The sequence below is a fragment of the Papaver somniferum genome, chromosome 6, assembly GCF_003573695.1.
Source record: "Papaver somniferum cultivar HN1 chromosome 6, ASM357369v1, whole genome shotgun sequence".
Classification (NCBI taxonomy): Eukaryota; Viridiplantae; Streptophyta; class Magnoliopsida; order Ranunculales; family Papaveraceae; genus Papaver; species Papaver somniferum.
In genome coordinates, this window is record NC_039363.1 from 12,190,709 (window position 1) to 12,262,797 (window position 72,089).

At 37.6% G+C, this 72,089-nt stretch overlaps 4 protein-coding genes and 1 long non-coding RNA gene across 9 annotated transcripts in view; 1 reads left to right on the forward strand and 4 right to left on the reverse strand.

Moving 5' to 3' along the window:
- Positions 1-18,393: 18,393 nt before the first annotated feature.
- LOC113290486 (Werner Syndrome-like exonuclease) lies at positions 18,394-18,966 on the reverse strand. Its single transcript, XM_026540086.1, has one exon. The coding sequence runs from the start codon at positions 18,964-18,966 to the stop codon at positions 18,394-18,396; it is 573 nt and encodes a 190-aa protein (XP_026395871.1).
- A 5,634-nt stretch (positions 18,967-24,600) lies between these two features.
- LOC113290487 (Werner Syndrome-like exonuclease) lies at positions 24,601-25,803 on the reverse strand. The gene is made up of 2 exons (XM_026540087.1): positions 25,792-25,803; positions 24,601-25,110 (listed from the first exon to the last, which is right to left on the reverse strand). Exons 1-2 carry the CDS (start codon positions 25,801-25,803, stop codon positions 24,601-24,603), a joined length of 522 nt encoding a protein of 173 aa, XP_026395872.1.
- On the reverse strand, positions 25,604-27,642 carry LOC113285434. The gene is made up of 3 exons (XM_026534316.1): positions 27,570-27,642; positions 26,919-27,377; positions 25,604-26,824 (listed from the first exon to the last, which is right to left on the reverse strand). The coding sequence occupies exons 2-3, from the start codon at positions 27,358-27,360 to the stop codon at positions 25,905-25,907; spliced, it is 1,362 nt and encodes a 453-aa protein (XP_026390101.1). The 5' UTR covers positions 27,361-27,377; positions 27,570-27,642; the 3' UTR covers positions 25,604-25,904.
- A 15,039-nt stretch (positions 27,643-42,681) lies between these two features.
- Positions 42,682-47,008, forward strand: LOC113286936. 4 transcript variants are annotated; one of them, XR_003329581.1, is made up of 8 exons: positions 42,682-42,955; positions 43,056-43,166; positions 44,048-44,344; positions 44,478-44,573; positions 45,406-45,481; positions 46,001-46,215; positions 46,313-46,369; positions 46,743-47,008. It is a non-coding gene; the product is annotated as an uncharacterized LOC113286936 (long non-coding RNA). The 4 variants fall into 4 exon arrangements; XR_003329580.1 differs by having other exon boundaries at positions 43,066-43,166; XR_003329583.1 differs by having other exon boundaries at positions 43,066-43,166; positions 44,478-44,569.
- Positions 47,009-69,882: 22,874 nt separating this feature from the next.
- The window catches only part of LOC113286937 (probable LL-diaminopimelate aminotransferase, chloroplastic), a 5,176-nt gene continuing 2,969 nt past the window's right edge, over positions 69,883-72,089 (reverse strand). For both annotated transcript variants that reach the window (XM_026535582.1, XM_026535581.1), the window contains 6 exons: positions 71,941-72,003; positions 71,673-71,777; positions 71,403-71,453; positions 71,000-71,320; positions 70,487-70,693; positions 69,883-70,383 (listed from right to left, as the gene is read on the reverse strand). In XM_026535582.1, the coding sequence (XP_026391367.1) occupies positions 70,090-70,383; positions 70,487-70,693; positions 71,000-71,320; positions 71,403-71,453; positions 71,673-71,777; positions 71,941-72,003 (1,041 nt within the window). In that variant the 3' untranslated portion in view covers positions 69,883-70,089. The remainder of the gene's footprint in view (positions 70,384-70,486; positions 70,694-70,999; positions 71,321-71,402; positions 71,454-71,672; positions 71,778-71,940; positions 72,004-72,089) is intronic.

The following is a 72,089-nucleotide window of genomic DNA, read 5'->3' on the forward strand; positions in this document are numbered from 1 at the left end:
TTGACCCGCTCAACATCGGTTCCTGAAAAAAGTAAAGTAAAAAGTTAACCTCTCCCTCACACTTAAACATTACATTTTCCTCAATGTAATTGAGTCATCCAACGTAAAAATTAAGATGGAAAATTCAAAATATGGGAAAAAATAAACGAAAATTTATAAATAAATAAATAAACCTACTGGAATGTACAAAAAAGATCCCTATAAAATAACAACCTGAAAATTTGGGGATCAACCCAAAATATTATATTCACAAACGACAGCTTCACACTTATGTCATGACAACGCGGACACACTGAAACTATCAAAAAGAAAAAGTTACCCCCAAATTTGGTGTTTGCTTCACAAGGAAGTGCATAAAGAACATAATATGGGGATATTATTTGGACTAGGAAATTGTCAATTGGATCATGCATGGTATTAGAAACAAGGACGTCCTTTGGGTATTTGGGTGCAAAGTAATCCAACAAATTTTTTGAAGCACATAGTTCTAACCCCAAATTAGGTAACTTTCGGAAGTCTAGGAGTCTAGAAACAACCTCTAAGTTAGGTGAAAGATATTGAGAGATAGATTCTTCTAATAAATTAGACAGATTCATCTACACAATCATCCACAGGGTCATCTACAAATTCTGCCTCGACCAGAGAGTCACTACAAGACTGATCATCATCGTCATATAATTTTTTGCATTCCAGAATTCTCGATCTTTGTTCCAAGCTAAGTGGTGTGTGTTTATAATACTTCTCATGTATCATTAGAGGTGATTCTTCACTTATCACATATGGATCAAAAACTCCATACCGTTGTCTATGCATGTATTCATCAAACGTCATCTCAGATAAGGTTGCCTGATGATTTGAACTTCTACACTTATATTCTGCCAATGTCATCTTAGGTGACGTCTCCTTGGAAGAAGTCATCATCCTCGAAATTTCCTTGAAAAGAAATACAAAAAGAACCGCATAAAAAGGAAAAAAAAATCTAAAATGAAATGGAAATACTGTACAATATAAAAATAAACCTAAAAATTAATTTAAAAACAAATCCGCATCGGCGGCGCCAAAAATGATGTGATTTTTAATTGTTGTAGTAGGAAGATTCGAACTCTAAGACTTTTGAAGATTAAATTTAAGGATTTAATGAATAAAAGCGAGAGTTACTGGGACTAGGATTCCACCAAATTCATATCATAAAGCTCATTTATTTATTCTCAACAATTACTGCTCAATAAATAAAATAACACCGACTCTTATTTTTGCCAAAGTAGATTCTCAAAATATTAGTTATAAATCGTAAGCATAGGACATCTAACATCTAAGAAAGCATGACCCATCAAATAAAATAATAACTAATTAATTCAAATCATAATTCTATTTTAATTAGTGCAAAAGTCATATAGAAAATAAAATAAATTCACACATGTATGAAGTTCAGATTCCTCCGTCGACCCAGTGTCGGGATTTAGCTTCTCATGACGAAAAGACACTCAAAAATATAATTCATAGCTCAAATGGTGTATTTTATTGAACAAAACTAATAATACAATGAATCTGCAACGCTGTAATGGCGTTACAACAATCACTGTTACAAGAGTGGTTGCAAATTCAAAATAAGAGTGCCAAACAGACTGTTACGAGTACTTTTTATAAACGACAGTTCTCTGCGACAGTCAGTAGGCGTCAAATATTATTCTTCTTCTTCTCTGCAGCAGCAGATAAATCTGCTCTACAACCCTCTGTTTTTCACCCCTATCACTCGTCATCTCCTTCTCTTCACCTACATTCCCTTTTATATACCAAACAAGACAAAAAATACCTCGCAATAACTCCCCAGAATCTCGTCATAACTCCACAACAAATAAAAATATACCCGGGAAGTTCTTTCCCTGCTTGCTTCTTCACGCATCTTCTACAACTCAGCACACTTCCAAGACGATGCTACACGTCTGTTTATTGAGTATAACTCTCCGCAACACATGAAATCCTCCAGAAATATCTCAACTAACTCGTGGAATACTCGATATATCCCCATGTCATGTTTTTCTTCGACTTGAGTTATCCAACCAAACTTAATTGAACCAAATACCCTTATGACGCCTGTTAATCCCAAACAAACCTTCCCAATGAATTCCAGCGATTTAATCTCGCTAAAACACTTCCAAATCAAATCCAGAAAATCCCACGAATATCGAGTATATTATCACTTTCTCTGTTTATCGAAATCTTGTGAAATCCTACCTTTTTTTATTTCCAATTTTTAACTCTATTACCAACCCTGTTTAGGTAAGAAACCTCATTACAAACTAATTTCCTTGAAAGAGTCACCTCAAAATTCGATTAAATCTTCACCAGAAAACTTCGCCTGTAGCTGCTCAGTTTCCCGCCAAAATTTATGTTCCAACGAAGAAGAAAAGGTTGCCCCTAATCCAACTGACGGGGGCGAATAGCAGGTGGGTGCCCCTTAATAATTCATGTGGGTGGCTTCAGTAAATTTCAGTGGTGCGTTTAACATTTTTGGGGGTTCCTCGAGTACTTTTTCTGGGTGTCTTTAACACACTTCTGGGGTGCCTTTAGTAATTTTCTCTGGGGATCCAACTACCACTTTTCGAGCAATATTCGCTACAAGAGCTTATCTCATATAAAAGACTTAAAGCAAGATAATTTGTGATAAAATGAGTAATAGCTAATGTAGTTATGGGTGAAAATGCGTCGCACTTTCGTGCTCATTAAATTCCCCTAAACTTACATTTTGCTAGTCTTCCAGCAAAACAGAAAATTGACCCGCTACACAGCTGGTCATATAATAGGAGAGAAAGAAACCGCTATATAGCTGGTCATATCAAAAAAATAAAATTTAGACCCGATACACAGCTGGTCATCACATGCAAGAAAAAAAAAAGGCCCGCTACACAGCTGGTAATAACTCTAACAATCATAATTTTTTTATAGACCCACTACACAACTGATCATTCATTTATTTTTTTAAGACCCGCTACACAGCTGGCTATAATAAGAAAATACAGGAAAATAGACCCGCTACACAGCTGGTCATAAGCCTAACAACTATATATATATATATTTTTGACCCGCTCAACATCGGTTCCTGAAAAAAGTAAAGTAAAAAGTTAACCTCTCCCTCACACTTAAACATTACATTTTCCTCAATGTAATTGAGTCATCCAATGTAAAAATTAAGATGGGAAATTCAAAATATGGGAAAAAATATAAATAAATAAATAAATAAAATAAATAAACCTACTGGAATGTACAAAAAAGATCCATATAAAATAAAAACCTGAAAATTTGGGGATCAACCCAAAATATTATATTCACAAACGACAGCTTCACACTTATGTCATGACAACGCGGACACACTGAAACTATCAAAAAGAAAAAGTTACCCCCAAATTTGGTGTATACTTCACAAGGAAGTGCATAAAGAACATAATATGGGGATATTATTTGGACTAGGAAATTGTCAATTGGATCATGAACGGTATTAGAAACAAGGACGTCCTCTGGGTATTTGGGTGCAAAGTAATCCAACAAATTTTTGAAGCACATAGTTCTAACCCTAAATTAGGTAACTTTCGGAAGTCTAGGAGTCTAGAAACAACCTCTAAGTTAGGTGAAAGATCTTGCGAGATAGATTCTTCTAATAAATTAGACAGATTCATCTACACAATCATCCACAGGGTCATCTACAAATTCTGCCTCGACCAGAGAGTCACTACAAGACTGATCATTATCGTCATATAATTTTTTGCATTTCAGAATTCTCAATCTTTGTTCCAAGCTAAGTGGTGTGTGTTTATAGTACTTCTCATGTATCATTAGAGGCGATTCTTCACTTATCACATATGGATCAAAAACTCCATACCGTTGTCTATGCATGTATTCATCAAACGTCATCTCAGATAAGGTTGCCTGATGATTTGAACTTCTACGCTTATATTCTGCCAATGTCATCTTAGGTGACGTCTCCTTGGAAGAAGTCATCATCCTCAAAATTTCCCTGAAAAGAAATACAAAAAGAACCGCATAAAAAGGAATTTTTTTTTAAAATGAAATGGAAATACTGTACAATATAAAACTAAACCTAAAAATTAATTTAAAAACAATTCCGCGTCGGCGGCGCCAAAAATGATGTGTTTTTTAATTTTGTAGTAGGAAGATTCGAACTCTAAGACTTTTGAAGATTAAATTTAAGGATTTAATGAATAAAAGCGAGAGTTACTGGGACTAGGATTCCACCAAATTCATATCATAAAATTGATTTATTTATTCTCAACAATTACTGCTCAATAAATAAAATAACACCGACTCTTATTTTTGCCAAAGTAGATTCTCAAAATATTAGTTATAAATCGTAAGCATAGGACATCTAACATCTAAGAAAGCATGACCTATAAAATAAAATAATAACTAATTAATTCAAATCATAATTCTATTTTAATTAGTGCAAAAGTCATATAGAAAATAAAATAAATTCACCCATGTATGAAGTTCAGATTCCTCCGTCGACCCAGTGTCGGGATTTAGCTTCTCATGACGAAAAGACACTCAAAAATATAATTCATAGCTCAAATGGTGTATTTTATTGAACAAAACTAATAATACAATGAATCTGCAACACTGTAATGGCGTTACAGCAATCACTGTTACAAGAGTGGTTGCAAATTCAAAATAAGAGTGCCAAACAGACTGTTACGAGTACTTTTTATAAACGACAGTTCTCTGCGACAGTCAGTAGGCGTCAAATATTCTTCTTCTTCTTCTCTGCAGCAGCAGATAAATCTGCTCTGCAACCCTCTGCTTTTCACCCCTATCAGTCGACATCTCCTTCTCTTCACCTGCATTCCCTTTTATATACTAAACAAGATCAAAAATACCTCGCAATAACTCCCCAGAATCTCGTCATAACTCCACAGAAAATAAAAATATACCCGGGAAGTTCTTTCCCTGCTTTCTTCTTCATGCATCTTCTACAACTCAGCACACTTCCAAGACGATGCTACACGTCTGTTTATTGAGTATAACTCTCCGCAACACATGAAATCCTCTAAAAATATCTCAACAAACTTGTGGAATACTCGAGATATCCCCGTGTCATGTTTTTCTTCGACTTGAGTTATCCAGCCAAACTTAATCGAACCAAATACCCATATGACGCCTGTTAAGCCCAAATAAACCTTCCCAATGAATTCCAGCGATTTAATCTCGCTAAAACACTTCCAAATAAAATCCAAAAAATCCCACAGAATATCGAGTAGTTATTACTTTCCCTGTTTATCTAAATCTCGTGAAATCCTACCTTCTTTACAATTTTTAACTCTACTACCAACCCTGTTTAGGTAAGAAACCTCATTACAAACCAATTTCCGTGAAAGAGTCACCTCAAAATTCGATTAAATCTTCACCAGAAAACTACGCCTGTAGCTGCTCAGATTCCCGCCAAAATTTATATTCCAACGAAGATGAAAAGGTTTCTCCTTTTCCAACTGATGTGGGTGTGAATAGCAGGTGGGTGCCCCTTAATAATTCATGTATGTGGCTTCAATAAATTTCAGTGGTTCCCTTAACATTTTTGGAGGTGCCTCGAGTACTTTTCCTGGGTGTCTTTAACACACTTTTGGGGTGCCTTTAGTAATTTTCTCTGGGGGTCCAACTATCGCTTTTCGAGCAATATTCGCCGCAAGACCTTATTTCCTATAAAAGAATTAAAACAAGATAATTAGTGATAAAATTAGTCATAGCTAATATAGTAATGGGTGAAAATGCGTCGGTCTTTCGTGCTCATCACCCATCCAGACAACAACTTGTTTGCAAGTTCAAAAGAAGCATAACCGTCTATGTACCATATTTGACTTGCTCAGTGTTGAGTGTCTTTAAACCCCAGTTCGATTGTTTCAAATGTGCCGGTTTCTCAATACGAACTCCACAATTTGATTCATTAAGAATTTCAATCCAGCACCACGAAATTGCTTGGGACCAGAAACTTCTTCAGCAAGTGAAACCAACTCAGTACCAGACCGTCACTTTAAACCGTAGTCCCAGTCCAGTTTCATGATATCCTCCGTGATACCCATGCCAACAAAAGTGACTGATCAGAAAATAAGTTTCACAAAGATTTTGGTATAAAATTTAGGTGAAGCAGCTGAATGATAATGCAACGAGTTCCATGGCATAGCTGAAGAGTTGCAACCTTGTGCGGTATGAAGTTAAATCCCATTCGATGTCAAGACCAATAAGACGCTGCGAACAAAACTCATCAAGTACATGGTCGACAATCAATCCTTGATTTGTTACCGCTGTTACTATGTTGACCCAATTGAACTGGACGGTATAGTTTCTTTTTCTTTTGAAGTGACGAGCTAAGATTTTAAGGAAAAAAGAGATAACCACACAACAAAGGAAACAAACAAGAAGAGGGAAAATACAACGAAACACAAGATGGTGAATCATCCACAAGACAGTGTGTAGTTACTATTAGCCATTTTATGTTAATCAAGTGACTAGTATTTGAATGTCAGTGTTTATACCATGATAAATTATCACATATTGGGATAGTATATGGTCATGGCTACCATTCAGTTGTCATCCGAACCCACCATACAGCCAACCAGTGTAGCTCACCGGCCATCCCAATGTTCCATGAAGTCATCTATCGATCAATGGTCAAAGTCATCTATCGGTCAACGGTTAAAGTCATTGAACGGTCATGTGTCAAAGTCAACGACTGGTCAACTATCAGCGTCAACATCCAAGTTTCCATTCACGCTTCCGGCTAGTTTTTAACCAAGTTGCCAGTCGCGCGTCCAGCCAGATGCCATCCTATTTCCAGCGATGTTGCCGACCGGGCAGTCATCCAGATTTCAGCTATGTTGTCAATTTTGATGCCAGCCAGCTTCCACCCATGTTGCCAACCATCCAGTTCCCAGTCAAGGCATCCTTCCAGTCAAAGATCGACAGTTGCAGTCAACATCGAAAGTCAACCATTCCAATCAAAGTCAAGGTCGTTGGTCAAACCCGCTGGCCCATGTCAATTTGTCCCGTTTCCACCAATCTTGTGTAAAATCCCTGGAAGAAGATTATGGACGACTTGTTGACCATGTTGTTAGAGGGAAGTTCTGCATTGTTCCAGATGACTTGCTGGACAAATTACTTCAACATGAATATCTCGAAACTAGTGTTTAACCCAGATATTCAACTGTATAAATAGAGGGGAATTATATCCCTAAAGGGACACACCCTGATGCACGAAGATTCACCAGAAAATCCTAACATAGGTCAGAAAACCATTGTAATCAATACATCAATAATATCTCTCCCTACGGGGATCCTTCTGTGGATGTAGGAAAAACTTACCGAACCACGTAAAATTCGTGTCTCCCATCTTCATGCTTTTTTTTTTCTTTTCTGTAAACCCAAAATTTTCATCATCATCACCAAATCGATTGTGTTTTGTGCCTGAAAATATCTCTGGGTACAAATAGTGGAGCCGACTAAGGGGAATACTAGAAAAGCAATCGTGTTTTCTGTTGAGAAATGTAGTACAGAAAATTTCAAAATCTTGTTCCTGAGAAAGAAGTTTGGATGGCTTCAAAAATTACTGTTGCAGTCCAGTTGATCGTACCTGTTGCATTCCATTTTTATAGCAACTGCTGCAGTCCAGCTGATCCAGCGGCTGTAGTCCAGTTAATCATAGTTACAACAGTCCAGTTGATAGTAATTGTTGTTGTCCAATTAATTGCAGTGTCAACAGTCCAATTGATCGCAACTTCTGCAGTCCAGTTTCGCAGTTTCAGATTTGCAGAAATTATCACCTTAGAAAACCACCCAAACTGTACCACTACAAAGATTGATCAAACTATTTCCAGGATGTTCGATCCGCGACGAATTATGGAGTGAAAAAATCATCAAAACTATTGTCAGGATGTTCGATATGCAACTTGTACAAATCTAAAGTTCAAAAAAGTCAGTTCCCAGATAACATAGTGGTAGCATATTCAAGTTCATAGTTTTTCGAAATCACCACCACCATGTATACCGGGTTGTCAAGCTACCTATCTATAACTTCTGCCATCATCTACCTATACCAATTGCACGTACGACAAAGATGGAGTCACAAAAATATAGCTGAAAAGTCGCAGAAAGGTCCATGAGAAACGACAACAGCCCCAGAAACCGTTGCTAAAAGTTTAAGGAAAAAGTTTTTGCAGAAAAATCCATGAGGAAAGACAAAAGTTTAGGGAGGACTGTTACAAAAGGTTTCAACGAAAAGATAACATCCAAAGGAAAAGAAAACAGTTCACTAAAACTGTTGCAAAAAGTTAAAATAAAAAAAATAAAAAAAATCAGTAGCAAAAAGGCCGGCGGACTTTTCCGGAAAACCAAGCTGAACCGACACACCTAGCCGAGCCTTCCATCCCAAGCCCAGCGGCCACACAAAGCCGAGTCGTTCTTTTCAAGCCGTGCCGTCCCTCCCAAGCTATGCCGTTCCTCGGATATTTCCACCCTACTCTATTGCATTGTAGGATGTTTACACCCAAATCAGCCAATTCGGATCATCCAGTTGATCCGAGCTACATGCTGAGTCAAGCCCAAGCTGTAGGGATATTTCATCCCCAATTATAAACACTGACGGATATTTCTACCCCAACCGGTCTAGTACCTGAGCCAGACCGGTCGAATCTGTCCAATCAGCACACCATGTCAGCGGAGCTTGTCCATTCATTGATGGACACATCAACAACAACAACGCCACATTAGCAGACTCGACGCCATGTTATCATACAATCAACAATACATTTTTCCACGTCAACAATTTAATTGCCACGTCATTACCTTTTCGGCCACATCAGATACCTTTTATTGCCACGTCATCAACATAAGTATCATGTCAGCTGCCACGTCGCCAATACGTGTCTGGGAAGCTGCCACATCATCAATGTGCTTCCACGTGACGTTAAGTCAGCTCTGTCATAAGACGTCATTAGTGTCGCTTACTGATATTAATGGGTAAATTCACCCCATCAGATTTCTATCACCCACATCAGCGGTTCAGCTCACCCCTGTTTGGTTTTCGTCACCCTTGTCAATTCTTGTTCACTCACTTCAGAAAATATCCATATTCAGGGAACCCACTCCGGTGGGTGTTTCCGGCAAGATATTTACACCAACTCAACTTGCACTCAATACATTTACGCCTAATCCGATTTTTATGCCCAACTCATTTGCTTTCACGGATGTTTCCACCCTATTGTTGTGTTTGGGCATTTCCATTCATTACCTTGGGTTTGGGTTGTGACCGTATTTCAATTTCCTACATCATGGAGGTAAAAGTTTCTACACTTGGAGAAAAATATCTTTGGAGCAATAATATCAAAAACAGCTGTGTTCCCTTGAAATGTGAATCCATTGAAAAATGGATCAAGTCATCAACATGTTAATGCCATGTCGTCAACCTGATGCAAAGTCTGCTAGAAACTTGCCATATCAGTTTCCACGTTAGAAACTTGCCAACATATCATGTTCCATTCAGTAGAAGTTGCGCCACATCAGTTGCTCCAGATGCAATTTTGTTTGTTCGACAATTTCTTCGTTGTGTGTCAAAAATAAGTGATTTTCAACTCGTTGTGATCGTATGTCAGTTTCCAACATCATGGAGGTAGAACTCCAACGTTTGGAGAAATTTTTTTTGAGTTTGCAACGATGACATCGAAAAAGGACGTATTTAGTCACCAAATGAAGCCATTATGAAATCCTTAAAGTTTGTGAATGTTGTTGTATTGATTATATCCATAACATACCCGTGCGCAAATTCGTGAGTGCTGATTCGATTCTTAAACCTCAGCACGCTCATGTTTGGTGTCAGTCACAACTACTGCAGTCTGCAGTCCAGTTTTTCTAAGCAACTGCTGGAGTTCAGTTGATCACAAATGCAGTATGCAGTCCAGTTGATTTAACTGCTGCAGTCCTTTTCTTCATAAATGCTACAATGTAGTTGATCGAACTGTTATGGTCCAGTTCATCAACAACCCCTGCAGTCCAGTTGATCATAAGTGCTGCAGTTCCAGTTTTACTCATAACTGTTACACTCCGGCTGATCGCAGCTGTTGTAGTCCAGTTCCATGACAACTATCTGCAATCCAGTTTTGATTCAACTAGTACACTCCAGTCCCATAGACAAGTGTAGTTTCTATGTCAATCGATGATACGAACCATAAGTCATCATCACCAAGATGGTATGGCAATCGAATTGCACCACACATAGTCGCGGTTACAGAGACAAGTTGTTCGATCCATCTTCTTCGGCATGAACTCTTCGTGAAGCTACCTCCATTCACCAGAATAGTATCAGTGTGATGCCACCTCCCATCCATAACATGATGTCGTATCTCACATAACATAAGCGTGCCTTCAAAGTCATCTTCAGCGTCGGCTTTGACCTCTTATCCATCGATATTCATCATCTTCGGCTTCTAAAGCTGGAAGACTTGGCCAACAACCGTCCAAAGACATTAAGCGAAACAAGGCCGTTACATCAAACCAATGCTGACAATAACTTATTTTTTTTATTACAGATATGCATGCACCTTTGACGAACCACCACATAATAACCACATTACAGAACCTTAAGCTCTCGGACGTTTCCACCCATCTATACAGATTCTGCAGATCTTCGTCCCAAGATGAATCGTGAGATAATCCAGATTAGACTAGAAATTTCTGACCTATTCAATTTTATCTACGAATAATTTCTCCCAATCATACCAATGATATGGTTCAACAAACGATTCAGGATTTCGACCACACCAATCCATCTAGTTCAGTTAGCACATTGTTAGCGTAAATTAGCAGGAAATCATTTATCACATCATCACCTTCTCCAGTCATCATCGTCACATTAACAATCAAGTCAATTGACTCGACGAATTTTGGTTCGTTACGTTCGTCTTTCAATTCCCACCAATATGGAAACCAAAAATGGTTTGAAATATTTAATTTGAGGCACGGCGCGGCTACATCAAGAAATTTTCATAAAGCACTTCCAAGTGAAAACTCCATATCATCTTCAAGGCCACAACATGATCAGTTTCCAAATTCTCATGCTAACTGTTGTGTCGACTATGGTCCACAACTTGATCACATCCAAATTTCCCGGAAATTATTGTGTTGAATTTCTGTCCACAATTCTTTGATATTATATCTTGTCATAATTTTTTCCTAGAAAGTTCGTCGGCAGCAAGATCGATCTCAAGCATCTCGATTGATTTTACTATTTTGTGAAACGTTTTTGGAAATATGAAGTTCGATAATCATCGCCACTTGGAAATGTCATCATATCCAGTGGACATACAAATAACCATATAAGCAAAGTCACAATAGAACTTCTCATAAGGTACGAATATAATTTAAATATTTGCATTATTTCAGATAATTATGCATACTTTTTTTCAATAAGACACCTACAATGTGGCGAGCATTCTTTGCATGCCAAGAAATATGGAGATGCACACATTTCAACTTTGCACGCTATTTGTGGGTGAAAACTGTTTTTGCTGGTTTTGGTAAATTTGGGTGTGTGGATGAGAAACGAATCTAAACCTAAGCAATGCACTGCACGGGAGTACTTTTGATTCGAGAGATCAATCTGTACAATCCAGGCCTAAACCAAGAAATGGTTGTTGCAGGCTTGTTTCGGTCACAAAGTGAAGGAGAAAGGGTTGGTCTTAGGGAGGGAGGCGAAGAAGGTGTTGAGACCAGAATGGTTAATTATGAAGGTGTGGTTGTTTTATGACTTGTATCATAATTTGGAACTGGCTTGCAGAATGAAAGTTATCAGTTTTTTGGTGATTTCTGGATAATGTGTTGTTCTATGATCAAAACTTGTTGTTTGGTGGAAATAGGTGAAACCTATTTATACAAGTCATAATTAAACGCACCCTGGTCTCGTAGGAAGTGGGAGGGACTGAGTGATGGAAGAGTGGAGTAATTTGTAACCGTCAGAAACCATGCTTCCACGATGAAGGAAGTGGGTTCGTTTACACCCTTTACTTCTTGCCACCACAAACTGTCTCGCTTCCTGACACTTTCTTATAACGGGCGTATTGCATGTCGCACGATGTAAACCGCCAGACCAATACCCTGATGAGTATCCCCTAGTTTGTGACATGTTTGATTTCTCGAGTGTTTTCGTGGAAAACATGTAGCAGTTTGCTACGTGTGGCAAGTCAAAGTCAAGAGACTTTCCAAAGGAAAATAGCATGTGGTGCTATTAGGCTTATATCGGCTGATCGCCTAAAACTTTCCACAAGCCTGTCAGTTCGGTGGCGAACTTGGACGGCTGAGATTGCATCTCATGAGGAAGGGTAGCCATTGATTATGGCCACATCCTGTTGGCGCCAAATAATGGAATAGTGGCGCTTTTAGCGCATGCCAGTGGCACTGCGGCACGGCTTGCATAGTTCGTGCATGCCAGTGGCACGGTGGAATGGCTGACATAGTTCGTGCATGCTAGTGGCATGATAGTGCGAGTGACGCCTGGCGTAGCCATGGCCGCTGGATTTTAGCACATTGATTTTAAACTCAAATGTGATGTGGCAACATCAATTCTAGTAGCCATATTTATCCCAATGCTTTTCGGAACATTATTTGGCCTGGTTGGTGTAGCAACTTTGCCTAGGGTTTGGCATGCCGAAACCCTAATTAGCGCATAAGGCATGCGGCATGTGGTCGTGGATGGCTGAGATGATTGGCCCAAGTTAAATATAAACCATTTAAGTTGGATAGACAAGTTGGATGGTTGAGATGATTCACATAAATTTTTGTTAACTCATGAAATTTCGTAATCAGAAAATTCAGATGTGGGACCTTCACTAAAATCGTTGTAGAATTCTCGTACGAACTCGGATTTTGACGGTCCTCCCCTCCATTCTGATTAGAAAAGAATTTCATATCTCCCCGTGATGTAATATTTAGGTTTTGAGCTCGTTTAGGAGGTGAAAACAGCCCGACAGTAAAACTCAGGAAGAATTCAGGAGGGATTCTGTCAGTTTTGAGCCATGACCTAGCTCGTCTTTTATGATGTATCTTTTAGCTCGTTAATCCGATTGATTTGAATTTTTAGTATGTTATGCTAGACATCCATATGAAACTTTTGGCATGTAGCTCATACTAAAATTGTTTACCAACGTTCCCAGTTGTTTGTATAATCTTTGGGAAGCCAATTTGGCATGATGACCACTTGACGCAATTCCACCTCTTTTAATATTGTGGACGGTTTAGAGCAACCTGATTGGTCAATAAAAAGAGGGGTCCGGCCAAGCACGAGTGTGGCCACACTTCTGGTGCGCATGGTAGGTTTAATGCGACCCGATTGGTCGATGGATAATAGGGCCAGCAAATATGGGCCCATCCACAACTCATTGGGAGTATGGCAGGTTTAAAGCGACCTGATTGGTCGACAAAGGAATAAGGGACGGCTGGGTAGCATGGGGAGTGTCCAAGTGGCGCCGTCTAGCCTATGGCATGGCCACGCTTCCCTCGTTGTTGCTCCTACTCCACGGCCCTGTTTATTGTTTGCTTTCTGACTGAGTATTTTGTGCAAGGGCCTTAACCTTGGTACTTGGAGGTCCGTGATACTCTGCTGCGAGTGAACACAAATCCGTCATGCCATACCAATATTAAGGGTTCTGCCGGGGAACATAAGCACAAAAAAAGTACTCAGCAGGCTCCGGCATTTGTGAGTAATGCAGCTAGGAGATTATACACTCATTAGGCTCTATACTAGTGAACAATTCATCAAGGAGATTGAGTTTCAATATAATATGAAGAGATACATAAGCACTCATCATATTTTGATATATTCTCCAAATTCCCTGCGGAATATAGACATATCAGTTTCTATTACATCTGATGCCCGGTCAGGTAGATAGACTTTTGCAAATTTATCCCTGAACTGAAAATCTCCATCAACACACGCATATGGAATAGTTGTAATATCCCCATGCGCAAATTCCAAATAGCAGAAAAACCTTCAACCTCATTCCATGCGTAAGCGAGATATACAACAAGGAAGTGCACCCTTGTGCGAGCATTAAGCAGCATGATAATCGATGTCTTATGAAGGCGAGTTTCATATCACTTCAACGCGGATGACCATCACTTAGGGGAGAGATATGTAACACCTCATGGTTTAAAGTAACTCTTTTGGGAGCGAGTTATGTAGAACCTAAATGCAATTCATCTGTTAGGAATTACGACAAAAGAAACACAAACTTATTAATCCCACAACAAGTTACATGATTAAGAGGGGGTGAGTATACACCCTAATATTTTAATGCAATTATCGCAAGCAAAAACGTTAATAACTACTACAGCCTAGCTGATCTCAGCTGTTGTAGTCCAGTTCCGCAGAAACTACTACAGTCTAGTTGATCGAACTGTTGTAGTCCAATTTCTAAACAACTGCCGCACTCAGTTGGACGCAACTGATGCAATCCATATTTTCTCATAACTGTTGTACTCGGTTGGATGCAACCGATGCAGTCAAGCTTCATTCGAATCTCATGCAGTCTATCTAATCGCAGCTTCTGCAATGCAGCTTTGCTCGTCATTGTTGCAGTCACGCTTATCGCAGGTGCTGCATTCCAACTTCACTCGTAGCTCCTTCAGTCCAGATGATCGTAGCTGTTGAAGTGAAGCTTTGACCGAAGCTGTTGCAGGCCGTCTTCACTCGCGCTCCTGCAGTCCAGCTGATCGCAGCTACTGCTGTGCAGCTTTGCTCGTTGCTGCTACAGTTTAGTTGCTCACAGCTGCAGCGGTCCAGCTTCACACCTATCTCCTGCAGTCTATATTTTCTCGTCGCTGCTGCAGTACAGCTAATCGCATCTGCTGCAGTGCATCTTTTCTCGTCATTTCTGCAGTCCAGCTGATCGTAGCTACTGCAGTCTAGCTTCACTCGCATCTGTTGTAGTCCAGATGATCGCAGTTGTTATAGTCCAACTTCACTCGTAGCTCATGCAGTCCAGCTGAACACATCTGCTGCATTGAAGCTTTGCTCGTCGCTATTGCAGTCCAGCTTTGCTCGAAGCCATTGCAATCTAGTTTTTCTCATTACTGATGTGGTGCAGCTGTATATGGTTTTCGAAGTCCAGATTACTGCAATAGTTGCATTCCAGTTCCGTTGTAACTTTTTTGGTCTAGTTTTACATCACTGTTGTTATCCTGATTCATATAATTGTTGATGGCATACGAAGATCAATGTCAGATTCAGTAGCACATCCAAGACCGTTGTGAGGTACAATGATAGACAAAGTCTTTTACCATCCTAACGATTGAAGGGTCTCACCAATGGCTGTCGTTTTTCGCTCAAAACTGCTGCATCTCAGCATGTAATTGATAACAGTGTAACACTAACAACTACTGTTACCCAGTTTGGTCCGAAATTAGTGTCATCCCACAAATTCAGGTTTCACTTGCAACAACAGTCAACACAGATTCTAACTCAATGACTGCTAAGATAGCTCATCTTATCAAAAAAATTATACCAGTCTAATTCTACACAACTGCAGCTCAGTTTTTCATCAACAGTTGCATCCCAATTTCAACAATTATTTTTGCATAAATCATAACAATCCAGTTTCAACAGTAACAATTAAGGTCATCTCTCGTCCGCAACATTGCATTTCAGTTCCAGTCACAATAACCTCACTTGGGGGCGTCTAGATTATGATTTCCGCAAAAAATGAGGGGAGGTTTCCATTCACTTCAACAACAGTAATCCACTCTTGGGGGCAAAATTTTCCATTGACTAAGGGAAAAAAAACATTTTAACCCCCAACAAGTTGAAGGTTAAGAGGGGCGATGTTTGTACCATGACAAAATTGCCACATATTGGGCTAGTATATAGTCTTGGCCACCATTCAATTGTCATCCAAGCTTGCCCATCCATCCAACCAATGCAGATCAAGCCATCCCAATGTTCCATGAAGTCATCTATCGGTCAATGGTGAAAGACAACTATCAGGCAATGGTCAAAATCATCTATCGCTCAACGATCAACCAAGTATCAAAGTGAACGACTGGTCAACTGTCAGAGTCAACAACCAAGTTTCCAATCGCGCTTCCGTCTAGTTTTCAACCAAGTTTCGAGTCGCGCTTCCAGCCAATTTCCATCCGGTTGCATCCTGTTTCCAGCCATGTTGCCAACCGGGCTTCATCCAGATTTCAACCATGTTATTAATCGTGATGCCAGCTAGCCTCCACCCATGTTGCCAACCATCCAGTTTCCAGTCAAGGAAGCTTGCCATTCAAAGATCGACAGTTACAATCAACATCGAAAAAGTCAACCATGCCAGTCAAAGTCAATGTAGTTGGTCAAACCGGCCCTCTGGCCCATGTCAATTTTGCCCGTTTTCGTCGATCCAGTACAAAATCCCTGAAAGAATATTCTGTATGATTTGCTGACCAAGTTGCTGGAGGGAAGTTCTGGACTATTCTAGATGACTTGGCGGCCAAAGTACTTCCACATGAGTTATCTTGAATTAAGGTTGAACCTAGATATTCAACTGCAAAAATAGAGGGGAATTATGACCTTAAAGGGACACGCCCTAATACACGAAGATTCACCAAAAAACCCTAACATGGGTCAGAAAACCATTGTAATTAATACATCAATAAAACACCTCTCCCTACAGGGATCCGTCCGTGAATGTAGACAAAACTTGCCGAACCACGTAAAATTCGTGGCTCTCTTCTTCATGCTTGTTTTGTGTAAAACCCTAACTTTCATCATCATCATCATCAAATCGATTGTGTTTTGCGCCAGGAAATATTTCTGGATACAAGAAAAACAAAATCAGATTCTGAGATATTTGATGATGGGGTACGAGAAAAAACAAAGTGTAATGCTATATCATGTACAGGGTATTTATAGGCCGGGGCTTAACCATTGAAATCTGAGAAACCAATTAATTCCTCTGTAATTCAATAAGAAAAGAAAAATGTAGTTACTACCAAGAGTAAATCGTCCTGGAAATCGATCAATAATACTCCCTCCGTTCTTTTTTAATAGGCCAGTTTCTATAAATAAAAGTTTCAAAAAAATAGGACAGTTTCTTAATTGGGAAAGTCAAATGTTACGTTAATTTTTTGGGACCACTTTTCTCTTAACTTCTTTTGGTGACAAGTGTTATGTGGACCACTTCACTTTACTGCTTTTGCTAACAAGTGTCACGGGAACCATTTCACTTTATTTCTTTTATTGACAAGTGACATGAAGACCACTTTCAATGATTAGTTCTCTTAATTTCATTAAATTTCGCTAAACACAAAAGTGGCATATTAAAAAGAACGGAGGGAGTGATTCATTTCTCATATTCTCCATTAATTGTTATTTTAAATTAGTGATATCCCACACTCCAATGAAGTGTGCCCTTAGAATCCAAATATGATACATTCATGACACTAAAGAGTAAAGACATGAAAAGGCAGACCATAATACACCAAACCTACTACAACCAAGAAAAATACAAATGCATCTGTTCACACTCTTGTAAGGATTTTTGCAGGCCAACTAGAGGAACTTACGGTTCCCACTTAATCCGTATGGAACAAGTTGCAGTAAACACTGGCACGACCAATAAGTTCAACCCCACGAACGCATGCCTTATAATCACGTCCAAGTCTAGCGAGATTCTCATGAACGCCTACGGCGCCATTACCAGCAAGACGACTAGACGGATCAGTTAGATATGCGAAAGCATTCTTCTCCAAACGTAGTTGTTATAACTTGTGTTATCAAACAGCAGTCGCCAGAAAAATAATATTACAGCTTGTTGGTATTGTCAATATAAGTTGAAATTTGTGGGCTGGCCATAACATTAGTTTGTAACCATATGTTACAGGAGTCATAATATTGATGCCAACTTCATGCCTTACAGAATACCTCACCAACTGAGAGTCGAAGCATATTGATTGAGTGTTAACTTCTTATCTAGGATTTTGTGAAACAAAAACATTTCGCGGACCATCATCATTTAAACAACTCAAAAGCCGTTCTTGCCATTTTTGTTCAAGGCGCACTCTTATTCAAGCGCTTTTAAGAAGTCCAGACATCGCCGTTAATAGCATAAAAATTGCAGGCCAGATTGTACTAGCAATCTCATGAAATTAAGGAACCAAAACAGGCAAAGTCAGCACTAAAATAGCAAATTCATTAAATCATCATAAATCCAAATACATCAAAAGATGCCATCGTCCTAGACACAGAAGAGCAAACTGCAGAACATGAACCATACTAAACCCCATAAAACTATCTTAATTAATCATAACTGAAACACAAAATAGCATAAAACACAAACTACTAAACCATCAGAACCCAGAAACCAACTAGTTATTTCCACCCAACAACTTGTTTCCAATTGCAAAAGAAGCATAAGCATCAATGGTAGCATATGTGATTTGCTCAGTGTTAAGGATGTTTACACCCCAGTTCGAGCGAGTCACAAACTCCGATCTCTCCATACGGCCTCCCACAACTTGTTGCATCAACGAAACCAATCCAGCACCACTAAACTGCTGGGTACGGTAAACCCTGTCAGCAAGAGGACCCAACTCATGACCATACCAGCACTTAAGACCATAGTCGCAATCCAACCTCGCGATATCCTGCGTGATGCCTACACCAACAAAATTTACTGATCGATCCGAAAGCAAGTTTTTCAAAGAGTTCGGGATAAAATCCAAGTGAAGCAGCTGAATGATAATGCAACGATTTCCATGACATAACTGAAGTGTTGCAACCTTGCTGGTGGGTGAAGCTGAATTCCATTCGATGTCGAGACCAATTACACGTTTCGAGCGAAACTCGTTAAGGACAGAGTCGATAAACAAAGATGAATTTGTTACGGTTGTTACTATGTTGACACCATTGAACTGGACAGTGTAGTTACTGTTAGCCATTTTGTGCTGAAGCTGAATGACGGCAAATTTTGAGATTCTTGCTGAAGGGTGTGGTGTAATTGAAGCCTAACAAGCTATGGGTATTTATAGGCTGGGGCTTAGAATTGCTCTTCAACTTCACCATAGAAGCCATTTAATTCCTTTATCTCTTTAGTCAACATTCAACATGCAAAGAAGAATAATGTTACTACCAAGAGTGAATTTTCTTGGAAATAAACCAAATAACGTTTCATTTCCGATATTCTCCATTGACAATGGCACATTGGAATAAGATTTATTGTTAAAATCGAAGTAAAAGTATTCGAAAATACCAAGTGAATCATTAAAGTCCGTAGATCAGCAAACCTACCAACTACCAATTGAGAAACAAGAATCGGCATCCATAGAAGCTTACTCGGAATCTTAGAGCAACTTAGGGTTTCTACTTTCTTAATACCAAACCCAACTACTTCACGAGCCAAATCCATGAACCCACATTGAACAAGTTGCTGCAAACACTAACACGACCAAGCTCAACCCCACGAATGCATGCAACTTATAATCACGTCCAACGGCCAAAGCGAGATTCTCATGAATGCCGATACCAGCAAAATGAATAGACGGATCAGATAGTAACAGATGAAGAAAATAATGGCAACTGCAAGATGAAACTTAGCTTATATAAAGACAACTCTTTTTATTGATGTTTAGAAAATCTCTCAAAACTAAACACAAGCTCTAATCTTGCTCATATGATCAACCACAACTTTGGTGATCATATATATATAGAACTATGAATTCCTTTTCCTATTACCTTATTACATGTCTTTCCTTTTCTTAGAACTAGATGACTTCTAATTCCCTTAGGATTACATCAATTTCCTAATCTTGTCGTAACCAGTTTGTTAGTGACTTCCATGTTGAAGTTAATCCAACATTCTCCCCCATAATCTTCAACCGTGCTTGTGAGAAATCTTGTACTCCTATTAATTTCCTCATTTCTTCAAACTTGATCCGAGCTAATGCCTTTGTCAATATATCTTCCTTCTGCTCAGTTCCAGGTATGTGTTCTACGTTAATGACCTCCTTCTCGATGCATTCTCGTATGAAATGATACCTTTTGTGAATGTGTTTCGTCTTCCCATGAAACACTGGATTTTTAGTGAGTGCAATTGCAAACTTATTATCAATCTTGATGAGAACTTTTTCAGGTTCTCTTCCTTTGATTTCACCCAACAGTTCTTGAAGCCATATTGATTGTTTAGCTGCTTCTGTTGCAGCCATGAACTCATCTTTACAGGATGAGAGGGCTATAGTGTCTTGCTTCTGTGAACACCATGTAATAAGTGCTTCACCTAGATAAAATATATGACCAGTTGTACCTTTTCCATCATCTTGGTCAACATTATGATTGTTGTCACTATACCCAACAATTCCTTTTGATCCTCCTCGACCATACTTCAATCCACAACTGATTGTTCCTCTTAGATATCTCAATATCTGCTTTATTACATCACCATGAGACTTGCGTGGACTCTGCATATAACGGCTTGCTACTCTTACAGAGAAAGCCAAATCTGGTCTTGTGTGTAATAAGTATCTTAGGCATCCAACATTTCTTCTATAACTCGTTGAATCAATCTCTGCTTCTTCTTGTGCCTTTGAAACTTTAAGTCCAAACTCCATTGGTATCTTAGTTGGATTACAAGTTTCAAGTACTGCTTCTTTCAGAATTCTCCTTGCATAAGCTTCTTGTTTAATCTGAATCCCATCTACTCCTTGATGGACTTCTTTGCCAAGGTAATAAGTGAGTTTTCCGAGGTCTGACGTCTCAAACTTTGATGACATTTCTCTCTTGAACTCATTAATCACCTTAAGGGAGTTGCCAGTCAAAAATAGATCATCTACATAGACTGCAATCACAAGAAGTGTTCCCTTTTCTTCTCTTCTGTATACTGATGTTTCTTTAGAGCACTTAACAAATCTGATTTCTCTTAAGATTTGATTTAACTTTGTATTCTAGGCTCGAGGAGCTTGTCTTAGACCATATAAAGCTTTTGATAACTTACTCTTGTCCTTTTACTTCAAAACCTTCTGGTTGTTCAACATACACATCTTCTCGCAATTCACCATGTAAGAATGCTGTCTTAACGTTTGAGTGGTGAATTTCCCATGAGTTTGATGCTGATTCTGCTATTAAGAGACGAATTGTCTCTAGTCTATCAACTAGTGAGAAAACTTCATCAAAGTCTATGCCTGATTCTTGAACGTATCCCTTAGATACAAGTCTTGCCTTATATTTTTTCACAGTACCATCAATATTCCGTTTTATTTTGAAGATCCACTTAACACCAATCACTTTTACCCCACCTGGCTTATCAACTAGAAACCAAGTCTTGTTTCTGTTGATTGAAATAATTTCTTTTCTACATGCTTGTGTCCATTTAGCCGAGACCCTTGCTTCCTGAAAATTCCTTGGTTCATCATTAACAGAAAGTAGCATAATCTCACATTCTTCTGCAGCTTGAAGAACATAATCCTCCAGATACTGGGGATTTTGTATCTGTCTTGTTGATTTTCGCAGTGGAATGGGTTGAGTTATTTCATCGATCTCCTCTTCTTCTTCTTCTTCTACTTCTTCGTTATTCTCTTATTCTTCTTGATTAACATCATTGTTTCCATTGGTATTGATGATTATGGGTCCTTCGCCTTCATCAATTACTTGACCCCATCTCATGTGAAACATTCCTGGATCCCTACTTGGTCCATCATTAGTTTCTTTCCAGTTCCAGTTTGCTTTTTCATCGAATACCACATCTCGACTCACTATCACTCTTTTATTTGTTGGATTGAATAATCTGTAAGCTTTGGATCCAGGCTCAATTCCTAGATTCACAAGAGTCTGAGATCGATCATCCAGTTTCTTAAGAGTTGCAGAATCAAGTTTTGCGTATGCTTTGCAACCAAACACTATTAAATGATCTATGTTTGGTTTTCTCTTTCGCAAACTTTCATATGGAGTTATGTCTTTCAGAGCTTTCGTAGGTATCTTGTTTATTAGGTATGTGGAGTGTCGTACAGCTTCTCCCCATAGATAATTAGGTACCTGCATAGCCTTTAAAGAACTTCTTGTCATCTCCATTAGAGTCCTGTTTCTCCTCTCCACCACTCCGTTTTGTTGTGGTATCCCTCGAACCATCTTGTTCTGAGACATAGTTTTTAAGGTTCTGAAACTTATGTGTCCTAATATTGCATGCCACTTCCATGTCTGATCTTCCAGTCTCATATTCAGACACAATGGCCTTCCAATCATGAGACTTATCTTGTAGAGTCTATTATGTGAGCGTGAGACTCTAACTAAAAATCTTCCACTTGGGTCATGAACTGTTAGATAATCTTGTCGCATTCTAGCATCACATCCAACTTCTGTAGCTTGTCCTAAACTTAGAATGTTGCTTTGTAAGTTTGGGATGAAGTAGATGTTTGTGACAAGCTTCTGTTCTCCGGTCTTGCTCTGAAATAAAATTGATCATTTCCCTTCAATTTCTACAGAAGATCCATCCCCAAACTTCACTTGTCCTTTGATTTTCTCATTGAGTTCAGAAAAGTAGTGTCTCTTACCAGTCATGTGATTGCTGGCTCCATTATCTAAATACCAGATTCCTTCTTCTCCATCCTTTGATTCGTAGTTCTTTGGTATTAGTTTCCCTTCGTTTAAGAAGACAACTTTGTGCATGAAAAGAGTTGTATCTGCTTCCCTTGTTTCATTCTTGTTTGTTTCTTCCATCTTTTGTATTCTTTCAGGGCATACAGAGGAGAAGTGTCCTGGTTTATCACATCTGTAACAAATAATGTTTGATCTATCCTTCTTTTCTTTCCCTTTGTTTTGATCATTCTGACTTGTTGTTCTATCTTGTGAGTTAAACCTTCCTCCCCTTCCTCGGCCTCTGTTTCCTCTACCACCTCTTCCACAACCTCTTCCTCTTGTCGCAGAGTTTTGTTGGTAAGAGTTTGTGTACAAGAGTTTTCCTTGAGTTTCTTCTTGTTTTCTTCATCAAGGATTCTTTCTTCATATGCTTTCAATCTTCCAATTATATCTTCATAGCTAGTCTTCTTTAAATCTAAGACTTGTTCGAGAGAAGCTATGATATGAATATACTTGGATCTTGGTAAACTATTGAGAAACTTCTTTACCAGTTCATCTTCATCAATGGATTGTCCAAGTGACGCAGCTTTTGAGGCTATCTCTGATAGCTTTCCTGCAAAGCTATCAATAGTATCAGTGTCTTTCATCTTCACCCTTTCAAATTCAGACATTAAGGTTTGCAGACGGGCTTCTTTAACTCGATCAGCTCCGAGATTACGTGCCTTTATTGCATCCCAAATTTTCTTTGAAGTTTCCTGTTCACCAACTTGTAGAACAAGACATTCTGGTATTGCTTGAAAGAGTAATCCAATGGCAACATTGTTTTTGTCTGGGTCCAATGTACCAGGATTAATTGTTTCCCAAACTTTGTAGATTTTCATCAGTACCTTCATTCTCATGGCCCATATTGTGTAGTTTGTGGCGTTGAGGATTGGAACTTGTATTGATGGTGGCGTGAACTGTTTTACACCCACAATGGTGGTTTCGTATTCCATGGCTCAGAAACAAGCTCTGATACCAATTAATGGCAACTGCAAGATGAAATTTAGCTTATATAAAGACAACTCTCTTTATTGATGTTTAGAAAATCTCTCAAAACTAAACACAAGCTCTAATCTTGCTCATATGATCAACCACAACTTTGGTGATCATATATATATAGAACTATGAATTCCTTTTCCTAGTCCTATTACCTTATTACATGTCTTTCCTTTCCTTAGAACTAGATGACTTCTAATTTCCTTAGGATTACATCAATTTCCTAATCTTGTCCTAACCAGCTTGTTAGTGACTTCTATGTTGAAGTTAATCCAACAGAAAAAATGCGAAAGCATTCTTTTCTAAATGAAGTATCTGTATTATCAAACAGCAATTACCAAATATAAGTAGAACTTGTTTTTTTGTTACTGTCAAGAGATTGAAAACCGCGAATTGTTATAACATCATTTTGTAGCCATATGCATGCAGCCAAATTTATGCCTTACATAATTTTCTTTGCTTGACTCACCAACTGCATATGTGAGTAAACCATTTCCATCTTAGACTGGCTCGAAACTAGAATAGAAGTATTGAGACAGGCGCAAGGAAATGTACAAGGGTCATATATTGTTTGAGTATTAACTTTGTTTCCAGGAATGTTTAAGGAATTTATCAACAGAAAAATATGACAGACTGTTATTTTAACAACTATTAAACCGTTCTTGGCATGCATTTGTGTTAACAAGCACTCTTCGTCAAGCGCTTTAAGAAGTCCAAACATCCCAGTAAATGGTAGGCTAAAATAAAAATAGTAGGTTGCACTAGTAAATTAACAGTCTCAAGAAAGGTAAAGTCAAAACTAAAATAGCAAATTGATTTCATTCATCATAAGTAGAAATACATCAAATGATTTCATCCGAACCACCCAAGAACAAACTGCAAAGCACAAACCATAATGAAACCCCATCAAACACAAAATAATAGGAGAACAGCACCAACACAAAACAAACCATCAAGAACCCACAAACCAACTAGATGTTTTCACCCCTTAATCTTAGCAATTGGCACAAGTGTTCTCCATATTGGAAATAAACATAAGCATCAATGGCAGCGTATTTGATTTGTTCAATACCGAGGATGTTTCTGCTCCAGTCTGAGCGAGCCACATTTACCGGTTTCCCAACAGGAAGTTCAAACAATTTATGCATCGTGGAAGCGAATTCAGCACCACAATTTAGCTGGGTAACCTTAGGCCTACCAAAAAATCTGTTAGAAAGTGCACCCAACTCATTACCTGCCCAGCACTTAAAACCATAGTCACGATCCAGCTTCGCAATATCCTGTGTGATACCAACACCAACAAAAGTGATTGATCTATCCGAAAGCAAGTTTCTTAAAGAGTTCGGGATCAAATCCAAGTGGAGTAGCTGAATGATGATACAACGACTTTCATGACATAATTGAAGAGTTGCAACCTTGCTGTCGGGTGAAGCTGAATTCCATTTGATGTCAAGACTAATAACACGCTTCGAACGAAACTCCTTAAAGACAGAATCGATAAGCGATGAAGAATTCGTTAAAGTTGTTACTATATTTTAACCAAGGAGCTGGACAGTATAGTTCCTGTTAGCCATATTGGGTGGGGTTGATCAGTGACTAATATATGAATGTCAAGTTCTGAGATAATTGCTGCTGGCTGTATTAATATACTCTCCCGTCCCACTATTAGATGACCTAGTTATTTTTTAATTTTGTCCAATTAATAGTTGATTTTATATAATTCGATACTCATGTTTATATGCGTTACGTAGGTGTTTTAAAATGTTTTTCAATGATATAAAATTTACGAATATCCGTGGTGTAGATTGAGAGATAAATCATTTCTAAATTGTGCTACTAGGTCAACTAATAGTGGGACGGAGGTATATATATAGATGCGAAGGCTTAGAATTTCTTCGACTTCACAATCGAAATTTGAGAATCCAATTACTTCCTCTCTAGTCTCTACTCTTTAGTCAACATTCTGCTGCTGCAACCAAGAGTGAATGTTTCATTTCCAATGTTCTCCATTAATTGTCATTTTGAATTAGTGATCGTTTGCGCTTGACTAAATACATCGGAAGGAGATTTATCGTTACAATCGAAGTAAAAGGATTCAAGAATTCCAATCCCTTACTCGATATACTCCAAAATTGAAATCCTAAAACAGAAAAAAAACATACTGCATGGTACATGCATAACACTAGTTTCAACTAAAGACATGAAAGTAAAACTAAACTAATAATCAAAGCAACACATTGCAATAACACATACTGCATTTGAATTGAAACATCAATCAAGCAACCTCCATCCCAGCACAAGCTTCTCTTAATTCCTCGACTCGATTCATTTCGGGTCTAACAGCACCGTTGGTATCGGGATCGTTGATTATTGGGAACTTAATTTCCCTTATTGGTGCAGTAAGTACTTCGTCATTTTCTTCTGCATTATGGAAACCTTCTCTTTCTTCCACCTGAGGTCTTACCTCTTCTTCCATGAACTCATGATGAGCAGGAGATACATTTCCTCCTGCGATTTCTTTTGGTGCAAATATGTTTGAATCTTCATTCATTGGTTCAACGGAAACATTCTGATGGTGCTCGTTCTTGATATCTCTCATAATCGGCTTATTTTCTTGATCAGTGGAGTCTCCGGTCACCTCATGGTTGATATTCATAGTTGCCGATGCTACCATTACTTGCAATATCCGGATTAACCCCGCTTTGCTAATATTCCAAAACGTAATGTTTGGCAATGGGTTCCATTTAGGCTCATAAGGTGGCATGGACTGGTATTTCCCCGAGACAACAACTCCATACGCTTCTATGGCTTCAACGATGTCAGAAAATGCAAAAATAGTTGGAGACGCCCGTGAATCAATACCATAGTTAGTATCCTCCTCACTGTAGTTGGTGTTTAGAAAAGTAAAATGGTTTGGGCTGTAAAAGAGTTCTATGTGCTCATTAGGATGAATGCCACCAACAAGAATTCCTTTGCTTATCATCTTTGTGATTGCTGACATTCTCACTACTTTGAGTGATCTCTGCCTATTACTTGTTTCCAAATTCACCATGCAGTAACTAGTCATGAGATGAGACTTGTAATCTGTTATCGCACCGAGTTGAGTCAGAAATGGTTGAGTTATGTTGTCTATCTTGTATTGAGACGTTGCCCAAAAATTGGCATCATCTTCTTCTTGCAATGTGTACTGCATGCCTAACAAAAGCACAAGGAAATGAGGTCAATGCAAAAAAAAAAAATGATACCATGCATGGAGCCTGGATAAAATAAACAGCAGAAAGATTCTTACCTGCAGTAGCTTCTCTTCCTGGTGAATGGTCTTCATAATGTCCAAACCTCACCAGAAGCTTCACAAAAGCCTCTAAATCCTTTTGACAACCATCATCTGTAAACTGGAGTCCATAAAGCAAGCCTGGCATTGCAAATGCAAAGCTTCGGAGCCCAACTCGGATGACTGGGGTATCTTTGGTTATTGGCCATTGCAAATCATCCACCATACAAATGGTTAGAGTAATCCTGCTTTGGGTTTGTATGATAACATGGAATGAGAAATCTCCTCGTCTCACAATGCTAACTGTTTGATTCATATCGTGGCCATGACAACCGCCTCCAGACATTGACCATAAGGCGGAGCTTTTAATTCGAAGGACTTTGATGTCGGCTCCAAATGGATACTCCATTGTGCTTTCCATCTTTGGTTGTGACTCGTTAGATGATGATTCAGCATCCATTAGTATAAATCTCTGCACTACAAGGAAAGAAAAACATGAGTGCATGTAAGTTAAAGTTTTTCGATAGAAGTAGTAAAAAGCATGAAAACTGAAATGTACTGTAAATGCAGAGAAACTAATGATGTTCTTTGATGGTCTCTACATAGAACAACCTTGACAGCATTGTATATATCTACGATTTTAAAATTAAGAATTATACAGATTCTTACCGAAAACAGCAAGCTCAATGAGAACTAGGCTAGAGATCTGGAGAAAAAAGGGGTGATGCAATGGTTTGAAGAGTACAAGGTGAAGGAATGGTGGTATTGGATAGATGAAAAGTAACTGAATATATAGAGATGATGAGTTGCAGTGCAACCGTTGAGGTATAGCATTGTGTTATGCATGCAATGAGTAGTCAGTGAGAAATTAATGGTGTAATTAGCAAGTGTTAGAAGTTTGTTTCCCAGCCATGACAAATGCCCAAATACATACAAAAATCTCATCAGTGAAAAACCAGTTTAATGGAAACGTATATATGGAGTGACAGAGAGACGTCAGAGATAGATAGTCGGCCTTAACTGGTTGTATAAGCGCGGCTAGCATGCAAATAGAGTGGCAGTACGCGTGAGTAGAGAGAGAGAGATATAGAACAAAAAGGTTCACCTGAATATTCTGGTGCCAATTTTGCAATCTTGTTACTTGCCATCCATAGACGGGCACGATACCGATCCGAACGACGCGTTGCATGCGGTATCTGCGTAGCGCCAGTAAACCTCCCGCACCATGATTAGCAGGATTATCCGAATGCCAGAGCAATTCGGACACGTTAACGGTTCGAATTCGTCCATAAAAAGTTCTTAACTGGAAACTGTCTAGGTGTTGTTATTTATTAGCGACTTTCCAATGGAAAAAGAAAGAAATCCGGCCACCATTTTAGAAGTTTCGGACATGCCCGAAATACAACTGTATCATCGTCCAATAACTTTACCACTATACTAGGATGACAATTTGTTATAGAAAGCAGAAAACTCAGTGCCGGTGGGGGAATACTCCTGCACTTTGGCAAATGCATTAGGGCCTTGGGGTTTGATAATAGGTGCCTTCCAAGAAGCTTCCCGGTTCTCACACATTCTTACAAAGTTTTGGTAAATAATAACCGTTTTTCAGTAGATGTTATTTTGGAAGTATTATTAACAAACCCAAACTGGTAACTGGTAAGTTTCTGACAAGAATATAACAAGTTTCATTCTTTCATCGGTTTGACATTTCATTGGATGATGCAGTCTGAAAATGCTGCATGAGTGGCAATTGCCTGCATGCACATGCATTTAAGAACAAGAAGAAAAATTGGGAATTTATTCTTAGCATGCATATTGTAGTGTCCAACTTTCCATTTCAATCCAATGTGGCATATCTATCTATCAATAGCGCCATGCCACCAACTACACGGTTTCGACTTAAAGTTTTTTTTCAAAAGCTAATGTCAACACTATACCCATGGTCAGATAGTACTAAAACGTGTGTTGACAAAAATATCTTACTCAAATACGTGGGTAATTAACAACATAATATTTTAGGAAAGTAGATTATTGAAAAGTTTGGAGATATTTGTTGAAGGCCATTAATTAACCAGAGATTCTTATCTCTAAATGATATAAAGGCTATGGAATCTTATTAGATTTGCAAGAAGAGAAAGATTTCGATGAGCACTAGAACGAGAAAAAAAGAAAAGCAAAAGGAAATCACGAAAGACTAGTATAATATTGTAGTCGGAATATCTACAGCAACATTGCTAAATTGCTAATGATAATTGAAAATGTTAGAACACGTTAAAATAATGGTAGTACGGGCAAAGCGATTTCTGATTTGGGGATTAGTACGAACCCACTATGGTGCAATATCAAATCTATCTTTTAACTTTGGACATCCCAAAAACATATATGCACTTTCGGATCCTAAATTATCATAGTTTAATGCAGAAAACACTTTACTAACTAACACACTAATGAAAATAGAAAAAGGAAAAGAGAAGGAGATGTCAAATCCAACAACAACAAGCATTAGACAAGGTGATAAATCTTTAAAGATATGGTTTGAGTTCTTCTTATCTCTTCCCAGTGCTTGGCAGAGTGTTTTTCTCTACAGGAATGATTAATCAAAATGGCGTTTTATTTCTCCGCAATTAGAGGTATCACCGTAGTGGAAGTCCACCCACCAAACATTTAGAGTTTAGACGCCTTATTTCACCTTTGACAAGTTGAAAGTTTCTGTCCAATACAGTGATAGCATTTTTCTTCACCGTACTCGTGATCAGTGAAAGCCTTATTGATGTTTTGGGGAGATGCTAGCTTACACAATTTTAGGTAGTATTTTCAGTTAGAAATGGCGTAGAAATGAATTAATTAACCAAGCAGTACCAAACCGAAGAAGATTCTTCGAACAATCCTGTTATAGGGCAAAATTTTAAGTTAGCTCTCCCTGCGAATGCTCGAACGCCTTAAGGAATTAAACGCTATTGAGCCTTTCATTTTAACGCCGTACAACAGAACTGTACCTCAAAGTGTACCAACTCAACTACCAAGTTAGTTGAATATTACACTATTAACCGTTTAATATGTTGGTTGATTGATTTGTCATCCACCGCCCATGAAGTTCAGTACTCCAGTTTTTAATTTTCTTGTTAAACGACAACAGATTGAGTTTGTATAAGCGGCATGACTATGATCGAGAGAAACAGGGCCGGTCCTGATAGGGAAGCACGACATGGTGCAACAAAGGCCCAGGGGAAACAAAAAGCCTTGTTATGCTTGGGGTTTTTTTAAAAGAGAAATCATTGTGACGGTTAAAGTGTAATTAACATAAATAATAGGATAGAAATTTAATAATATTTGGAGGATCTTAGAAGAAATATTAAATAGTCGGTTGTGCTTAATTTTTCTTTTTTCTTAGCTCCTTTCTTCTCTTATATTTCTAGTTTTCTTCCTCATCCGTGTGCACCACCACCTCTACTAGGCACTACACCTACTAGAGTGTTACTATCCACCCTTTTTTTTCCTTCTTATTTCCCCTTACAGTTATCACTCGACGTGCCAATGAGGTTGGCCGGAGTATACCAACTTCCTAATTGTTGGATATTTTCAGTAATATTGTCAGAATTGTTTGCACTTACAGATGCATGTAAGGAGGCGGAATGGCTTAGAAATTTACTAGTAGAATTTCCATTATGGATGAAGCCAACTCCTTATGTTATGATTAACTGTGACAATCAGGCTACGCTCTATAAGGTCTCAAACAAGACTTATAATGGAAAGTCAAGACATGCTAGTCTTAGAAATCAGATTGTCAGACAATTACTCAAAAGGGGAGTAGTTGCAGTAAACTATATTGAATCGAAAAATAACTTGGCAGACCCCTTCACAAAGTGACTACCAAAGGATGTGCATTCAATAAAGTGTAAGGAGATGGGACTCAGGTCTGTGAAAGAAGTTTGATCACCAATAACGGAAACCCAACTTATGTTATATTTTGAAAAAGATAAATTAAATTCAATGTGGTATTAACAAGTTAATGCAGTGGTTATGGTACACTAAACTAAAATATTCCATTGTCCTTCTAGTGTAGTGATTCTGCATGATCTTAGGGATGGATGAAAATCCTTATTAAGTCTAACTTTTATCACAAGGTGTCTCGCAGAAGCACCTTCGAGACTTACCTATATGAGTATTTGGAAATCAGACTGTTTCCTATGAGAATAAGACCGTTCTCAGAAAAAAAGACTCATGAATCCAGGAGAAAGCACATGGCCATTAATGTGCGAGCTACGGAACACAATACTTCCTCAAATCAATATGTGTGGAGGTTCCGGCTTTATCACAATGGGTACTTGGTTCAAGATTAAATTCACCATAGGACCTCGATGAAGCTTTGAATATCTTACACTAAGTGGAGGTTCAAACCCAAAAGGTACCTATCATTTATGTATTGGTTTCCACGATGATGCTTTGTCTCAACTTAGCTTGAACTACGTTGGCTTGATCCCACTCGGGTATGTAGGCAGTCACTTAGGTGATGCAGCCACTCCAATTTTTAAAACTTTTATTCCTTATTTTTGTTTTTTGAAAATAAGGGGAGAATGTTGGATATTTTCAATAAACCCTTTGAATTGTAGGAATTTAGGCTGTTCCCGGGGTTTCTATTGTCTGTTAGAAAAACTGAACAGAAATCTCGTTTCACCAATGGACGCATTGAAGGAAGAGACGCGTTTGTTCACTCTGAAAAGATGCATGTAGAGATGAAGAGTCATCTCCAAAGAGTGTGATGTCCTCTTTAAATAGGAGACTTGTTTTTCATTCAAGATATATCTCAACTCTCTCTGTTTTCTTTCTTACAATCATCATCAGAAACAAAACCAGTGTGTTCCTGGTTGGATCAAGGTCGTACAATCTTTGAATCCAACACTGTTGTGGGGATTTAAGTATCCTGGCGGCGATATTCATTAATCTGTTTGTACTCGCCAATTCAATTGGGAAAGGGTTGAATAATTATCAAAAAAAATCTTTTATTAGAGCTTTGAACCATAATATAACATTCTTTTCTTCACCCTGTTTTAGTGTCACTTTTACAACACTACTGAGTTCACATGTCTATGAATTTGCCAATTCCCATTTTACTAGTATATCAAATCTGAGAAGCATTTTTGTGAATCAGTGCATCTGCATCACCAAAAAAAGAAAGTACATGTGAGACCACCATCACGCTGCGGCACCATGGACGCTTAGCATCACCATGGGAACTCAACTTCTCCGCATAGAGTGAGCTACGAACTACGTATTTAAATTACAGATCATGTACGTTTGACTCGATGCATATGTATTTGTAGGTACACGAATTAGGTTCGCCATGTGTCGGAAATAAAGAGAAGAAATAGGAATATAAAATCTCACTAAAAGATCCCAGTCAGAAACTTGTCAATTCAAATGTCAGAATTATCTCGTCATCGATTTCCCTTGCGAAGTACAAAGAGAGTGAGTGCGGAAGCGAAGAAACTCGCACCAAGTTGAAGTATCCAACAAGATATCAAGGACGAAGTCGTAAGGGACGAAGTAATATTACTTGGACGAAAAGATAATCCATGAGATAGATAAATTATGGAGCAAGAAAGAGACAGGTGTCCCGACAAGCCCATGTGAAGTAAGCGAAAGAAGGCGAAAAACTTTATGCAAAACGGTCTGGGCGAAGTGTAAAGCGTTACTGCGATAATGCGACGATATACAATGCAAGGGGGATCGGATTTTTGGAGAATGGGAGAGCTTAACCTAGGGGAGATATTAGGGTTTTGTGGTACTCAAGAACTTGTATCTTTGTTACTTTGAATGATTCATCAATAAGAATTCTCGGTGTTTACTTTACTTAATATGTCTTAGATCTTGGTTACTATCACTTCGGGTGTACTACTAGATTTCCAGTAGTTACATTTTGGCGTCCAGAAACAGGACTTAGATTGGGGATTCATCCTCATCTAAGGAGTGGAGAGAAGCTAAAGTTTTAGGAGTAATAGATATTGGCGAGACATCTTAGCTAAAGTTGTGGGAGTAAGAGATTTTAGAAAACATCCCTTTTCAGATTAAGTTTTAGAGAAAAACCAATATTGAAATTAGGATAATTCGATGATAAGAACACCAGATCGGGCGGCACACATGATAGCGACGAGGATAAGTAAACAATTAGAGGCCAAACGAGGAGGAAGAATGGAAAAGGGAGGAACTTAAGCTGCATGGGAAAGGCAACGGCAGACTGAGGAGGCCAACGAAGATCATTTTCGAGAAGGTTCTGCACACACTTCTGACACGGACACCATTGCAGAAGAAGAAATGACTCATGAGGAATTGGGGGAGAATATCGGTGAAGAAGATTTGACATTGGACCAGCTGAGGGAAATGCTCCGTCTTGAAAGGGAACGAGATAGAGATCTGGCGGAATAGCATGCCCGATTAACGAGGCAAAATACCAGGTTAATGTTGCAAAATCGTCAACTGAACGAAGAAGCAGCAACTGACGTCACGGATTCGGAGATGAACGTGATATCATCAGATGAAGAAGAGTTACGAAAAAGAAGATACACCCGCGAGGACGACGGAGGATAGCAAAGAAATAAGCGAGGAAGAGAAAACAGTGAAGAGAGAAGATTAAGAAGAGCATTGGAGATATCAAGCTGGGAAGATTAAAGGTGAAGATATGAAGAAGAACAGAAGCGTGAGGAAAATGAGAGGAGAAGAGAAGATGAAAGACATCTTGAATTCAGCCGGAAGGATGAGAAATAAAGGAGTGTGGTGAAGGAAGGCTTAGTGTGATGAGAGGAGATCAAGGGGAGAGAAACGGAGGGAACCTGAACCAGGAAGTCTTGGACGAGATACGAGATATGAGAACACTGATAAAAAATTCGCGAAGAGGCAGCAGAATGTAAATGGCGGAGGCAATAGAAGAGGCCGATAAATCTCCATTTACCTATGAAATAATGAACGCGGATATCCCAGAGAAATGTGTTTTACCAACGCTACCAAGCATATTCGGCGGGTATGAAAGTGTTGTGCAACACTTGAAACAATACACCCTTTCGTTGATGCAATGGGGATGAAATGATGCGGTACTTTGTCGATACTTCCCCGCCAGCTTGGCCGGGGAAGCGTTGGCCTGGTTTGATGGGCTACAGGAAAGATCAATTTCGTCGTTTAAAGACTTACAGAGGATGTTCTTGACCACTTATATAACTAACAACATGTTGAGGCCGGGGATTGAGACTCTATTCAATTTGAGAAGGAGACCCACAGAAAGCCTGCGAGGATTGGTGACAAGGTGGAGAACGGTATGCAGCGAGCTTGCAGGGAGAGTTGACGAGAAAAATTTCGTCCTATCTTTCGTGAACGCTTTAATCCCAACTGACCTGCTGTACACTCAAATATTCACTATTCAAAACTCGTTGACGATGAATGAATTGAGAGAATACCAAGAGGAGTACATATCCTTGGAAGAAAAGCAGAGGCAAGTTTTCGAAGTCGCACCAATTCCAACAAAAGAAGGAAATTCAAGGATATTACCAAGGACAGTGCATGTCGTGGAGAATAATTCGAATCATGAGAAAGGGGAGCCTTCAACTCCAGTCCCGGCGAAACTTGTAGCTGTATCAAGTGGAGATCAAGAATGAATTGATCAACAAAGATATGAGGAGTCACGACGAATGAATTACGAGCCACGAAATTACAATACGGGGTATCAACAAAGGAATAATCAAGGACCTAAATTTGGAGAGCGGCGACCAAATGTGCCAGATTTCGAAGATCTGAAGCTCCCAAGGCTTAACACGACTGTAGAAAAGGTATGGGAGGAAATAGTATTAACAAGGAGATCCCACCACCACCCAATTTGGGAAGAGAGCCACCCCAGGGACCAGGAGTCATGAGTTCTGTAGATATCATCATTTCCACGGGCACCACACAAGGGACTGTCGAAACATTCGACGAATTATACTTCGTCTGATAGGACAGGGAAAACTCGCACATTTTTTGGAAGGCTATGTGCCACCACCAGCACCACCACTTCGTGACAATCAGAAGATATACCGAACTGAAATATATCGAGGATCAAAAAATCCTAATTGTAATACAATAATACACGCAGCGAAGAGCATCCAAAATTTCCATGACAACATACTTAAAAGAGTACATAAGAGGGACTTCGAAGGCAATGAGATATTCAGCGTTACAACAAGAGAACCATTATAGGAATGGAAGAAAAGAAAAATAACGTTCTCAGCAAAGGATGCGCCCGAAGGAGGAAGTTCTCACACAAACCTCTTGGTTGTAACCCTGAATTTTGGGAAATACTCAAAGTGGGAGGAAGATCAAGCTGAAAAGAAGAAAATCTGGGCAATTAACAGGATCTTGGTGGATACGGGGAGATCGGTCGATATACTCTTTTATCACACCTTTAAAACCATGGGGTACAAAGATTCGGACCTCTTGCCATCAACGTATAACATATATGGGTTTAATGGAGTTGCATCTAAGCCGAAAGGAGAACTAGTGTTAAAAAAATTTGCTAGCGAGCTGGAAACGAAAGTCACAGTCTGCGTGATAGACATAGACTCACCATACAATCTCTCATAGGGAGACCATGGATACACAGAATAAAAGGGATTGCCTCTACACATCATCAAGCAATACGAAATCCCATGCCAAGTGCGATTGGAAAAATAAGAGGAGATCTCTTGGATGCGCAAGATTGCATCAAGAAGGGTGTCCATAACTATAAGGAGAAACAAAGAGAGAAAATCGAGCAAAGGAAGAAGGCGTGTGAAGAAAGAAGAGCGGAGCAACTGATGGTATTAACAATCGGTACATGTGAAGAGTTCGACGCAACACGGAGGGACATAGGCGAGGAAGAAAAAATGACGAGTGATGGTGAGAAGGAGCGCGAGATGACTCAAGAAAAGGGAGGTCCAGCTAAGGTAAAGCAAAGTGGAAGGGCAAAGAAAAGAAAGACGACTGAGGAAAGCATGATGTCGAGAAGTGAGAAAGAAACCCCTATCATAAAAGAAAAACGAGCCCCGCGAGGAGGAGAAAAGATAAACATTTCAAAGCATAAAATGGCATTGAAACAAAAGGCTGATAAGAGCGTTGAGTTGCATGATTCCATAGGTAAAGTGGAAAGGGATTACGAAGAAGAAGAAATGGAGCGATTGAAGGAGGAACTCTACCAAGAAAGACGAAAAAGGGAAGACTTAGTGAAGGAGCGCATAAGGATGGAAAGACAAAATGAGAAGCTTATAATCAAGAACAACCATTTAAAAAGGAAGCAAGAGGGGAGTAGTGCACACAGAGGAGAATATGTTCCGAAAAGTATAACTAAAGGATATCGCGACTACCGGCGATATAACAAAGGGTTAGGGGAACAAAAAGAGCGAGAAGACTTAAAAAAGCCATAGAGAATAGCATGAGGGAATTCAGAGAAAGAGAGTATTTAATGCAGCAGTCAATGGTGGCCGACAAGAGAGGAAACAACACTCGAACAATAAAAAAGGCAACCGGGCTGTAACCCAAGCTAATGAACAAGTGCGCAAGAAGGGAACTATGCAAACCATAAATAACAGCATTGTTTTCGTTAAGACAAAGAGAAAATGAAAATCTGTGAAGTCTAGTGGAGAGATGGGAAGCGATCTACAGAGAACTAGAAGGAAGGATTTCGGAGGAAGACTTAGTGCGATCATTCATCTATGCGTTGTCAACTAGGAAGCCGTTATTTAAAATCAGAAACGAATTAAAGATGAAGGAATTGAAAACATATCAGTCTGAGCACATTCACATGGAAGAAGAACACTGATAATCGAGGAAGAGTGATAGGAGCCAGATGAATGTACCTAATTCAATCTATAATTGATAATGTATCAAATTTCAAAAGGATAGTAATGAAAAATTTATGAATTTTGATAAATCGTATCACGAATATGAATTTCACAAGACCAAGGTAAGACATCACATTAGGAGGCAAATAAGATTCATAAAATAAACAGTTTCTAGGGAAACTTAAAACCTTCGCCTAGGAAGGCTGAGAATCCACGGCATGCACCCTAGTTTGTATGAAAATGCAAGAGGCAAGACCTAACGCATGTCGTGAACAACTCTCAGAGAGATAAGATAGGGGAAATGATAAGACCTATCCGCTGAGGGTCCATTTTTATGATGGACTTCAGTAAGGGGTGCAAAAATATGACCAAGGCACCGACGTATTCGGTTGAGCTGCGGGTGCCTGAGACGTTTGAAGCGTTACCGGCCATGACCGTATGGAAAGTCTTGGCTAAGATGCACTCAATCCCAAAGAAACCTCACTTAGGGTGTGGCTTCGTAATCCCAAGACATATCGGTGAAGGTGATAAGAAGCCACGAAAACAACTGAATGTCATAATAACTGGATGGGAGGAGACCAACATACATGTTAGGGTTAACCTCCTTGAAGGGGAAAGCAGGGGGAATATAAAGGGATGACACTCTCCAGATTAGGGAGCTGTGTGACCAAAAAAGACGGCAATGTCATGAGACTAACATTCATGGGAATGGCTAGACCTGTCGCATTGTTGCGAAATGGGGACAAAACGAATGTTAAGACGAGGTTGATGGATTATTACTTGAAAGAGTAATAAGCTCCCGAGACTTCGTCGAATTAAAATCCTTCAAAAAGGATGAGGAAAAATAAGACCTTAATTAGGAGGCGCGTTAAGACCTTGTATAAAGTAACATGTAACAATCAGAATGTAAATAAGGACTAAAAGCGGCGAGATAATTCCTGGAAAGTAAAGGCAATAAGAAAGCAAAGGTAAGGCTGTCAGAACTAAAGGAAACGACATAATATTTATACATTTTATGTTTAACACCATCTATGCGAGGCTTAGCGTTTCGCCCCAACGAGAAGGGCAAGAGGCAAAAAGCAAAAACAAGAGCAAATAGCATAAGAAAGCTGAAAACAAAGACCACATGAGGAATGCAGGCGGATCATAAGATAAGACAAAATAAAATGCATCATAAACCCAAAGGAAGGGAAGCATCAAAAGAATAAGAGACAAGTATATACTTTAAATTTCATTATTCTTTTGAGCGTTTCTTCGGTAAGTATATACTAAGAAAAATAGAATATAACACAAAATTCTATCTAAATACTACCCAAAGATGTTAAAATGTTTGCCCCCCCCCCCCCCCCCCCCCCAAGTTTGGGAGCGCCCAGAATGAAAAATTGTTTCTAAAGAAGTTAGACGTAAAACCAAAATGATTAAAGAAAATTAAAGCTACTGCTGAGGGACGACGTCATCGGTAATGGTTGTCTCGTGAATTTCATCACGCGCTCCAACACCAGTACTAGCAGAAGCACCCTTGGAGTCTTCCTCCACGACCTTCGTGTCATCAACCTTATGCTCCTCGCAATCCTCAGTGAGCCTATCTTCATCACCAGAGATGACATTATCATCCTTTGGTTGTTCGTCATCGGAGAACACCTCCAAGGGAAAGGTAGGATGAGGAAGGCCTTGATCATCACAGAAGTTGCCAAAAAGAGAGACCAGATAGCTCTATGTATTCTTGCGAGCTAATTTCGCCACATTCGCAGAAGACTCAAGCATTTCGTTCAAATCCTCATTCAGACTGTTGACCTCATTTTGAAGGCGAAGAGTCTTTGTGGGTGACTCATCCCTTTCACGATAAAGGAGGAGGACTTGGCTCTTGTGACGCTCTTCGAACTCTGCAAAACCAAATAAAACTTCATCAAGAACTAGGAATTTGACGTAATCAATGATATTTGGCATCACACCTAAAACTACCTTTCATCTTCAAGATAGTGGTATTCAAGGTTTCTTGAATATCAGTATACAAATGATCCAGCTTGGAGATCGTTAGGTATGACTCTTGAAGCCGGACACGTAACTCGTTGATGTGATTTGTAGATAGTGGTAAAAGTGGTTCGATTCTCAGACTTGTGAAGGATATTAATTAGACTTAAATTCTAATATTAAAATAGACAACTCACTAAAAATTATAGCAAACTCAATCAAAGATGATATCAATACTAAAAGAAACACTGAGGCTAAGATTCCACTATTTTCCAAATTCAAAGTGATTAAACCAATACTTATATTTATGCAATTTTCTTGTTTAATTTGATTCTAAAATATTGCAACAAGTAGATTTTCAAAAATAATAATTGTAAATACCAAGTATGAAGCATAAAAAGTCTTAAAACTAAGCATACTCCATCAAAATAGATCACAATCACTCAAATAAAAAATCATATTCAATAATAGTTAAAGGCAAATAATCATATAATTATTGCAAATAAAAAGATAAAATAGAATATATCACTTTTTGTTGGAAAAATAGCTTCCTCTATCGCCTCAGCAATGGAGTTTAGCTCCTCATATTAATCATGATCTCAAAATATGTGTTTGTTTCTTAAAAGAGTGAAAAGTAATAACACAGACTGTTTGCAACAGTGTATTGGTCTTGCAAAACAGCTGTTACAATGGAACTGTTACAGAAAAACTGTTGCTTTGTCGCTGATTTTAAGACCCTAGAATACGACTACCCTGCACAGCTTAATGTTATTCAGCTGTTAAACAACGACACTGTTCTGCGACTGTTTCCTGTACGTCAATGTTCTTCGCGTTCTTCCTCTTCAGCAGCAGCAGCAACAAAAACAGAGTTTGGTAAAACTCTGATTTCTTCTTCTCTGGCTCTCCTTAGGTTCCCAAACTCTCGACACCTCTTCTATATGACCCAAGACATCTATTTATATCAAAAATACCGATTAAATCTCTCCCTAATCTTCCAAAATCTCTTTCCTTCTCTTCACGACCAAGTTGCGTAAATTTCTTGTTTTAGAATTTCTACAGGTGTCTGAGCTTTCCTTTTTATTCTAAACTTTTCCTTAGATAGATACAAATCTTTGGAAAGGTTTACAGCGCTTTAATCTCTCTAAAATTCCCTAAAACAGGTCACACACGTGACTTTTCATATTTTCTGTTGTGAGAAAAATCCGTCGATTGAGCCCAGTCTAATCGATTTAAACACCCATATCAGATTCCTAGACCCATAAGGAGTCTATCCTATGAAAATCAGAGGTTTAATCGACCTCAAACTCCTTTAAATCACGATTGCCAAAACTGTTCTTCACTGCACCTATTTTCCCGCCAAAACCTGGTTTTTGAAATGTTAAAGATGGTTGCCCCTTATCCAGAGTATGGGCGCGATTAACAACTGCCTGGAAATGGGATGCCCCTTAGTAATTAGGTTACCCCTTATCCAAAGTGAGAGTCCGAATAACAAATGTCCTCCGGGTGCTTTCCGACACCTTTTCGAGCCAATTTTTTCCAAAAATGTTTGTTGGCCAAAAATACCTACAAATAAATAAAACACCATAATAAGTACAAAAATGAGCCCTAACAATATATAGAATCGAGACAAATCGGACACAAAAATGTTGCTATCACTCGTGATATGCATTATCCCAGCCTTTACCATGACCAGACTTCGAGGTATCTTTGTCGGATTGAATGACAAGAGCACCCTTGTTTTTGCGAGGTTCGAGGGACTTGGCCTGAGAGGAAGATTTGATGGACTTCGGGCGAGATGAGTTATCTAGCTGAGCCTGAAGGAGTTACACTTTCCTTTATAGATAGTCAATCTCTTCGTTGAAACCAACTACTTTTTTACGAGACTTGCGAAGATCAGTCACAACCCTACGTTTTTTGTTGATCACGCGCTCGTAATCTTCATCCAGTCTCTTATAGGCAGTCGGCGACGAGAAGTGGAGATCCTTCGAGGTAAGGAGGGAATTGTTGACTCGTTGAAGTTCCAGCTTGAGGCGCTCATTGTCATTATGAAGATGGTGATTCAGCTTCTCATTATGAGAACAGTCAATGGACTGACGATCCACTTGCGAAAAAAGAGTTTCGACCTTCTCATTTAAAATTGTGTTCTCAGAAACATAACAGTCATTTTGGGTCACGAGGTTCATGTTCTCGGCACGAATATATTCTAATGAGGCAGATGCTTTGGAGGCACTCGTTCGGCGTTGCATACACCGAGCTTGACGAAATACGAGATAAGAAAATAACAGAAGTAAAGATAAAGTAAAAAATGAATCTGCGAAGTTAGGGAACTTACTTAGAAGATTCTCTATCTTCTGACTTTGCTTGCTGGAGTGCTCCTTCTCCTCTTTGAACTCCTTTTCCAAGGTTTTGATTTGAGCTTCATCCTTCTTGGCTTTCTCGCGGACCAGTCTAATCTCCACGAGGATGGCCATATGTCGATTGACCTCCTGAAAATCAAAGAACCAAAAGTTAGAAGTAAGCCTCAGAGCGATAGGGAGGTCAAACTGAGGAGATACAAGAGATTTACCTGGCACATTAAGGCGGAATGTTACTGGAGAGACAAGTCAGCATCACAGAAGAATCTTGGGAAAGAAAATCGCCGGAGCTAAAGGTCGCTAAGGATTCTAAGGCACAGGACTTAAGAGCTGGATCTTCGCGAGCTTTGTCATAAACCTCCTGAAGAAACTTTATATCAGGATCATAAATGAGATTAGACATCGCTGACGGAGCCGCTTGCTTCTTCGTCTCGCTGACAGAAGGATCCTCAGTGGGCTTCTTGGAGAACTCAACCTTGGGAAGAGCGGAAGGATCAACTACTGAGGGATATACGGTCGTGCGAGAGTGAGAAGATGAAGTCTTGGGAGGAGTAGAGAGGCTTGTAAGAACGACATATTTCGGAACTGCGGTCAAAGCAGCTAGATTCAGGACCTTTCGTTGCCTCTTATGCTCGCTTGAAGAAGGAGCGCAAGTCTGCGAAATAACAAGATTAGCAGGAAGATGGCTAAGAGTTTGAAATAAGCGAGGTAGTAATGATGACGAAGTATAATACCTGAGAGTAAGGTGGAGGAGGAGTAGGGTGGTCACGCCTTTTTTTCCCCTTTGACGATCCCAAGATGGGCTGCTTAACAAGAGGAGTATCATCATACAAGGAGAAAAGGATTAGAGTTGAAGGATATCACGAGAAGAAAATCATAGGCGAGACGGATACCTGTTTGAGATTTGGGTACTTGGTAGTTACAACCATTTCCTTGCCCGTCCTAAGAAAGCCAGCGGCAGACATCACGAACTGAAAGAAAGGAGAACCATGAGAACTAATCAAACTCCGAAACAAGGCGGATTGTAAGGAAGGGAGTCATACCTCGGCTGGCACAGTCCACCGAAGTCTCCAAGGATCACAATCAGCGAGATAACAATGTTTATGAAGAGGGCCTTGGCAAGGAACCCCCTTTTCGTCAAAACCCCAAACAAGTGGGCCGCCCACCACCAAAGGAAACATTGCCCAATCATCATCCTTAGAAAGGCGAAGCTGGGAATCCACATCTAACAAGAGAGCTTTGATCGGAGCCACTACAGTCTTTCGAGCAAGCTCAATGCCCCATTCATGGTGTTCTATCATACTTGTGAACTTCGCCGAATAGTTAGCCATGAAGGAATCCACATTGAAATCGCGAGAATCGAATTCCTAAGCCACTGACACTCGTGGAAAACAAGATTTTTAAGGCTGCTTGGGCTTTGGGAATACGTCTTGCCATGGGCTTCCTTATAAAACGGGCTGCCAATGGTAGTCTTTTTACAATTAAATATGCGGAAAATAAAACTAACTCCCAGTGGTAGACGTTTTAGGAGGGGTAATTTAGTAAATGAAAATATCTGCCAGCTCGATTTATATTAGGACTGCGAGAGTCAGAGGTTTCTGTGAAACAAATATCGAGGCAGCTATGTCCTGTGGATGAAACAACCCGTCCCTTGTTTCTATCGAGTACCGTCATCTTGTGGTCCTATCTTTCTCTCCTCATTTACCTTCAAACCTGCTGAACAAAAATAAATCTACAAACCCTCTCCGGAAACCATCAAAGAACAATCACGATTCTCTATCCGTGATTAGAGAAGAGCAAAGATAAACCCTTGCCTCTTCTGAATCCAGTAAATTAAATCAGTCTATTCTCCTAACAGATCTATTCGAGGTCGTCTTCTTCTTCTTCAAAGGTGAATGATAAACTAAACCCTTAATTTATTTTTCCATTTTCTCGTATTACTTGGTTTATGATTGTGTCAACCATCTAATATCTTTAATTTTAATTTTGAGGGTTTTGTAGTTAAGAACTTATCTTCAATGGGTCGGGTGGTGATATGAATGATGATGATATTATTGGAGGTGATCATGGTGGTTAGTCGTAACATTAAAAAATTATTGAAGGTATATACAGATTATTGCTTCATCTGATTTCAATTTCTCCAGTTAGGGCTTCTGTAGTGTATCTGTTTTTGCTCTTTTAAGGTTTAGATATGTGGATCTGGGTATTTTGATTGATTTTAATTGTCTATAATAATGGATTTTTAAATTTTCATCCCCTTTTCAGTTATGGATTTTCTTGAATGGGTATATTAGGATTTTGGGTGAAATGGTATGTTTGATGTGACAAAACGATATACTAAATGATTATTTGTTTATTTTCTTATGTTGGGTTGGGTTGTAGATCATGAGTTAAACATTTTTAGAACATAGGAAGGAATACAGAAGGGTTGATGCTTGATCTATTAAGAATTCTGGATTTATTGGTTAAATCTTTGGTGTTTTTTATCCAACTTTGACTATGAGGTCGATTATCCTAATAGCTATCACTGAAGAATAGATGGTGATCAACTTTGGAAAACATGTGTCTGTATGTATGATGATGATTTCTAATCTAAAAATAAGAAGAATACTAGCGCAGATTGACCTTAGATTTATACCCTGTGAAGCTTGTGTATTGAGAATATGTTCGCCTGTTTAGATTTTCAATAGACTACTTGTTTGATTAATTTATTGGATGTATGTTGATTGAGTTTACTTGAGATTGGTTATAACACCATATCTAATAGCCTTAGAAATTGTACTACTTTGTGTTGATCATTGTATCCTATCTACAGAGTATATTGTCTTCATGTATTGCATATGTACTGTGAGAAGTTGAAACTATGATATTATGCCGTGCCGTTTATCTTTCACTGAAATTCTGACGTCATATGTTTGCAAAGTTTGAATTTTGAAAGAGGAAACTGGATTTGATTTGTGTTTCTTTGGTTGATTACTTGCAGGGTTGCATGGCCTGCATTAAGCAAAGTCGTCGATAAGATTATTTTTGCAGGATATCTTAATTACTTTCTTTTATCAGTTTTTTGCATTTTCAAATTTCAGTTTTTTCCCTTCTAGGAAGCCCCGATATCCATCAATTTTACATAATAATAATAGTTACTACTCGACTAACAAGATTAAACACCAATCCTGTATCCGGTAGGAGAATAAACCGATAAAAGAGATTTAGAAAAAAAGCGGGAGCATCATTAGTCTTTTGTCATTAATGGTCGAAAGAATTCGCTGGAAATATTTGTCTGGTAAGTATCCAAATTGTCAGTTACAAGTTTGAAAATTGAAAATCCTGACTGCGGATGCTATTTATCATTATTTAGTGACTATGGTCTAATTTTTTATGAAAAATGAAAATGTTTAGCACTTTTGCATCTCCAGGTAGGAGTGGGATCGTTTCTTCTTTGTTACTTACCTGGGTTATCGAAGTTGGTGCTTTTGGAGATTGGGTCAGTGGAGATATGTACAATCGTGTATGTAAGTTCTCTCTGCTTTATGTTATTACTTTATGTCTATGTATTCATTGGAAATTTGCCAATTTGTTAAATCATTGTCCTGGTTTCATTTTAGAATTTGGACAGTAGAGTGCAGTTATAACCTGCCTTGTAATGTTATATGAAATAGCGAACAATGTGCTGGATGGATCTTCCTAGTACTATGTCACGATGGTGATGTTTATGCCTAAGATTCTTTATATTGTGTTCTGTTCATTCTAGACCTGTTTGCAAATGCAAGTTCTTTATTTAATCCAACTGCAAGCGAAAGGCATGTTTCTGGTTTTTGGTATTTTTCTATTGATCTCTGAATTTTCTCTATAATGCATACATCTTAATCACTTTCAACGAGTTTTGAGGACCCTGTTGTTCTCCACGTAGAATTGTATAACCTAATGTTGTTATCCATTTTTGAAAGGAGCAATGTTATACAACAGTAACAGAGCAGTACTACTTTATGTGGTACCTGGTCGCAAAGTTGACGGGTGACCTACTGAGTGACGAAAAGAGAAATTAACATTGTACTATGGTACTTTTTATGTCTGGGATTTTGTTTTTTTAGTTAGCTTCTGAACTTCTGAACTTTTGTGCTCTTTAATATATATTTTTTTCCCAGTTTTTCCATAAGATAAGGGATTCTTGTAACCCTTGAAAAATGAAAGCAGAGTTACTGATTGCTTTTGATATGGATGGAATGAACATATGGAATGCTAAGTAGAATACTATACTAATGTTGGATAAAATAGCTAATATTAATTGCTTTAGTATCTAAGTAACACTTGATAATGGCTTTCGCCGTTTCCTATTAATTACAGTTGGTAGTAGTCCTGTTGGTTTGTCTTGTGCTGGATGGAGCTTGGTTGGGTGGTATCAGCTGTCATGATTATTCAGGTGGTCTGATTCATCTAGTTTTTTCCTATATATATATGTATATATATTAGTTTGTAGTATTTTCTTTTTTGACTTGTATTCTTTCACTAAACCTTTTGAGTTGATGATCTGATTTTTAAGTAGGAAACCATTATAACTTATAAGTTTCTTGCATGTTTAGAGTTTAATGGATCACTTACTGGCTGAAGGGTTGTTCTCAATCTTCATTTTTCTATTGACGAGAAGAACATTGATAAAATTTGAATACTCAGTGGGTTTAGTGTTTTTCTTCGTTTTTCCAAATAGAATACTACTTAGTTTTGTGTATATGAATTTAACTCGCAAATTTTATATTATTGGAGGACTGGTTACAGTATTTGATTGGAATAATGTTAAAAACTAGATCAGAACCTAAGCTAACTTGTTACTCATTTTGATACTTCTATAGTTAAGTATGAACTTCACTTGCTTTTCTTTTATCAATTGTGCCAGCTGTTTCTCCACTTGCATAGCTAACGTTTAGTACTTCGTTGATTGTAGGTCAACAGTCGTTGATGTCAAAACTGGTGGGAGCATAGATAACAAGTATGCATTCAAGGTCTTAGTGCTTATACTTCTAATAAAGTGTGAAGACCCATCTCCTTTGATTAGCGCCCTCGAGATTTTAATCGTAATGAAATGACTTTTCTGAGAAGATGAAGGAACTTGCAATAATACCTTCTACAGTACTGTCGGAAACCCTGTTCCTTAACAAGGTGAGTTTTTCTGTTGCTTAAGTTTGTATAGGCGATTGCATTTGTTCGGTCTCATCCATGGACTGTCAAAGATTTTACTTATGTAAATCCATCGCAGTTAATCAGAGATGTTTTCCCTAATCAGAGATGTTTGCCCAAGTTCATAGGTAACAAGGTACACATTGGCTCCATTAACTTTCTTATGTTTGTGTTAAGAACCTGCACTTCTTATTTCTCCACATAAAAAATCCCCAAGTAGTTGAAACCTCAGAATGAATTAATAATTGGTGGACATTTGACTTGTACACACTTACAGTTGAAACCATTTATGAATCAAGTTTTTCAGAGTATTTAAAGAGTAATCCCTTGTTAGCATAACCTAGCGTCTCTTGTGTTAGTCTTATAAACAATCCTTTTGTATACCACATAGGTCAATCTATGTATGGAGAATGAATTGCACATTATTTTATGTATCATCTCTGAATAGTCCATTCTTGTCATGTTGAAATTAGTTTGTAAACTAATGCCCAAGCCTATTTTTGTTGCAGGCATGCGATTCTGAGTTGTGCGGCTCTGTTCGTCATCAGATAGTTTTATCATTTTTTTGGTTTTCACGTATCTTTAAGAAAACTTAGAACTTGTATTGGCGCTTATTCAGGTTTTGTTTACAATTTTTTGGTGATTCTGAATCCAAGTGTCAACTGAAATCAGCTATAATCAGTGTGATGTAGTATAATGAATTCTCACTTTAATCGAATGGAGAATAATTTTAAATTAAGAATTCGGGTTGTATTTGAATGTAAATTAAATTTTAGTTTCTTGTTTGTTTTATTTGATTCTTGATTCAGCTGGGTCAGTTTTGGGTTCAGCTGAATCAATTATATATTTTTTTAGAAAATATGATCCAGTAAAAGGACTGTGTCTGTTAGTAGTGCCGCTAAGACTGCTGAAGATAGACGTAATTTGAAAAATTATAGTGCTCCCTGGCTCAGTCGTTTTGAGAAATAAGACTACAATATTAGGGCTCCCGTAAGCAATCATATTTTACGATTTTAAGTGTCTTTTTGGCAGACTTTTTATTTGCATTTTCCACTAGTGTGACAGAACCCGCGAGATACCATTACCAGAGCGGATCTTGAACTCGTTGGAGATGCGAATTGCGTTACCCGAAAGCTGAAAAGTCCCGCACTGCAGCTTTCCCAGAATCTCGAGGAAAATGGGGTTGGAAGGATCGTAAAGTGGGAAAGTTAATCCATCCCTCAACTGACCAATCGTGACGATCATCTTGTTGGCCGTCCAAGTATCCGAATGAATCCACCTATAGTTAAGCTCCATATCCTACGTAGCGATAACAGGGGGACTCACAGAAGAGTCAACAACAGGAGTTAGGGTTAAACCCATCTTTTGAAAATCTTCTTGGAAATCCTCAAAGGATTTAAGAGAGATAGTTACTGAGACACTCTTGGAAGCCATGATAATGAGAGAAGAATAGGGGATAAGAAGTGGAGCGACAATGGCAGAAGAAAGAAGAAACACAAAACCAGATAAACGCATAAAGAAAGAAGAGGGAAGGAAACCCCGGACTTAGGTCGGGTGGGATATAAATAGCCCAGTAAGGACAACTCGCTTAATGGGTTGACGGCACATTCGAGGTATACTAACCGGCAATAAATGGTAACCCAGAGAACGTGGACACGTGGAAGCAGGGAAATGGAGAACGTGGCGGATAGGGAATCTGAAGCGGTTCTTATTCCATTCTCGTATGATTCGGATAGAATAAGAAAAGGAAAAATGTAGGTACACGAATTAGGTTCGCCATGTGTCGGAAATAAAGAGAAGAAATAGGGATAGAAAATATCACTAAAAGATCCCAGTCAGAAACTTGTCAACTCAAATGTCAGAATTATCTCGTCATCGATTGCCCATGCGAAGTACGAAGAGAGTGAGTGCGGAAGCGAAGAAACTCGCACCAAGTTGAAGTATCCAACAAGATATCAAGGACGAAGTCGTAAGGGACGAAGTAAGATTACTTGGCCGAAAAGATAATCCACGAGATAGATAAATTATGGAGCAAGAAAGAGACAGGTGTCTCGACAAGCCCATGTGAAGTAAACGAAAGAAGGGGAAAATTTTTATGGAAAACGGTCTGGGCGAAGTGTAAAGCGTTACTGCGAGAACGCGACGAGATAAAATGAGTTGTGTTCCATTAGGGTTAGATGTCCTATAAATAGAGGTCCTTGGGCAATGCAAGGGGGATCGGATTTTTGGAGAGTGGGAGATCTTTACTTAGGGGAGATATTAGGATTTTCTGGTACTCAAGAACTTGTATCTTTGTTACTTTGAATGATTCATCAATAAAAATTCTCGGTGTTTACTTTACTTAATATGTCTTAGATCTTGGTTACTATCACTTTGGGTGTATTACTGGATTTCCAGTAGTTACAGTATTTGTTTGTATTTGTGTAAAAGAAAATTATAGGGACAAAAATAAAACTAGTTCACTTTGGGGCAAAAAGTTCTCAGGAACGCCCCTAAGAGAAATCCCATGAAAAATTACATGGAAAATCTTGCTATTGATCTGAAAATTTGGAACTCAAAGATTCATGGCACTCATAAAGCCACGTCCCTAAAAAGTTTTCGGGAGAAACTCCAAATTCTTTCTGCATGGTATCCGTATATAGGACATGAGGAGTACTCATTTCAAAAAGAAGACGTACTTACGAAGAATGTTGAGGAGATTCATGGTCAAACTTCAAAGTTTACCAGTCTACTGTCTACATACAACAAACTAAATATCAAACAAAATGAAGATAAACTCTTGAAAATTGAAACTTTATACAAATGATGGCAAAGCCAATAAGCTAGCATTACACAGTACCTACATAGCTACACCACACCATTACAAGAAACCTTGAAACATTCATGGTTTTCCAAACAAAATTGGTGTCATATATTTTGGTTTTGAACACCACTTGGATGAATTTTCTTCTTCCTGTTTTTGTTACTACTCTTTTCAAAGACACTAAAGCAGCCATATTTCCTATCTTCATCTTCCTCCTCCGTATTTTGATGATCAATAGCATTAGTATCACTATTATTACACATCTCATCGTTTTCCATTCCTTCTTTTTTCTTCATCATTTCCTTTTCCTTGTACATTTTTTGCAAAACATATGCAGAAGCAAAATTTGCAGCGATTGATGTCATGGTTAAGAGAAAATTTGTTGGTTTGATTCAAATATGTGAAGAGGAAGCAGTAAGGGAGGAACAAATGAGATTTCTACAGAGAGAGATATTTTGGTTGAGCTTGTTTTGGAATTCAGCAGGGAGAGATTTTGTGGGAATTTATAGAGAAAGGAACAAAAAGGCACTTCACCACTTTCCTTAACTTTACCACGCGAAGTGAAGCTTCCTTTTGATTGGCTGCCAAGAAACAAGGCTGCTACAGTTGTTACCAAGAAAGCCAGTTTGTCATTTTCTTTGCTTCTAGAGATTTATGAGTCTCATAATAGACAAGGGATCCCATGACTTTCTTAGATTCTATACTTCAGCTGCACACTTCTGAATTTGGAGTTACCCCAAGACGTTGTTGCCATTGTTAGTTGTGGAATGGAATCATCCTTTGGCATCATATAGTCAGGATAAGATATCTATGGTAAGGATATATCTTGCTAAGGCAAGTCTCTAACCATTTTTCTCATCCTAGACGTTTATTTAGAAAAGAAAATTATGCATTTTCCACGAGTGAACACTGTTTTCAACCTTTGGCTCCATGCACTGCATTAGCTAGGGTCTGTTGCTCTGATATTATCACCAACACAACGTATGAATGTACTTTAACAAATTTAGAACGGGGGCTGACTAGTGACTAGCCTGCCTGATACTTGTAATTTAATTTTCACCCATTTATTCATGTTTTTTCATCTAAGTAAATAGAAGTAATGAGCTGGCTGTTGATAAAAGGGAATCTGGTTTAAACTGATGCGCCTAATCACTTTAATCAAAAGCAAATAACGCGAAATGAGAAATGAACCTAATTTAGGATTAGCATGTTCTATGGGTGGCAAAAACATACAAACCCCACTCTAATATTATAATCAAGAGATTATATATTGATCCGAATATGTCTTTTACTTTAGACATTCCTAACACTCCGTTTGCACTTTTAATCCTGAATCCCAATCTCATAGAGTACAGTAAACACTGTATAAGATACGGCAGGATTTATCACTAACCTTTAATCTCTCAAGATGCCGTCGCTCACACTTTTTCTATTTTGTATTGGGGCTGCTATTGAAGCTGTTGCAGCAACGACGGTGCAACCGTACCTACAGTGCTTTAAAGCGTACCATGTCTGCTACATTTTCAGATAACAAAAAACCGTTTATGGTGGTTAGTTGGTCATCCACCACCCAGAGTTTTTTAATTAACTTGGAGTTAGTATTTTGTCGGAACAAATTTGAAAATATGTCTCCATTTGGTGTTGTAGAATAGATTAGATTAATTTCGTCCCACAATTTTTGTATTGTAAAATTTGATTGTTTGAACGCACTGTGTACAATACTACTGTTCATCCACGGATAAATGCTTGATATTGAGTATATTGTTCTGATTAGTCTGATACATCAGAGCACACAAAGGTACTTCTGGAACTAATATACCAAAAAATGAGACTACCCAAAAACCGTAATGACACAAAGATCATAAATGGGAACAAATTTTATACATATCATTGCCAACTAGTTAATTACACATACATGAATCACTGATTATTTATGTAAATGTTGTAAAATACAACTTTCTAGCAGAACTAAATATTTTGCATACAACCGGGATGAATCTTCTTTTTCTTATTCTTGTTACTGCTCTTTTCAAACACACTAAAACAACCATACTTCATCTCTTTTCCCTCTTCAAGATAATCTATACTAGTTCTATACGTCTTAGTACTTACCTCATCACCGTCCTTCAATCTTTCTTTTTCTTTTTCTTCTTCTTCTTTTCTCTTCTTCATCTTTTCCTCGCACCTCTTTTGCAAAACATATGCACTTGCAAAACTTGCAGCCATTGATGCCATGGTGTAGTAAATATGTAGGTGAACAAATAAGTTTCTTTCAGAAAGATAGAGAGAAATATTGATATTTGGTTAAGCTTATTATGTCTAAGTTTATGAGAGAAGAGATTCGGAGGAGGTGGGAATTTATAGGAAGAAAATGGAAATAATATCCTTTGGCACCAAGAAAGCCACTTTGTCATTTTTGTTTGAGTTTGATAGAATACGGGTCTCACAGAGGTCCCAGGAGTTTTGACTCTTTTCTTGAGGTGCACTTAAAAAACTATAGTGCAGTTGACATGATTTTAAAAACAAACAGATATGTCTAATCTACATTATCTAGAGCTTAGCTAAGTTTAACAAATATTTGAGATGATTAGGGATTCCACGTGTTTCTTTTAAGTTGATTAGTATTACTATTTGTTAATGGTAGTGGTTTACACGTCTACCAGACTATGATCAGTAGATTCTTAATTTGTAAGTTTTAGTACAAAACCAGGTTCTCATTGTTTGTACCAGATGGTACCTAAGAGTACTGTTAGTTAAGCTCAACTTAATGGTGGGCGTCCAATTGTACTTCTTAACAGATATCACCTAAGGAAATAGTGGAAGAGGACGAATGGACGGTATGCAGGAGAATAAAAATGTTCCAATTCTTTAGAATATAACATAATGCAACAACTTTACCATAATCCTCATATAGATGAGAATCCCCAGATTACTTCTCATTCAATGGAAGGACCAATACCAAATATATGACAATGAACTAAAATTTCTTTTACTTTTATGAACTCTACAGCAAAAGCCGGAATTGGTTGAACTTTGTGTGACGTTACAGGAACAATAAAAGAACTTAGAGGTTTGCATGTGGACTGCACCACCACCATAGAAGAACTAGAAAAGGATGGAGCGGATGCAAGCTTTCCAACGGGCGACAGAATTAAATGACCACGTTATCTCTTTCAGAAGCAACCCTGAACCCACTTTGATATTGCTGGTTCGAATATATGCTGAGGCCAGAAAACAAACATACCGGATTATTGAAGATTTTGAAAACAACTCAAAGTTCCATATAAACTTTTTAGCTCAAGAATTTAACGTAATTAGAAAAACCAAATGATTTTGGCAGCTAGATTTTCTGTTTTTTGTACCAATTATGCTAGTACTCATAATTGGTTAGACAATAGTTTAAGAGCTATGCAAATTTACTTAAACATTCGAACTTGGAATGAAGATGTAACATTGTGTTGTAATTCCCTTCATGGAACTTATAGTACTTTTCTATCAATGGTACGAGGGAAACCTCTTTTTTTTTTTTTAAAAAAAAAAAAACAAAATAAAAAAGAAAACTCTTTAGAATGTATAAAGGCAATAGATGAACCGACAGCAAAGACCAGTCAACCACTTGACCGAGATTTGTGGCCAAGATGGTCACTTTTTTTTAATAGGAAAAGAAATTAGATTTATGATTTTAAGTTACATAATGTTCTTGTGTTGCTGGATCAATACTTGAGTCCAAGCAGGGACATTATCAGACCAACTAAAACATAAAGATTGAGTTCTTGCAAACTTAGCTAAAGAATCAGCTAGATGATTTGCATCTCTGTGAACATAGGAGCAAACCCAGAAATCTATTGTTTTCAGAATACTTAAAGCATCATTGAATAAATTGTATGTTGTCCACTTAACAGCTGTGGATTTTCATTAAGAGCAGCTACCACATTTGCACAGCCTTCTTCCAAGCGTATCTTTCTTCAGTCAATAGTCTTTGCCCTCAATACTGCTTCCAAAAGAGCTTGTGCCTCTGGGTCTATTGCAATGCACCTCTCCGTAATCCATAGCTATTACATGCATCATCTCTACAAATCAGTCCCCAACCAGATAAACATTATGTTTAAGTTTGAGCAATCAAAATTTGTTTTTAGAGTGCCATTAGCCGAAGGGAACCAATTTTCTACGATCTGCCTGTTAGACTGATTTTGTACAGAATAGCTCTCTCTAACCTTGTTCCAATCAGTCAGCTGAAGTAAGACATTGTTAGCAACCTCCACATAATTTAAGGATTTGTTATCAAAGATTTTTGCACATATGGATTTCCAAATGAGCCAAATTGTGAAACATACAATGTCATACATCTTAAAATATTTACAAACACTAGTATTGATTGTCAGAAAGAAATTTCAGAACCATTGATGTAGGTCTTTGTTCCGCAAATGAGTTGTGAGACTGCAACTTACCAGATTTCATATAGCATTAGTATACATGCAATCAAAAAACAAGTGATGGGGAGTTTCATGGGCATTACCACAAAAAGGAAATGATTGATTATGATGGCTAGTAAATATAGACAATCTAGACTTTGTTGGAATACAATTATGCATGAAATAAATTGATGAACTCCAGGAGGCATTACCACAAAAAGGAAATGCTTCCAGAAAGATTACCGACAGATAGTTAGGTTATTCTTAGTTGGCTTGGTCACTAGTTTCCAGTGACGGATCCAGGTTTTCAGATTAGAGGGGCTAAAAAAAATCCTGTGAAACAGCAAAGCGGTCGTAGGCGGCGGAAATTTTTTCTGGACGTGATGGACTAAACTAGTGAAATTTGTGAACTATATATTTTATCCCTTTAAACTTTTCCCTTCCTTCCTCTCCTTTTTATTTCTTCTTCCTACTCTGCAAACCGAGGCATGGACAGAATTTTGATTTTGGAAGGTTGATATTTAGGCTTTGGTGGACTAAATCACCTGGAACAGGTGGACTAAATTGATGGATTTTATTTTGTAAGGGGTGAAATACCAACTTGTTAAGGATTTGTAAGAAAAATGGGGGGAGGGGGGGCTATAGCCAGTGTTAGCCCCCCTTTAGTTCCGCCACTGCTAGTTTCTCATTAAGAATAACATTATAAGAAGACTTAATTGTGAAGAGACCATTGCAAGCTGGTTGATGTAGTTTTGAAAGTGGTAATAAAGTTCGTTCAACTCGGATTGTATAAAGGTTTGATTTAAGAACTAAGAATAAAAATACTAAAAATATATTCACAAGGTTGTCACGAATATCGAGAGAGACTGAGACTCAGGATTCCACCAAATTCCATTCATGCGACTCAAATAATAATTCCAATCAATTATAGTTCAAATAATAAAAATATGGACTCTTGTTCTTTGCCAAAAATAGATTTTTGAAAAACAATGACTTTAAATCAAAAGCATGATGTATCAAAAATACATAGACCAAGCATACACCATCAAACGAAATCACACCCATTCAATAAAAATCATAAATCGATTAAAAATCAATGCAAATAGTCATAAAAGAATTATTAGAATTACCACATGCGTGAAATCGGGCTTCCTCTATCATCCCAGTGTTGGGGTTTAGCTCATCCAATCACTTGCTCAAAATACATGTTTATAGCCCAAAAGTTGATTAAAAAGATGAAAAGGTATAAAACAGTGAATCCCCGACTCACAAAAGGCGTCCAGAAAAGAACGATAATAAAAGACTGCTGGTGAGTAACGATACTTCCTAACTGCTGTTGACGCTTCTAGAAATAAGTCTGTCTTGGCGGTCCGTTCTTCCTTGTTCTTCAGGGTTCTTTAATGGCGGAACAGCAGCAGGAGAAATTCTGATGGTTTGATTTACGCCTCCTGTGGTGCTCTTCTCGGCCCCAACTCACTTGATATCCCTTCTGGGAACCCTAAGACATCTATTTATACACAACAGATCCCACAAATCCGATTTGTATTCTATTATTGTTTTTTTCTTTTCCTTCGGCCGGAAGTCACGGAATGATCTCTGTGTGCGGCTTCTGTTGATTCCGTGCTCTTCCAAAACTCTATAAACGTATCATAATCCAACTAAGGCTCGAACTAGACCAGATGCGTACCAATATCGACGTAAAATTCTCACGCAAACTCTGAAACACAATATACTCTGTCCATCTCCTCTGTTTTTCTCTCACGGCTTATCCAGCCCAATTTGATCGATCCAATTGCTTGTATTAAACCTGTTTTACTCTATCAAGTCCAGCCCAAAATCTGCAGACGTATGCATGGCTTTTCCCGACAATTTTCAATGATTTGAATTTTGAGAAAGGATGCCCCCTATCCAGTCTCGGTGTCCCTTTAGCACATGCCTAGAAATGGGTTACCCCTTATCCAAAGCGAGAGTCCGAATAGCAAATGTCCTCCCATGTGCCTTTAACAACTTTTCGAGCCAATTTCGCCGCAAAAGCTTATTTCTCCAAAAACACCTACCAAGAGATAAAATACCGAAATAAGTACAAAAATGGGTACTAACAATATACACAATAGAGATGAATAGACACATAAATGCGTGTATCAATGGTTCATCTAATTCTATCCTTACCTTCAAGAGGAATTCTGATCCTTGCCATATCAGTGATAATATTATCACCAAAAAAAGTTTTTAGAGTACCAATGTTTCAGACCTTTCTATCATGGTTAATTAACTGGAAAACATCATTCATACCATGTTATGGTCTCGCATAACAGATCATGGTTGTGACTAGATATGATTAACCTGTCTCTGGATTGATTGAGAAACTTAAATCCTTATTAAACTATATAACAAACTAGTAATAGTTAAGCAAAGTAAAACATAATAAACTATATATTTGCACATAACGTTCCTTTCCCTTTGCGAACAACCTTGTCCTCAAGGTTATAAGTGCAGAGACTTTTTCCTTCTCTCAACTTTTCCTTTTGGACTTTGATGACCCTGTCTCTGGTGCTGCACCACTTATTTTGTTCTCTGGTTTTCATAATTTCAGCAAATAAAGAAACATCCATAAAATTGAAGTTGCAACAGAAGTTTTCTTTTATTCCATCGGATGAGTGGGTGGCTTTCGATTCGTGGGTGTCACTGAATATTGCTTTTTATTTTCTTCGATGGGATGAAATGTTATCACTGAATTTTATCTGCAAATTATGATTCGACCGTAGAGACAAATATACTGAATTATCGTCACAAATTCCTTCTGAATTCACCACCACTTTGTTTTCTTCAAAAACATCAAATATGTCGGATACTACTTTCTTTTCGCTGGACTCTGTGATGTTAATTTCAGTATGATGAATCTCTTGCAAACTTGTCTTATCATATCCAGTATCAACAATATCTATATTCTGAACATCATCTTTTAGATTAACAACATTAGTTGCATCAACACATTCTATACCTTCATTGTTAATGAGTTGATCCAAACGAGATATAAACGTTGCACATAAATCTTTTAAATCCTTCTTTAAACCAGTGCTCATATTGCTAACTTCCTTCTTTAACCCATCTTGCTTGGTGCCTATATTGCTAACTTCTGTCTCCAATTTCTTAAAACTGTTCTCGTCCATCGCTGGCTTTGTGGAAGATGATTAACCTGTCTCTGTATTGATTGAGAAACTTAAGGATTTCGACTAGAAATGTAGATGAAAATGTAGAAAATGGTTTCGGTATCGTAATAGGGACGCCGGACCTCCGGTATCATCGAAGGGACACCAATACCTCCCAGTTAGAAACACTAACAATGTTTTACTAATAATTCTCTCCTTGTTTCATTCATTTACTCCAAAATATATAGCACAGAGACGGACAATTTTTTTACACGGTTACACCAACTTCCTACTAAGGAAATAACTGATTACATAATGGTTTTGATTTCATCCTCCAAATTGTTTAACTTGCTAATTCCCTCCATTGATGAAGATTGTCTTTCTATGCGGAAGCGTAAACCTGCTCTGAGTCCAATTGTTAAGTTCTCGCATAACAGATCATGGTTGTGACTAGAGATGATTAACCTGTCTCTGGATTGATTGGGAAACTTAAATCCTTATTAAACTATATAACAAACTAGTAATAGTTAAGCAAAGTAAAACAAAATAAACTACATATTAGCACATAACATAACATAAGATTGAAAATGGGAAGAAGGAGGACTATGTCTATTTGGAACCCAATTGTCCTTCCAGATACACATAGTGGCACCATAATTCCATGACATAGTACCTTTTAACAATCTCTAAACCAGTGCAAATACCCTTCCAATTCCAGGAACCCTCTTCACTTAAAATAGTTTTTTTAAAGATAATTGACCAAGGTTCATTAGGATAAACAATCATTCTCCAAGCCAACTTAGCAAGAAGAGCTATGTTTAGGACATCAGTCCTTATGATACTAAGACCACCAAGCTCTTTAGGAAGAGCAATATCATCGTTTGGGATAAATATCATCTATCATTATTTTTTTCCCACAATTCATTTGAATACAGTCAATTTTGTCAGTTAATTCCTTGGGCATAAGAAAACTGCTAGATGATGACTAGCTAAGCTACCTAACACAGCTTGATTCATTACAGTTATATTAGGAGAGGAAAGGAAAATAGAATCCCAAATGTGAAGTCTATTCCAATAACTATCTAAGAGAATAACAAAGGACTCATATTTTCTCTTCTTTATGAGAATGGGGACTCCTAGATATTTTTCATTTAACGACATTCTTCTGATTTTAATGATATTTGAAATATCATTATTCATATTTCTAGGAACCTTATTGATGAAAGATAACGCAGACTTATCGAAATTCACAGCCTGTCCAGATAATTTACTGAATTGATCAATTAGAGTATACAAATTTCTAACATCTTTATTTCTAGCCTTTATGAAAATAAGACAGTCATCAGCCAAGAATAAATGTGAGATAGGAAGACTATTCTTATTAGCTTTAAATCGATAATGAGATCATGACGCGAATAAATAGCACTAACGGAATAGTTATTAGTTGAACTGCTTTTCCAGAAGAATCCTCTCTCCTTAAACTAACCTGGCTAGTTTGGGGCCGAGTGTGATTATTTGGGGGCTGCTACTAAAAGACAAAAAAATGTCATTAAAAAGTAATCTCTAGAAACCCTTTATTTATCCTTTTTTTGTGAATGCCTAATATAACATGTTTATTAGTGATGTTTAATTAAGTTAGTATTAGTTAAATTAATTAGTGTTTGAGTTTGATTATAGTATTAGGATTAGAATATAAATACTCTTCCTCTTATAAGGTTTGGAGAAGAAGAAGAAGTAGAGGAAAAAGATAAAAGTTAGGGTTTGTGATTTGTTTGCAAAAATGAAATTTTATAGCGACAATGAAGACTCTAGTAGTGATGAAGAAGTGGGTGCATCTTATATGATCGCCCATATTGTAAAAAAAAATAAAAATAACCCGGCATCGGTTTATTTGATAGCACCACATAAATCGATTCTAGGTTAAAATTCCCAAATTGGGAACGACAATCGGTCGTTGTTTGTTCCCACCCAAAACGATTATAGTATATTCAGCTTATGTAAGTATATATGTAATCCGATCGTGGAGACAAAAATTGAACAAGAAAATGCGAACGTACATCGGATTACATGTTACTCAACTTGAACCGATTGCTTTTTTTTTTGGGAAATTTTTTCTAAAATCATCAAATCCTTAATCGGGTAATATAATTAGATATAAAAAACGATTGTTCACAATCAGTTTTCTCAGTTGTTAGGCATATACCGATTCTTGATGTCTGTACGAACTGAAACATGGTTCCAGAATCGGTTTATTTGTGCATTAGCATAAACCGATTGTGGTTGATTTTCATCACATCAACCCAGAATCGGTTTATGTAGGTGTACCATATCTACCGATTCTGGGAAACATCAACAACAATCGGTTTACGCAAATGCTTATATCAACCGATTCTGGTTTGGTTTCAGAAATATTTGATGAGAAATTTCAGAGATCCAATAGCTAAATCATTGATGAATCCGTATTAAAAAGAACGGATTAAAGGGATTCAACTCAATCACTTGAATTTGTTTGTCACCAAAATACCATCTGAAAACCAAAAAATAGAGAATTGAATTGTTGTTTGTGATTATGTTTTAATTTTTTATTTTGATGGATTGGGTTTTAGTTTTTTGATTGAAGATTGTTAATAGAAATGATTTAGATTTTAGTATTTGTTTTAGATAGTTGGATTATTGTATCTGTATAAGGATAATTTAGTATTTTAATCTACTTTAGACATCCCTTGTCCTTTTTTATTAGGGGTGGATTACCTCGTCATACTTCATTCTTTGTTTTCCATCTTCTTCTTTCCTCTTGATCCTAATCTTTTCTTCACACCTCTTTTGCAAAATATATGCACTTGCAAAACTTGCAGCTATTGATGCCATGGTGTAGATATATAGTTTGTGGGTTGAATTCTAATATGTGAACAAATAAGTTTGATTAAGCTTACATATGAGTTTATGACAAAGAGATTTGGAGGAGGTAGGAATTTATAGGGAGAGGAGGAGGAGGAAAATGAAATGATACCCTAACCATTCTGATATGAAACCAATTTGTCATGTTCTTTGATTTCAATATATTTATGGGTCTCACAGCGATCCCATGAATTTTGACAACTTTCTTTGGGTGCGCTTTAAAGTTTGTAGTGTTGGTTGACATGATTTTATAAGCAAACAGATTTGTACAATCTGCATTGAAAAATGGTTAGGTTTAACAAAATTTGAGATGATTACGGACTCCTGGTGCTTCTTCTAAGTTGATTAGTACTAATATTATTAGCGGTAGTGGTTTACACGTCTACCTTACTATGCTCTGTAGATTCTTAATTTGTTAGTTTTATTAGAAAACCAGGTTCTGATTGTTGTACCAGATAGTACCTAAGAGTACTGTCAGTTGATTAGCTCTGCTTAATGGTGGGCGGCCTTCCAATAGTACTTCTTCAGTTGATTAGCACCAAAAGAAGTAGAGTGATCTGGGACAATGCGCTGAAATACGACCATTTTTTTATTTTATTGGTCAAATAGAAATTTCATTAAAGAAAGGTATTTAAAGGATACCTTAACCCAAAGAAAGTCAATTGAACATAATTCAGAGGATGGGAAATAATTATTTTAAAAAAATGCACCTTTTTGCACACACGGCAAAGCCAATAAAAATGGAAGATTGAGAAGGATTTGATTGTTTTGACTAGTACGTTGTATATTGATAGCGCGATTGAATAGAAGTCTGCTTCTCCAGAAGTAGATCTCAAAAGAAGAAGTCAGAAGTATAAATATTTTACTTCATAAAAAATTGACTTTTTTACTTGTAGAAATCATTCTGAATTTGTGTATCCAAACTATTTTTTAGTTTTTTTTGTTTTTGAAGTAAAAAAAAAACAACTTCTAAATGTGTATCCAATTAGTGAATTTGTTATGAATGATTACTTTGTAAGATGCACAGCAAATTCACTTAGAGTACTTCTTTCCAACCATGTCACTTTGTAATTTTGGACCATCGCTAATTAAGTAAATTTCGGTGCGGGTGGGAATACTTAACTTTAGAAAAATTTATAAAATTATAGAGATATTTTGTAAAAAAAACATAAAACGGGCCATTTGACCAGAAAAATATTTTTTCCGGTTCATATGGACGAGTAGACTATTAGTCTGGGTGAAATGGACAGTAGCCACGTAATTTTGAAACAACAATTATAACCCGTGTTTATTTTCTCTTCCCAAAACTGCTTCTGTACGACTCATCTCTTCCTTCTCCATTATCATCTCTGTTATATCTTGAATACGTCTCCACCTGAAATGCCATTAACAACACCATCTTCTCCATTATCTTTCTCCAAAATCACAAACATTAACACCACCATTATCGACACCATCAACTTATCACTCTTCATCATCTCCAGCTACACAAACACTACCACTATCATCATCGAAACTACCACCATCATCAACAGCATCAAACTGCTCCATTATATTCCTCCACAACCAACAACGACACCCTCGTCACCACCACAATAATCGACAGTTTTTGTTCTCTTCAAATGCCCTAATAATTAAATTAAGATTTCTTTAATTGATTGAATTCCTATACCTAGATGCCTCTGTATGCATTCCAGTTTACAAAATTGATTGAATTCCTATACCTAGACGCACTTGTTTGGACTAAAGAGAAGAAAAAGTTATGTTTTATTGAAAGGGAAGCAAACAAAGAGCTGGAAAATCATTATACAGTTGCACCTTCGAAGATGAAGCAAAATTAAGAAAGAAGATGTGCGTGAAAAGAGTAAATATCTATGTGAGAATGTGCAGGATGAAACCAGATACATCTTAATGGAAAAAAATATTTTTTTCCTAATATACAGGATGAAACGGGTTTCATTCAGTTTTAGGCTGTGATGTACATAGATTTTCTTTTAAATTTACAGGATGAAACTAGTTTCACCCGGTTTTAACAGTAATGTGCCTGGATTATCGTCAAAATATGCATAATGAAACTGGTTTCATTCAGTTTTAGACAGTGATGTATCTAGATTTTCCTTAAAATTTGCAGTTTTAATGTGACGTATCTGGATTTTTGTCAGAATATGTAGAATGAAACTGGTTTCATTCAGTTTTTAGACTGTGGTGTACCTAAATTTTTCTTAAAATTTCATCTAGTTTGAATTGTGATGTATGAATTTTCCTCAAAATATGCAGGATGAAAATTGTTTCATCCAGTTTTAGACTGTGATGTACCTGAATTTATCCAATATATATGATGAAAACAGATACATCCTGAGAAAAACATATTTAGTTGTTAAAATATGCACGATGAACCAGATACATCTTGGCGAAAACATTTTTTTGTCAGATTATGCAAAAGGAAACAAATTTCATATGGATTTAAACGAAGATGAAACTGAATTTATCTAGGTCTAAATCTATAACTAGAATAATATATGGATAATTATCTTACATAGTCAAAATTCAAAAAGAATACTTGGAAAGTTATATAAGTATACACGAGCCTACATCCAAAGGGGAAATTGGTGCATACGCCATCCCACTGTTACTTACTGTTCCTAAAAACTTGAAAAACTTGATTTACAATCCACCAGTCACTACCATTTATCTATAGAATTCAGTGGTAGCATATGTGTTAATCTTCCTTGTTCCCTGACCACGGTGAACTCTAGATGCATATAAATTCCATCTCCTTTTACTGCACACAGTCTCCAAAAGCCACAGCATCACATATCCACTTCCAAAAGCTGAGGATGATCAGTTAATAACACGTTGTTCTTAGGTCGTAGTGATAATCGAAAAAAAATCTTCTAGTGATACTATTGCTGATGGTAGTATATAACAAGTGAGTTGTAGGGAGATTTTAAGTACATTCGTTCTAGCTTTTTATCAAACTGTTAGTATACACCTCACAATTTGTTACGAAGAGTGTCTTCTACTGTGTTCTTCCTCTTTATATAGCTTTTAAATTTCTTTGAACTCAAGTTTGACAACAATATATCCTTACTTCTGAAAACCAATCAGATGTGAAAATGCGGGGGTCTAACAACCACACTCAAAAATTCTTTTAGCAATTTGAAAGGACTTACTCCAATATACTTTCTAGAGAATCAACTAGACAGTTAGACTCAATCTAGAGAAAAGTATATCAAAGAGTTTAATATCTATGTTTCACAATGTAATCAGCAAATCAAACAGATAGAAATCCATGAGCCTGATTATTATGTGAAACAACTTGAACGGTACCAAAGACCAATGTTCAAGAATCAATCAATAACAACCAAAGGTTGGATTTCCTAATTGATCGATACAACGCACAACTTGTGATATTTCAATTATATAAAGAAATATAATGCGGAAAAGAAATAGCATGGGCACTAGAATTTTGCTAACGAGGAAAACCGCAAATGCAGAAAAACCCCGGGACATAGTCCAGTTTGAACACCACACTGTATTAATCCGCTACAGAATTTATCCTACTACCAATTAACTTCGGACTGGAAATGTAGTTGAACCCTAATCAATCTCACACTGATTCAAGGTACAGTTGCGTTCCTTACGTCTCTGATCCCAACAGGATACTACACACTTGATTCCCTTAGCTGATCTCACCCCCAACCAAGAGTTGTTGCGACCCAAAGTCGAAGACTTGATAAAAAATATGTCTCACACAAAAAAGTATATAGGATTGAATAAGTCTGTCTCCCACAGAAATACCCCAGAGTTTTTGTTCCGTCTTTTGATAAATCAAGGTGAACAAGAACCGATCGATAACCCTGACTTATATTCCCGAAAAACAACCTAGAATTATCAATCACCTCACAATAATCTTAATCGACTAGCGAAACAAGATATTGTGGAATCACAAACAAAGAGACGAATATGTTTGTGATTACTTTTATCTTGCCTATCGGAGATATTAATCTCGAGTCAATTATTTCAATTGTACTCAATAGGATAGAATTTGGCAAGATCAGAACACGCAACTACAAGAGAATAGTTGGGTCTGGCTTCACAATCCCAATGAAGTATTTGAAGTCTTGAACCTACAGGGTCTCGATAGAAACCTAAGGTTAAAGGAGAATCGACTCTAGTTATGCAACTAGTAACACATAGGAGGTGTGGGATTAGGTTTCCCAGTTGTTAGAGTTCTCCTTATATAATTTTCAAATCAGGGTTTGCAATCCAAGTTACCTTGGTAACAAAGCATTTGATATTCGTCGTTAGATGAAAAACCTGATTCAACCAAGCTAATATCTTTCAACCGTTAGATCGAACTTAGCTTGTTACACACAAATGAAATGTACCTTCATTTAGGTTTATGTAACCGTACCTAAACGTGTACACCATGTTGACTCACCAATAGTTAACCGAAGTTAGCCATATGATTACTCTCATATAAACCTTATTCATCTTAACCATAACTAGTACAAATGACCCAAATGAAACTAGTTAAAGAGCCGTTCAATTGCTATATTCTCATAGATGTATACAAGAACACAATTGAAACAAAATCGATTTGATTCACTCGAATCGATACATGTACATTATAGCCATGGTTTGCAAAGATTGCATTCCTTATTTTATAAATCTTTTGAGTTCATGTGCACAACCGATTTTAGAAAGTAACCACTTAAGTATCTGTACGGCTATGCGTACTTAAGTAACCGGATTTGAGTTTGTTTTGGTTTTCAAACTAAGAAGAAATTCACGGACGTGAACTTTCTGCCAGTATGCATACGGGTATGCATACTTAGGTAACCGGATTGAGTTGGTTTTGATTTCCAAACTCAGCAGAAATTCACGGACGTGAACTTCCGTCAGTATGCATACGGGTACACATACTTACCCAGTCTCCATCAACCATTTAGTACACACACAAGTATGCATACATTTGGTTCCCGGTTTTGGACTTATACAATAATGTGCGAACACACTATATGCTTATATCCAAAGATGGTTACGTGATTCTAAGCTCTTTATTTGAATCACTGAAACATTCTTAGAGGATGACAATATCCTTTTTCACACATTATTAGCATCAAAGCAGTTTTTAAGATATTGAAATAATCATTATCGAAACATTATTCCAAGTCTACACCAAATGATTATATCACACAAACCATGTAAGATGTTACTCGACAATTTTCACATGATATAAGATGAACTTGGTTGAAGCGAAAGCTTGCAAACATATATTTCGAGACATATGTAAGCGAGATAACCTCAGCTCGATATCTCAAATGTGTATATAGAAAACTATATTGTAATACGAATTATGTCTCAATATAGGAGATAGAGTAGAAATAGACTTTCCAAGTGATAGATGAGTTTTCAGTCTCCACATACCTTTTGTCGGTGAAGTTCCACAAGCTCCCCTTAGTAGTTCTTCGCTTTCAAATGATGAACGCCGTGAAGTCTAAGCTCAACTACACAATCTATGTCCTAGTCCGAGACATCTATAAATAAGCTAGAAATCAAGACTTATAGTTTTGATCACTAACATTGACAAACATGCTTGAGATAGCAACGCATGCGAGTTCGACCGAGCAATGCTCTAACAAGGTGTACCCTAAAATCAACCATCAACAAAACAATTCATTACCCAAAATTAACAACATAGCTCCTCGGCAAGCAACTTCTCCCAAAACTCCATTAAAATCGAATCCATCCAAAACCCAAATTCCAAACGCATTGAAACTATTAATTACGTCATTACTCTCAACCAGCCATCATCAATTTCCAGCGGCAACAACTTCTTTTAATTGTTATATTCATCATCATCAGTTATTGCACATTTGCACTTAAATCTTGTCAATCCAATTCGTTTTTTACAAGTTGAGCATCCATTGGCTGAGCTCCTGGTGGCGGCGATGAAGGTGATTGTTCTTCCGATGGTGATCCAAAATTGTGTCGGTGACGGTACCAATAGTGGTTGTTGTATCAGCGATAGGAAAAGAAAATTCGTTGATGATGATGAATAAACATCCGATGATTTGTCGACGACTATCTTGACAAATTGTTGAAATTTATCTTTCAATCAAAGGTCTCTGTAGCATTTTAGATTCTTAATAAAACATCTAAAGAAGATGAGGGCATATAGGTCAGTCTTGTTATAATATGAGGTAAAATTCTGGGTGGAATAACCAAACAAGATATTTGAACAATATCTTTTTGATTCCTGTCCATATAAACAGTATCAAAACTTACCATTCCGTTTCACCCAGGAATTATGGATTTTGGTTTTTTTAACCAATTTTGTGTAAAAAACACCACTACTTAACAGAGATTCTTGTCTCCAAATCTAAAATCTATCTTTTAACTTTGGATATCCCAAACATATATGTACTTTTGGACCCCAAATTATCACAATTTAATACCAGAAAATCAAAAGAGGAGAAGATATAATCAAATCCAAGAATAACAACTACTCCAACAGACAAGGTACGTGATAAAGCTTTAAAGACATGGTCGAGTTCTTATCTCTTCCAAGTGCTGTGTGGAGTGTTTTGCCTATTCAGGAATGATTAATCAAAATGACAACGCCAAAAGTTAAATCACCTAGAAAACGGGGAGGATCCGTTGACATGGTTACAATGACATAATCCGTTGACATGGTTATCATTTTTTCTACCAAATTCAACCGGCAATGAATTTAAAGCTAATATTTTGGCGACATGTTACTCGTATAACACTCTACATTCTTACTAAAAATGAGAGAATTCCGAAATACGAAACTTCATCATCCATAAATTTTAATTTTAACCGTTAATCTTCAACGGTTGATATTCAAAATGGTAGATGGTGGTCGTATACATCTCGGAATGCTCTCATTTTTGGTGGGAGTGTATAGACTTATAAGAAGAACGTGTCATCAAAAAATTAGCCTCAAATTCATCGCCCATTGGGCTTGATAGAGAAAATGACGCTAAAATGTCAAGATTATGTCGTTATAACCATGTCAACGGATCCTACCTCTTTAAAAAATGTACCACCATAAGTTGGTCAATTCAGAAGACCCGGTCAAAAATAAACCATCTCCTACGAAGGAGAAGATATTGGCCAAAGTTTCATGGAAGAAGAGGGGAAATGTTTCTATTGGCGCCAAGAAACAAGGCTGTTACAGTACAGTGGTTACCAAGAAAACCACTATGTCATTTTCTTTGTTTTCAGAGATTTTGCTAATCGGTCCCATGAGTTTCATTGATTCATTACTTCTGGTGCACTTCAGCATCTAATAGTCAATATAAGAGGATCCATCCCTATCCTTTGGCATAATAGTCAAGATAGATATCAAGCGTCGTGTTCCAATTAAAGTCGCACATCCACAAGACATTTACTTAAAAAATAAGTCTTGGTCATGTATCTTCCAAGAGCCTTAGAAACACTGTCTTCAAACTTTGGATCCAGGACGAAATTACCACATCTCGTTTATTTCTTGTGGTAAAAGGGAATGTGGTCGAATTGTGGTGCATCCGCGCCTAAACACTTCAAGTCACACGGGAGTTTCAGTCAAAAGCAAAAATGCAAAATGATAATGGTGGTAGCATTGTCAGATATAGAAGTATCTAGCACGTCTGGGTGGGAAAAACAAAACAAAGAAACCCCACTCTCATCTTATTATGGGTCTGGTCGACCCGCAACTTTTGTTCACTTTATATATATGGAACACATGCACTTTTAATCCTGCATCCTAATCTTTTTATACAGCTAGCTAGCTAGCCGAACACTGTATGAGAAGATATTGTAGGAACGCAAGATTCGTTCACAAGAGACTGTGAAAAGGGGAATGATTCTAGCATTTGGATTATTAGCGGAGTGGACATAGTAATGATCAAAGATCTTGATTGATTGTCCCACAATAATTGTCCCAATTTTAGTGTTTTCCATTCGGAAGCTGCTCGGTTGAATGTTGTAACAGAAGGTGCAGCCGTACCATGGGTACTTCAAAGTGTACCAGATGAGGTCTGCTGCATTAAATAAAATATGTAAGATACTGTTTATGGTCGTTAATTGTAGTATTTGTAGTCGAAATGTAATATGACACAGAGAAATAAATGACAAGGGACTCTTCTAATATATACACATCACTTACATAAATCTCTCTGGGTAAGTAACACACAATTTTAATGGTTCAATTTGGTTCAGCAGAATTGAACTACATATTTTTGGTACAACCGGGATGAATCTTCTTTTTCTTGTTTTTGTTATTACTAGTCTTTTCAAACACACTAAAACAACCAGTTCGCATGTATTCTTCTTCTTTTTCCTCTTCACGATGATAATCGATAATTCTATGAGTCTTAGAACTTACCTCATCATCGTACTTCAATCTTTCTTTTTCTTCTTCATCTTCTTTTCTCTTCTTCATCTTTTCTTCACACCTCTTTTGCAAAACATATGCACTTGCAAAACTTGCAGCTATTGATGTCATGGTCTAGAAAATTTTGTGGGTTTGACTCAGATATGTGAACAAATAAGTTTGTTTTAGACAGAAGGAAGATATTTGGTTAAGCTTGTTTCTGGGTTTTTTCATGAGAAAAGAGAGATTTGGAGGTGGGAATTTATAGGGAGAGGAGGCAAAAAAAAAAAAATGGAAATGATATCTTTTGGCGTCATTTTCTCCGGCTTCGATAGGTTATGGGTCACAGGGGTTCTATGGATTTTGACTACTTTCTGGGGGTGCACTTAAATTATACTCCCTTTCCTTTTAAAAAATAGGCAGGTTTTATTTTTGGGTATGTCAAAAAAGTAGACTTGTTTCTATACGTGGAAAGTCAAATGTTATGATTTTACTACTATAATCATAGAGCGACCACTTCTTTCTCTATTTTTTCTCCTAATACAAAAAGGAGATCACTTCTCTCTCCTCTTTCTCTAATAACCAATGAGTGGGGACTAAAAAACAGATTAGAAAAAACATGGAAAAATGGCTCAAATAATTAGTTTTCTTAATTTTTCTGAAAACCAAACAAGCCTATTTTTTAGAATCAAGTACTACTTAGTGGACATGATTTTAAAAATAAATAGATATTATTAGATAAGTGGTGAATTATTTAACAAAAATTTGAGTTGATTAGGGATACCACGTGTTTGTTTGAGTTGATTAGTATTACAATTAGTGGAGGTGGTTTACGAGTCCACCAGACAAGACGGTAGATATTCTTTGTTGGTTTTTAGATCAAAACCAGGTTCTCATTGTTGTACCAGATGGTACCTCTAAGAGTACTACCAGTTAGGCTCGGCTCACCTTTCATAGTGGGCGGCCTATTGTACTTCTTGCCGAACAATCAAATATACTCAATAAATGAACGGGACATAAATTGAATGATTTTTTTTGGTTAAAATTATCAATTACCAAATGTACAATAAATGTGATTATTTGTCTAATTTGGGCTCGATCGAGTAAATAAATAACACCATGTTTGTTTGCTCCTGACTTAATATATTTGTTTTGCGTTAAATCTGACTCAATTGACTGAAAAATATATGAGTCAGTAATTTGGTCTCATACGTTAAGGTGTTTTGTTACCCGGTTTTAACAGATTTGAGTTAGGGATTAGGTTTGAGTCCGGAGTCGAATCCGATCTGACTCAAAATGAAACACAAACAGTCTAACATCTGACTCGTATGTCGACTCAGATCTATATCGTGAGTAAAAGGGAACTCTCAGTCATCCCCTTAACCAAAATGGGGTTTCTTATAACAAGTAACTATTAAAACAAACAAGGGACTATTATAATGAAAAGAAAAACGATAAGAAAAATCTAGTCAAAGAAGATAAGATTGTGATGAGGTAGAGGTCCAACTTGGTCAAACTTAATGGCAGCATGATAGAAAGTGGGAGGAGTTGTAGTGGAGGGCACGCGGTAGTTGGGGTGTTGGATGGTAGAGATTTTTTTTTTGAAGCATAGGACGGTAAGAGGTAATTCATACTTTTAAAGATAATCTTTTCACAAATTAAGGGAATGAATTATTTTTTTTCAATTATTTTTTTTTCTGTGAAAAGGTAGCTTGCTAATTGATCTCAAATTACAAACATCAAACATCCAGCGATTTTAATATTTTATTAGAATAAGATATGTGTAAAAATAAGCTGGTTAACGGAATGTCACTTAGAAGGAATGATTTTAGCATTAGGGTGGGGTGGAAATGAGAATGATCAAAAATCTAGATTAATTGTCCCAGATTTGGCCCATGATAGTTATCCCGGTTTTAGCGTTTTCCGGGAAAAAAAGAAGAAGAAAAAAAGCAGCAAAAGTCCACCAAAACTGACCGAATAAACCAGAGAAGAACCCCAAAAGAAAAGAAGCAACATTATACTATATAGTACTGAACAACATAAGACTTTATTCAACAGTAAATTTTCATGGTAAATTTTACAAGGCGTAAATTGTAATCACAATATAGACATTGTATTATTGTTGCTGAAAGAATGCTTGGACTTGGAACCAATGAAAGTTATTGAAAGAATGCTTAGACTTGGAACCAATGAAGCATGAAAAGGACTTCATTTCAAAAGATTTGTCAACCTCTCTGAAGCTTCCAATATGGAATTCCTGTGACCAAAAGCACTAACCCTTATGTACTCTTCACCATTTGGACCAAATCCTGTACCTGGAATTGTGATTATATGGGTCTTCTCAAGAATCTTGGCAAAAACATCCCAAGAACTTGAACCAGGAAAATGTACCCAAATATAAGGAGCATTCTTCCCTCCGTATACCTTCAAACCAAGTGATTGAAATGTTTCGAGCAGAATCTTCATGTTCTCCTTGTAGAAATCAATAACACTTCGGATTCCCTGAATTCACAAAAATCAATTGAAGAAAACCCAATGTGTTCAGATTGCGCTGTTTCAGTATTAGGCCAGGCAGGAAAAATATCATATTAAAGTGGTTACAAACCTTATAGCCTTCTGGAGAAAGGCAAGCTAGACCACCAGCCTGAGCAATACTTGAAGCGCCATTAAAGCAAGTGCAGACGACACGGTTAAAATCATTTATTACAGGAAACCCGTTTGAAAATTCAAGCTCTTCAGGTACCACTGTCCAACCAAGACGAACGCCAGTGAACCCAGCAAATTTGGAGAAGGATGATATCTCAATAGCCACCTGAATGACAATCACAGCTTATCTCAGAAGGACATCGGTTGACTATTCTTTGCCATATAAACACAAAATAACTTAGTATAATTTTGCGTGCACAGTTTTTCGTTTTCTGTTTTCGGTTTTTCTTCTCCAAAACAGGTAATAGAGCATAAACCTGGTTAGATGACTGAAAATAGGAATTCCTAGAATTGTACCCCCATGGAGTCTGTGATCAGAGGATGGAGGACAAATAACTAGGCTAATATGCTTGCATGTGAAGTGTGCAATTGAGTAGCTAAGTCAGACAAATACATTGGTACGGTGACCTACCTCTCGGGCACCAGGAATTTCAAAGATAGACCTAGGACTGTCATCTGATATGTATGCAGCATAAGCAGAGTCGTAGATGATAATTGAGCCATTTTTCTTTGCAAACTTGACCAGTTTCTCCAACTGATCTCTTGATGCAGCGTAACCAGTTGGATTGTTTGGGGAGATGAAGAAAATGATATCAGTCCGTGGTGTGTTTGACAAATCAGGAAAGAAGTTATTCTCTGGTCCACATTTCATGTACTCTATTTTTCCATACTTCCCATTTTCTTCCTGAAAATGCCCACTCCTTCCCATTATAACACTTGTATCGACATATCCCTGTCGCCAAAAATAAATTAATCAGGTTTTTCTTAGCTAAAGGCCTTCGATCTCTAAACATGTAAAGATAACAGAACTTTACCGGGAAGGAAGGATCTTGGACAGCCATTGTAACGTTGGGTCCTAGAAGCAACTGCGAGGAGAAATCAAGAATCAGGATCCGAAATTCAAGCAAATTTGATCAAAATAAAAATGAAATATATATTTATAACGGAAGAAATCCGAACTCTCCACAGTACTAGAGTTACTTTGTCTAATAGGTGTCATAAATGCAGTGTTATACTAAAGTCCAGTGTGGACGGCCAAGTTTCAAATGAAAATAAAACAAGAACAGTTGTGAATGCTCAAATACCTGAATGCGAGATATGTCACATTGTGCACCGTCTGAGACAAAGACTTCGGTGTCTTTAATATGTATGTCGGGGTACAGAGTTTCCGCAATTGCCTTCCTCAATTCCTGGTACCATAGGAATAAAATAATAAAAATAAACCTCCATCTCATAATACCTTAAATGATGGACAAAAATGACCTCTGGCGAATTCACTATACTACGCTAAATGCATGTTTAGTAATAAAGAATGTGAGAAATGGAGAAGACGTTTAAAAAAGATCATTATACCTTGTTCCCTTGCTCAGCTCCATAACCTCTATACCCCCCAACTGTTGATAGAGCACGGGAGTGCTACATAACAGTAATATAAATGGTCAGCTTTCCTTGTAAAACAGAAAACATATTATCGCAATCTGCTAACATTTCATAGATAGAAG

What these genes read in the sequence shown, in the direction of transcription:
- LOC113290486 (XM_026540086.1), bottom strand. Translation starts at nt 18,966, where the DNA reads ATGGCTAACAGTAACTACACTGTCCAGTTCAATGGTGTCAACATAGTA.
- LOC113285434 (XM_026534316.1), bottom strand. Translation starts at nt 27,360, where the DNA reads ATGGATGCTGAATCATCATCTAACGAGTCACAACCAAAGATGGAAAGC. An exon ending in AGGAAGAGAAGCTACTGCAG is followed by an intron (nt 26,825 to 26,918) that starts GTAAGAATCTTT and finishes TGCTTTTGTTAG; the next exon opens with GCATGCAGTACACATTGCAA.